Below are 72,089 nucleotides of genomic sequence, written 5' to 3'. Positions count from 1 at the left end.
AAACTAATTTCCATGAATATAAAGAACATGCAAACATGCATGAATTTAAACACTTCAAAGCTTCAAATGCTAGCTCAATTGAGCCAATTCTTTCTAAAAACATGATGAAATCATGGACTACTCTTAAAACATGGGCATGCATGCGAGGAATTATGAACTACAACCTCAAAACTTCAATATATATGCATGCATGCAACAATTAAGCTTCGACACAACAATTTGAGCCATAAGTTGGCTCTAGTCTTCAACTTAGGTCTAAACCATGCAAGAAACAATTTAAACACAAGAATGAGAAGATGAATTTCTACCTTAAGTCTCCAATTCAAGGAAGGGAAGCTCAAATATGCAATTTCTTCTTCAATTTCTTCAAGTCCCCAAACAATTCACAAGATGAAACCAAATTATCTCTTAACTCTCTCTCTCTCTCTCTCTATTTTTCGGTGAGAACTCAAGAAATGTAGCTGAGGAAAAGTGTTGGTCAAGTGTTGTACATGTGATTCAATAAGTCCTAGCATTGTCCACTAACATGGCATTACGGTAATTAAGCCAACTATTGTAATTTAGCTCAATTCAATCTAATTTAATCATACCAATCATATTTTAGATAAATATACCATAAAATCATATAAAGTCTAATTAACACAGAACATCAATCAATTTCGGATTCGGCCGCCGATAAGGCCTTCAATTAACAATTTAAACATAAAAACTGAACAGATAATTAAACAGTCAACAGATAGACATACAATTAAACAGATATACTTAGTCAATTCAGTTCCAGATTTCAGTCAGTCAGTTCAGTATTTCAATCAGTTTAATTACTTTTCATAATCAGTCTCAGTTTAGCAATAATCGGTAGTTTAACGGTAAACAGTGGTGAGGGTTGTTACATTAGTGTATTTTTTTTTCCCCAAATGTAACACTCCAATCAATGTAACTGTAACGACCCCATCACGTATAATGATTAGTACTTGATTAATTAAGAGGATTTGAAATTAATTAGCGAGTATTATGATTTAATTTGGGATTTATGAGGATTGCGGGATCTAATTCATATATGATTCTATTAAAGAGTTATTTCAAAATTTGAAATTAAGGGCCCAAATGGCATAAGGAAGTAAAATTGAAAAGTTGAATGAATTTAATTTTAATTACGGACCCATTTGGGAGTTTAATTAAATATTCGATTCGATTTAGTAAAATTGCGATTCGATTAATTAGGTCCTAATTGGAGTTGATTAAGTTATGAGGATTGAAAATTATGGTTTTTATAAATTAAATTTAATTATGATGTGTCCAATTTGAATATGTAATATATTGATGGAAATTTGAGTCTGATCAGAAATTGAAGGCCTAATGACTTGGGAAATCAAAATTGAGGATGATAACAAGTTCAATTTAATAATTGGAGCCTTTTGGGTTATTGATTAAAAATCTGATTCGGATTCATAAATTTAAATATATTTGATTAGGCTCTAATGAAAGTCAATTAGACTAATTAAATTATGTGGGATTTGAGATTAGTTATAATTAACTAATTTTGTGTTAACCAAGATTTATTAAGACTAAGTGTTACTTAATTAAAATTTATCCTAAGCATAAATTGCCCTGTGGAACAAACTAAAATTGTGGGTGTGGGTGTGGGTGCACTGAGAAATTTAGGTGGGTGTACTGAGAAATCTGGTCATGATTTGTGAGTTTATGTGCACGTGTAAGGAGGAAGGCAACTATTGACATATATAATGTATTGATATGTATAGATATATATATATATATATACATATGAGTTTTGAAATGAAAAACAGAGAGTTAGAGAAAATGAGGGAGAAACCGTGAGGGAGAGAGAGAGAAGGGTATATGAAGCCTATTCAATCTTCTTTGCAGGGAGGAATTTGATGGGAAGCTAAGAACTATAGATAAAGAAAGATCCTGAAGATTAATGGGTAAGAAATCCTAACCCAATTTTTTTTAGACAATCTCTTCAAGACCTAAATTTATGAGATAATTGAGTTTAAATACACATGATATGAGGGAATCAAGGAAGAGAATGAAGAAAATTAAGTTAAGTTCAAGAGTTAAGGAATTGATTTAGAAGCTCATCTTTTGAGTATGATTTTAGTCACCCTTGATGAAATTGAGCTCTAATTTTAAATGCATCATTATTTTCCAAAGGTTTGATACTTCAACTCCATATAATTAGAAAGAAATTACCAACAAAATTAAGGTAGGTTCATGGTTATGGAAATCAGTTTAGAAATTAATTATTTTGCATTTAATTTTTTGTGATCTTGCATGTAATTTGGAGGAATTAAAGAATAATTATGGGTTTTGATTTTAATTAGTAACCCATGCATGTAATGTAATCTAAGAGTTTGACTCAAATTAAACATATTTTTGAACATCTATGACTATGAATTAAATTGAGGTTAAAATAAATGAGTTAAGCTTGAGATTAAGGAAATGAGTTTTGGGAAATTATGAAGTCATGAACATTTTGAACTTAATATTGAATTAAAGGAATTTTGGATGTAATTGGTTTGAATTTTGACCCTAATTTCACACATGCAAATATTTTCTAAGAGTTTTATAACTTTAATTTCATGTTTTAGATAATCCTACATGCATCATGGATTTTGGGGAATTTAAGGTAAAATATTTCATGTTTTGAAGAGAAGAAGGAGGAAATGTTTTAAGAAAACCAAGTTTATGAAAATTTGGAATTAATCCTAAAGTTTTGATTTTATAATTAGACCTTTATTTAATCCATGCATGTGATGTAATTTAAGAATTCTATTCAATTTAGATACATTTTAGAACACCCATGTTTATAAATTAAGTTTTTGGTTAGAAATTGAGTTAAGTTGAATTTCTAAGAAATTGATTTGTGTAATTCATAGTTAAGTTGATTTTGTTATTAATAATAAAATTGGATCTATTTGTATTGCATACATCATGGAATTTCCAGAGGTTAGGAAGTCTAAATTATATCTTAGAATTGGGCAATTGGAACATGATTTTGAATGAATGTTTTCTAATTGAAAGTGTTTACTAAATCATACAATGATTCTCCATTTTTGTGTACCAAAAACACATGTTTTGAGGTTTTGAATACCAAATTTGAATTTAAATTGCAATTTTGGAATTTCAGAATTTTCATTGTCTGCTCGAGCAAGGAAAGTCTTGCTCGAGCGTGAAAATCGAGCTCCTAGTAGTTTTTCAAATTTTACAGTCCGCTTGAGCGACACTTTGGTCGCTCGAGCGTTGACCCATTTTCAGCATATTTTGAAAATTTGTATTTAGTTCACATTTTTATTCTCATCTCTTTCCAAGGCATTCTAGACATGATTTATGACTCAATAAAGATTAATAAGCTACCAATCAACATAGATTAGTTAGTTGAAGAATAAATCATTGATCTAGTGGTAATTGTTTATGAAGCCAAGTAAAAGATCAATCTATTTAGAAAAGAATGGCTTGGTAATGGAAGAATATGTGAATTAAAAACCCGATTTATATGAATGAGAAAGAATAAGCATAGTAGAACTTCGGACTGTTTAGACGAAAAAAAAAAAAAGACTAGGAAAGTCAAGTTTAATCAATGGAGTGATATTGTATTTCAATGTGTATATGTTATGTGCTTGTGTAGGTTACGCGCCATTGTCTACCTGATTTATCTAATATGTTCGGTCCGTTTGATTTGCTTCTGCGGCTATCTATGAGTAATAACTTAGTAAAGTTATGTTCAGCTGTTTTTATTTTCTGTGTGATAAAATGAGATCTGTTTTCTGAAATGATATGTTCTGCACAATGAATGATTATCCAATTTCTGATATGTATTCGTGACATCCTTAGCATCATGTGATATCTGTTAGCTGTTACCCGGTATCGGAGGTTCCTTTATGGAACTTAATCTGTCAGCACTCTGTTACCCGTACCGGAGGTCTCGTCATGAGGGCTCAGCTTCTGTTCTGTTACCCAGATCCGGAGGTTCCTTTATGGAACTGGTTATTCGTAACCTCACGTGTATACGTTCTGTTCTGTTCTGTTCTGTTAATGCTAATGGATGTATCACGTAGGCTTGCGCATGACTTATGATTTCTGTATATGATCTGAACAAATTATGAATTTGATACGAAATTGAAATATGATTTCTGAATTTGTACGGACTCATTCATTAAAACCCTTTACTCTGTTATTATTCACTGGGCTCTAGCTCACTGTATTATTTATGTATGTAGGTGATCAGGTGCGTGACCAGTCTTAGAGGCATCTGCCTAGAATCTGTTTCTGTCAGCCAACCTATGTGCCTCCCGTGGAGGTTCCGGATGTGTCAAGCGTTTATGGCTATGCGATTTAAAGTTTAAGTTTTGCTTTCTTGTTTAGTTAAACAAGTCTTGTGTATTTTGTAAATGGGGCTAAGTCCCTTCCTGCCTAATCTATATATATATTATGACGTGAGGATGATGTGTATATATGTACATAAAAAGTTTAAAATTTTTCTATCTCATATAAGTCTGCACAGCTCAATGGACGTTGTTTATTGTTATTTGCTTCTGCTAGCCCCTAATATTATGTTAATTTGTCTCAGAGGCCTTCAGTAATCCCAGGATTACTCGCCGGTTACGATGCTAAACTTGTAGGGGCAGGTTTGTGTCGTGACAGAGTGGTATTAGAGCACGAGTTAATATCTCACACACGTGTCTATTGAGCATCAGAATGTCTACAACGGATTTAAGTTTCATGCATCTAATATGTAAGTAAGAAGTTTTACATTCAAGAATATGTATATAAGTTTGTGTAATACGTTTAAGTATTGAAACTAAGAATTATGAGCTATTATGGAATTGTGACGATTATAAGGAAACTGGAATTTGTTGAATCAGTTTAGCAATGAGGCTGAAAGCTAAGAATTATGGTGACATCTCTGCAACTTCTACTATTATAAGGGAATCAGAATATTTGGCTAATATTTTGGTGAGAATAAGTATGTTGATTTGTGAAAACAGAGTATTATGCAGAGTTAGAATCTTTGATGAAATTCATGGAAGCTATATGGGTTATATATTAAATTGGACAATGAGAATATTTGGAAATTGAAAAATTTGATGATCAATGAAATATGTGGAACTATGGTAATTGAGGATGAGAAAAGTCATTTGATAGGTAAGATAGTACATTTTGGTGGGAACCTATTATGTGGAATATTAAACTGTAGAGTCTCATGCCTTTGTGGAATGACCTTGAAAGTCTGATTGGAATCACGTTTGGCCAGCGTTGCTTCGAATCGGAAATTCTGGGTAAATTCCATGGGAATGAATAGATTACCCTACCAGTGTCTTAATATGCTTATATATGTATGTCTACTTGTATATGATATGTGTTTTGTATTATAATTTAAGTCAATTAAATTAACCCAAGTGTTATCAACCATTTTCTTGTGTTTGACCCTTCCCTTTTGCCATTAGGAAAAGATAGTGAAAAGTATGAATGGAGTGGAAATTAAGTCTTGATCAGAGTGATTAGGTAAAGTAGAAGAAGTACTGGAGGACGTGGTGAAAGCTGTGAATCCTACCATACATGGTAAGATCAAAAGGAAGAGTTAAGTGTGAAAGTGAAAAGTGAATCGAAGAAGAAAACTAAGAATTTTGTGGTGGGAAAGACGAGTAATTCTAGGCAAAGTTGTAAGAGAAGTAAGTTATCCTAGTATGTCATTGGCCCTGTTTGGTAGAGCTGTGGGAAAGTGATTATAACTTATAGCCTAACAGTTTATAGCTTATAACTGTGAACATGAGCTGATTTTTGACTTAAAAATTAAGCTTCTCCTCCCCCACTCAAAGAATAAGTTGATTTTTGACTTACAAAAAGCTATAAGCTGTATTGTTAAGTTGAACCAAACACATCAAAATAGCTTAAATTAAGCTAAAAGCTGAAATAAGCTGAAAATAAGTTCTACCAAATAGGGCCATTATGTCACAAGATTCATCGGGACTGTGTCATCGAATTACTGGAAATGTGAGAAGTTGGGGCATCAAATGAAAGACTATCCCGAACCTAAGAGAAAGCTCAAACAATTTAATTGGTTAAGGATAGTACTTAAGTACAAGTAGGACTGCTTGAAGTTAACAGTTTATGTGTGAATGGTATTTTTAATAAAGCTATGTTATAATGTTTTGATAAAGCTTTGCTTTGCTCTGTTTTGGAAAAGTATTTGATTAAGCATGAATGATGATCTATTAGTTTTGTATCAAGTATTAGTTTTTTTTTATGACATTCTTGAAAGGTCCTTTTGTGCTAGGGGATGTTAAATTTATGTAGCACCCTTGTTGAGATATCTCTTTGCCATCGACGGTCATGTACGAATGGTACCACCGACGGTCTTGTACGGGTGGGTTACGTTTTGCCACCGACGGTTTTCCGGGTGGGTTGTCTAACCGATTTCGGGTCGGCCACCGATGGTCATGAACGGGTGTACTTCGATTCTGGGGCGGTTATTCCTTTGTTTTGTCAGGAATGTCATCTTTGTCTTAGGTAGATGTTAGTAAACATCCCCAGAAGCTTTGAAAGATTTCAATTGATGAACTCGATTCATCTCATGTTTCGTTACAAACTATGTTATGTATTATTTGATAAAGATGGAACCCATTCATTGGACTATTTAGAACTCAACCTGATATTGCATAGAAATGATTAAAACATCGCTAAGACTTGAGCTAAATAAAAGACTAAACGATTTAAGCCAATGAAAATTTTTCTACTTGGTGACCGAATAAGTAACACTTAAATTACTGGAATCATATTATTTGGGACCTTTAAAAACATTGAAATTGACCGATTATGATATGTTGAATTACGAATCTGGAAGAATTATTCCCCCTCAAAAAAAAAAAAACAAAAAAAAAAGAGAGAAAGAAATAGACGTAATGGGAAATAAGAGAATAAATTTCGTTAGAATGACAAACACATATTTCTTAAAGGACATTTGGGAATATAAGAATTTCGGTCTGCTAACTGTTATGGTTTGAGAAAGTTTAAAATTTAGCCCTAAAATACCATGTGTCAAGTTATCAAAATCAATATATATATATATGTATATACAGGTCTAAGAATTAGAATAAGTATGAAGACAATGTAATTTGAATTAATTATGTAAATGTAACCTTAAGTAGATAAGAAAGCTAATAAGGAAGTTAATGAGACCGCGTAAAATGTAGACCTGCCGTGAAATCGAATCACCACTTTGAAATGATAGTGTGAGTTAGATTGTCAAGACGGTAATTTTAATCTCACAGAAGTATGTAAAGTTTTGCTCTGATCTGTATGACTGTCTGCTACTATATGAGAGCAAGCTAACATCTGTTATTCAATAGGCTCAATGAATTTCTGTGAAAAATGCTTCTGTTATGATTCTGTTTGAAATCCAATGTGCTCCTCTGTTTTGAAATTACCATCATAATTGGTACCCAAGATATTTGTTTGAAATTGAGACCATTAATAGGTGATTACAATTCTATATAATTCGGAAATTTCTGTTATAGATTAACATGTGGAACCTTATTTGGGGAAATTACGTTATTTGTATAACTTACGAACCTTGACCATAGTCAATGAAAGTTAAAATGTCCGTTCTTTTGGGATATGATGAATTACGAATTGCGTGGGGATAATGTCGGGACTATTATTGTCAATAGACTAAAAACACCAAGAAATTGTGTTTGTTATTAGTAATGCATTGACTATTAAATTTAATTTGGAGAATCTATCATGTCAATAACGAAATATTTTAATCTGTTTGAAAAATAAGGAGAATCATGAACATTCCTTAAAAGAAATCTCCTACTATTGGAAATATATGAATTATTGATTGATGGACTAAAGTATTTAGGTTATGTGATTGATAACGATAGAGATGACTATGAATCGCCAATTTAAGTTGTTAACCATTAAGTGATTGGGAATAAGTTCAACTTGTGTGGAGAAAGTTCAATGAAAAAAAGTTACCTAGGGGAGGAAATGAAGTGAGACCAAGTTATATGACTGATTTTCGGTACAAGTATCTTAAGTTTGGAGGACCAAACTTCCTAAGGGGGAAGGCTGTAACGATCCCATCACGTATAATGATTAGTACTTGATTAATTAAGAGGATTTGAAATTAATTACTGAGTATTATGATTTAATTTGGGATTTATGAGGATTGCGGGATCTAATTCATATATGATTCTATTAAAGAGTTATTTCAAAATTTGAAATTAAGGGTCCAAATGGCTTAAGGAAGTAAAATAGAGAAGTTGAATGAATTTAATTTTAATTACGGACCAATTTGGGAGTTTAATTAAATATTTGATTCAGTTTAGTAAAATTGAGATTCGATTAATTAAGTCCTAATTGGAGTTGATTAAGTCATGAGGATTGAAAATTGTGGTTTTTATAAATTAAATTTAATTATGATGTGTCCAATTTGAATATGTAATTTATTGATGGAAATTTAAGTCTGATCAGAAATTGAAGGCCTAATGACTTGGGAAATCAAAATTGAGGATGATAATAAGTTCAATTTAATAATTGGAGCCTTTTGGGTTATTGATTAAAAATCTGATTCGGATTGATAAATTTAAATATATTTGATTAGGCTCTAATGAAAGTCAATTAGACTAATTAAATTATGTGGGATTTGAGATTAGTTATAATTAACTAATTTTGTGTTAACCAAGATTTATTAAGACTAAGTGTTGCTTAATTAAAATTTATCCTAAGCATAAATTGCCCTGTGGAGCAAACTAGAATTGTGGGTGCGGGTGCACTGAGAAATTTAGGTGGGTGTACTGAGAAATCTGGTCATGATTTGTGAGTGTATGTGCACGTGTAAGGAGGAAGGCAACTATTGACATATATAATGTATTGATATATCACTACTACAAAAATAGTTAAAGATCACATTTTGACAAAAAAAAATCTCACTTTTATTGGAAGTGTGATAAAAAAATTAGATTGATATTTTAATCACACTTAATTTGATTGAGTGTGGTAATATTTATTTTTTATGTCACTTTTCAATTAAGTGTGATTATATATATATATATATATATTTAATCGCACCTTCTAATTAAAGTGTGATTATATATATACTACTACTTTTTAATCACACTTTTTAAATAAGTGTGATTATACATATATTTTTTAATCACACATTCTAATTAAAATGTGATTATTTATATATTTTTTAATCACACTTTCTAATTAAAGTGTGATTATATATACATTACTACTTTTTAATCACACTTTTTAAATGAGTGTAATTATATATATATATATATATATATATATTTTAATCATACATTCTAATTAAAGTGTGATTGTTTATATATTTTTTAATCACACTTTCTAATTAAAGTGTGATTATATATACATTACTACTTTTTAATCACACTTTTTAAATAAGTGTGATTATATATAGGGGTGTGCGCGGTGCGGGTCGGTGCGGTTTGAAAGAAAAATAGAAACCGTATGGCGGGTGGCGGATTGATAAAAGTGTCACTAAAATTTGCCATTTTCCTTATAAAAAATCAGCGATTCGGTTGGCAAATAATGGCGGATTTGCCTTGGCGGTTCGGGTGGATTGGTGGTTTATAAAAAAAATAATTCAAATTATAAAACTTAAATCAAAGAGTTAAAAAAGACGAGAGATACCGTGATGTTAAGCATCTTGCGAAACTTTCTTCTGATGCAGCAAGTGTAGCAACAACATAATAACATCAACGACTACGCCATCAGTTCATTACAAACATTTGTGGAAGCTACAATGATCAAATACAATACATAAAATTAATATCATTCAGGGTTTACAATATATTGAAAATGTTTACTGTTGAAAAGTATTTAGATTGAAAAGTGAGCTGATGCAAATTTACAACATGGCCAGAAAAAAAAAAAAAAAAAAAAAATTGAAAAGTGAATTGGAATCCAACTTTATTTTGGATTACTGACATCTTGAATTCCTCTCGAGCAGTAATATAATACTATATTCTAAGGTATAGAACAACAAGCAAACTTAAGTAAAAAAGAATTTTTAGAATCTTATAAAACATGATTTAATAGCGGTGCGGGTCGATGCGGTTTGAAAGAAAAATAAAAACCGGCGAATTAATAAAAGTGTCACTAAAATTTGTCATTTTTCTTACCAAAAATCAGCGGTTCAATTAGTAAATAATAACGAATTTGCCTTGGCAGTGCGGTTCGGTGTGATTTCAGCGGTTTCAACGGTATTATACATACCCCTAATTATATATATAATCACACTCCCTAAATAGGTGTGATTGTATAAAATATTCTAATGTAATTTTTATATAAAATATACAATTCCCAATTTTTTTTTTTAAAAAAAAAAGCCCCAACACCAAAACACAAATTAATAAAAAAAAAATTCAAAATACATTTAACTTTTAGCTACTTCTAATCAAAAGAAAAGTAGAAAACTAAGGTTTATCACAAGCCACATAAGAGAGAGTATTTTATACATATAAATATATACACACACAACACACTGTCAATCCAAGTACTGTACTTGTATGACAATGGAGATCCTACCCTTTGGATAAATACCCAATCTAAATATATGGGTATGTTTGGTTTGTGTTTGAGAGATGTGTTTTAGAGATAAAAAGTACGAAAAGTTGTTTGGTTTGGTTATTTTCAAAAGATGTTTTGGAAAATTATTTTGAGAGAGAGTTTTGGAAAAAGTGATTGATTTGATGTGTGTGAGAGAGAGATTTGTTTGGAAAACTTGTTTGGTTTACAAGTTTTGAGAAATTTTTTTGGAAAAATTTGTTTGGTTTGATTACTTTTAAAAACTTATTTGTAGAAAAAATTTCTCAAAATTTTTTCAGAAATACAAACCAAACGAACCCTAATTTTTCCATTTTTTTTTACCCATCGGATTAATTAAGGCCTAGTTTGGGAAGATTGAAAAAAGACAAAAAGTCAAAAAGTCACTATCCTATTTAAGTCACATCATCTTATTTAAGTCACATCACCTCTCTAACACATCACTTCAAACCCAATCCAAACCCAACTCATATTTCATAAAAAGTCAAAAAGTGCACTTATTTAGTCTTTCCAAATTAGGCCTAAGTGGAGTTTTTTTAATACCCGTAGGATATGGGTTGAGAACGGGTACCCGCCCATTTCCCATTTTCCCACCCATATGTTGTGTTTAGGGTTCTCAATCTCACGGACTTCTCATTCTCATTCTCACTCTCACTCTCACTCTCACTCACACTCACATAGCAGCGAAGGCAACGATCTCCATCGGATTTGCGAAGGCAACGATCTAGCGGCGGCGATCTCTGTCGGCGTTACCACGGTGGTTCTCCGGTGTGGTGAGTTTCTCTATCTCGTTCTCTTGTTCTGTGTGTTGACAAATTCATCTATTCGATCCTCTTCCTTCTCTTCCACTCTTGTTCTGTGTATTTTCCCATCGTAATTTGCATTATTTTCTTTTTCTTTTTCTTTTCCTTTTCCGTCACTTTCTCAGCTTCCAAACAGCACTATTTTGGTCTCCCCCCTTTCTCAGGGAGGTTGGTTAAGAAAGCATATGATGCATTGTTGTTGGACGCTGGTGGCACTCTTTTGCAATTGGTGAAACCTGTCGAAGAGACTTACGGTTAGCTTCACAGAGTTGTTGCTTTGATTCATGGAAATTTTAACTCAATGTTGTTTAAAGCTATGGATTTAAATCAGTTGCGAATTATGATGCATTTGGAAATTGTTAGCTTTGACTTCTCATGTGGAAGATGAAATTGATTTACTATCTATCTATTTTCTTGGGACTTTTGCAGAGTTACACATAAAATGCAATTGAACAAAACCCTTTTTAATTCAAATGAATTGTAGAAGTTATTGTTAATGTAAATTAGGGACTCGCTGAAATTGATTAGCTGGAAGTGAAATAGTTAAGCATACACTTTTCCTTTTCTTTTTCTTTCTTTGAAAACATCCTCTTATGTTAATTTTACTAATCCAAACACAACCTTAATCTTCATACAAAATCCAAGGCAGCCCTTGACATATGATAGTCATCATCATTAATTAATTCGGACTAAAATGTATAACAATGTAAGGTTCTAAAAGGCCAATGCAAATATTTTCCTGGAAAGTGAGTGAGTGAATGAGCCGTGGGTGTCCAGCCTAGGTCTCTTGCAAGTGGGATTGCAACAAAATCACAAACTGGATTTGCTATTTCACACATTTTGATTGTCAACCAAGTGTAGAATATATATTAATATAATATAATAAAATATATCTGCAAAAGTAATATGAATTCGGAAAACATAAATATAATAAAAGTATCTTCAAAAAGTAATATGAATTCAGAGAACAAAAAACACTTGATTGAACCATGGTGGTGGTTCTGGTTTACCATCACTTGCAACAATGGTTGAGGCATATTCTTTGGTAGATGTGCTCTTTTTTGAACCATGGTGGTGGTTCTGGTTTACCATCATTTGCAACAATGGTTGAGGCATATTCTTTGGTAGATGTGCTCTTTTTTGTTCCAGTGCAGATTTTGTGACTCAGAATATGCCTCAAGCTCGTTTACCCTTTTCCTAGATTCTGTTAGGAGGTGCATAACTTCCTTCAAAAATCTTTTGAATAAGTTGCAAAATTGTTTGGTGCACTTAAGATATGAAAAAAGTGAACCTATTTGGTAGATAAGCTGTTTACTAGCTTGTTACTGTGTAAATATTCCAAATGCCTTAGAAGTTCTGGGTGATAATCCAACCAAGCACCTTTTATGGCATTTTTGTCCAACTGATAAAAGTTAAAAAATTTAACCCAAAAAAAAAAAAAAAAACACCTCTCTTTTAGTTTAAAAAAACTAGCATTTTCCCTAAAAAGAAATAGATTTGTCACTCCCTCTCTAGAACTGCAGTCTGCAGTTCAGAGCTTGAATCATGTTAGAAATGTGTTTCAATCCAGAGACAGAAACATGACTCAACCTAGAAATACATATAATGATCTACAACTCACTAACACAGACAAAGGAAGAAAAAGAGAAACAACGGATCATACATCAACACACCTTACAAAAAAGTTCTCCATGAAACCCCCCTGCAACCAGAAAATTATCCCTCACTGCTAGCGTGTTGATCTGAGTTTGTGTAAAACCTTCTAACAAGCTCCCCTCATGTCTCTAAATTTCCAAGCAAAAGAAAAATTAGCTACACCGGACATTCATTAGTTTTTTAGAAAAATGAATGCTGGCCACCAACCTAGAAATTACTTACCAAGTCTGAGGATCGCTTGAAACTGAATGCTGGCCACTAGCAATGGCTATGAAATTCTTGCTGACAATCACTTTTGGGTTGTACTCAAAGATTTGTAAATCAAGCCACACAATATTCATGATCTAAACAAACTTAGAGTCTTCTATGTACCCTCACCCCCATCCCTGCTTGTTGCACGTATTGTATAATATAATATGTTATTACAAGCTCCATACAATCAGTAGTCAGAGTAGCTAAATTAGTTATCTGTTTCCATCTTTTGAGCTTAACAGACAGTTTAGTTCCGTTTAGTCATTTTGTTAGTAAATTATGGCTTTATGTTCTCCAGGATTTGCAAGCATTGAAAATATCTGAAGCTGGAGCAAACTCTCAAGCTAACTCCCAACTACCTGTTGATGGTTTGTCATAATATCATTAACATTTGAAGACAATCTGAACAATTGTTGTAACAATAAGGTGTGCTGAGTGAGTTGAATTGAGCTCAGTTTCTATTACCAGTTTGCTGCTGCTGCCACCCCTTTCTTCCTATATTAGTGATAGTAGTAATATCACACATTTAACTTAATGATTTATTTAATGAATTTTAATGCATTTGGAGTTTTAAATAAGCCATTCCAATTGGAAACATAGGCATACTTCTATACTCATGTGCTTGCAGAAGTGTTTTTGCATGTGGATTAGTGTCTAGGAGTTGTAAGTCTATCACATGATAACAGCAATTGGCTTCTGATCTAAATTTTTATTAATAGACTTGCTTCTTGTTTTTCACACAGATGCTATGATCAAGCATCTGGAAGCAACTGTATCTGCTACCAGTTTGGATATGGAGAGCTTAAACTCAAAGATGGAAGAGTTGCATGTTGGTTTGAAATTTAAGGAGGACGGCATTCAACGTTTGAGAATCTCATAAGAGATCTTGGAGAAAGAAAAGAGTGATCTTCTATCTAGCAACAAGAGATTTTCTAGCAAATAGATTCCCCCTAGAAAAAATTTTGATTTCTGGGTTATTTTCGAACCTATTACAGCTATGGAGAAGCCTATGATAAGATTCAACGTCAACCAAGTGAGCAATTACAGCTATGGAGAAGCTGAGGCATTGACTGATGATATTGAAGAAGAGAGTTAGGTTTTTGGGGAGGTCTTGAGGAACAAAAAGATTATTGATAATTGTCAAGATGAGGTTTGTCTTCATAACTTCTACTGAATCTTTCTCTTTTATGTGAATTTAATTTTCATTTTTGTATTTTGTTGCTTTTGACAGGTTTTTTTTTTTTTTTTTTGTAAGAACTTTGATAAATGGGAGATTAAGCAGAAATTCCCTGTTATATTCTACATTTTGCTTGCTGGTGCGCACTCAGTTCTTTCATATTTTTTTGTCTCTTTTTTGTTGTTTATATATTCATTTTACAGTTTGTGGGCACCGATTGACTTAGGATCGAATCATTTGTTTCTGACATGTATTGGTTTGTAGGCATTAGAAATTACTGTTTGGTGTGATGGAATGGAATACCAGTAGAAATATTCCCGTGGAAAGCCTGTTTCAACTTTAATGTGTCATGAGCTTCCTGATGCATCAAAAGACCACTAAGGGGCACACATTAAGTTTTGGCCTGACAAAACAAGTTAGTCTCGACTCTCAAAACCCGGCATGCTTTTGATGATTCTATTGATTCAATTTGTAGCAATAATTGTATTTAGGGGTTTTCATAGTCTTTGTCTAACTATGAACTTTTTTGCAGTATTCATTACTGCAATTCAGTTTGATTACAGCACTATAGCTGGACAGATTACGGAGCTGGCATTTTTAATCCCTGAGGTACAGTCATTACCATATGCTTATTGTTCTGTGACATCTTTAAACCTTCTAAGTTATTCTAATTTTTTTTCTTAAACTTCTCATTTATTTTTCAAATGTAGATTTTTTAAAATTTTTAAATTTTTTAATCTGGTAACTTGCTGCATCTTTTGCAATGGAGAAATACCTTCTGTTGATGAAGCAACTTTAGACCATCAAAGATTATTGGACAGGTATTCAGCTATTGTTTTAGGACAGGACAAAAGCTCCCCTTCCCCTCGGCTAGAGAAGAAAAAGATTATGCATCTTTGTCTCTTTTTCCTTTCTTTATTATTATTATTATTTTTATTTTTATTTTTTTTGCGGGTGTGGGATTTTTATTTCATATATATAGTTTTTGATGCTGGAGATGTCTATTTTTCTTCAGATTGCAGTTATATGAGTTAGTGGAGTTTAAGGTTCATGGAGATGGAAATTGTCAGGTTAGTTTCTTACTACACTGCACCTCATGCTCTTGCATGCCTCAAGTTCCATGTATTTGTGATGTCTTTTGCATGCCATGTGATTAGAGTTGCCTTTGTCTCTTGATGAACAGATACCGCAAAAGTCAATTTCTTGAGTCGCACTAATCATTATTTTTTGGTGGGATGATGTGGTTTTGCCTTCAGTTTGCTTTGTTTCCCCCCCTAGCTTTTTTTCTTTCTCTATACGAGATGGCGTACTTTAGTACTATATTTTTCAATTATTTTTTTGCTTTCCTTTGTCATTTTCCTATCTTCTATCTATGCAACTCATTTTTTGATGAAGCATTTCTTGGGATGGAAGAAGATTATGTACATTTTTTGATATCTTCTTTCCATTTTTTTAACACTCTGTCTTTGATTTCTTCTTTTTTATGTTTCTTTTGATGATTTTTGTTTGTGGCCTCTTCATTTGGTATTTGGTTTGGTAATCACATTAGACTTGATAATAATGAACCTGATATTGTAATCTAATTATTTCTGAATTTAATATTTTAATCGACAATGTGGTTGTAGTTGCATGGTCTTATTCATAGTTTACTTCAATTGATTTGATTTGTTTTTATTTTTCCTAGTGGAAAAAATGCCTGAATATTATTCAATATGGTGCTTAACATTAACAACTTGTTTCATTTCTCATTAGTGCCATATTTTCCCCAGTTTCATGCTCTATCAGATCGGTTTTATCACTCTCCTGAGCACCACAAGTTTGCGAGACAACAAATTGTAAATCAGGTTGGTAACCTGCCATTATAGCAGTACTGGCATATCAGTTTGCCAGCTATGTTTTAGAATTGTATGAATGTAATTGTTGTGTACTTGTGTTGTTTGTTATGTTGCAATATATTGGTTTATCAGCTTAAGTCTTGCCCAGAGATATATGAGGGATATGTCCCCATGGCTTATGGCGACTATTTGAAGGTGTCCATGTACTTTTCTACTCCTTCGTCATTGATTTGGTCATTTAGTTTTTGTGGGTCTAAATTTAACATTCTTCTGTTGTCATATGATGGACATTAGGAATGGTGAATGTGGTGATCATGTCCCTTTGCAGGCTGCTGCAGATTCTGTATGGTTCTGCAACTTCATCTTTTCTTTTCTCTTCTCTTCATTATTAATATAGGCTTGTTGGTATTTCTGTGTACTACCACTGTGGATGGGGGGTTGAGGATTTTGTAGACAATCACAGACATAAAAGACACTTCTTCTCTAAGTTGCATGCGAGGATGAAGTTTTGGCATGGTAATAGAGCCCATTGTAACAAGACTTGGTCCCTTGAAATCCTATTTTTGGAAACTTATGGGACATTCCAAACAAATGCAATATTATGTCACATTCTATTATGGCCAAAGTGTACATCCCACAAGCTTCATATTTTTTCTTTTGTAAGACAAGAAGAGTCTCTACAAAAATAGTAAGTTTATTCATATGTTTTTAGTAGTTTCTGAATTAATTTATGTTTTTATTTTTCAGGTCAGAAATTTCTCGAAGAGATGCAAAATATTGTCAAAGAATTCAAGAACTTAGTTTTTTCAAGTTTTTTCATTTTTTAATATATGTAATCACAGTTAAATTTTTTTTATTAATTCCTTTGTATATACTTTTCAACATTTAACTTTCATTTATGAAATATATGATGTTATTCCATTCAGTATATGGTTGTGATTCAAAATATAGTATGTAGTGTGTATTATATTCTTCAAAGGCACGTACAAAAATAATATTGATTATTCTTCAAATATGTCGAATTCTTTTTTTTATCACAGGTTTTATTAGTTATTAATCACACTTAAAAATTGTGATCTAAATGTTATTAATCACACTTAAAAGATGTGATTTAAATATTATTAATCACACTTAAAAGATGTGATAAAATTATTTTTTAATGACACTTAAAATGTGTGATTAAAAATGACTCATTTTAATCACACTCTCAAATATCACACTTTAATAAAACTTAAAAGGTGTGATTAAAAGACATATATTTTTGAAATGGAAAACAGAGAGTTAGAGAAAAGGAGGGAGAAACCGTGAGGGAGAGAGAGAGAGAGAGAGGTATATGAAGCCTATTCTATCTTCTTTCCGGTAGGAATTTGATGGGAAGCTAAGAACTATAGATAAAGAAAGATCCTGAAGATTAATCGGTAAGAAATTCTCACCCAATTTTTTTTAGACAATCTCTTCCAGACCTAAATTTATGAGGTAATTGACTTTAAATACACATGATATGTGGGAATCAAGAAAGAGAAGAGAATGAAGAAAATTAAGTTAAGTTCAAGAATTAAGGAATTGATTTAGAAACTCATCTTTCGAGTATGATTTTAGTCACCCTTGATGAAAATGAGCTCTAATTTTAAATGCATCATTATTTTCCAAAGGTTTGATACTTCAACTCCATATAATTAGAAAGAAATTACCAACAAAATTAAGGTAGGTTCATAGTTATGGAAATCAATTTAGAAATTAATTATTTTGCATTTAATTTTTTGTGATCTTGCATGTAATTTGGAGGAATTAAAGAATAATTATGGGTTTTGATTTTGATTAGTAACCCATGCATGTAATGTAATCTAAGAGTTTGACTCAAATTAAACATATTTTGGAACATCTATGACTATGAATTAAATTGAGGTTAAAATAAATGAGTTAAGCTTGAGATTAAGGAAATGAGTTCTGGGAAATTATGAATTCATGAACATTTTGAACTTAATATTGAATTAAAGGAATTTTGGAGGTAATTGGTTTGAATTTTGACCCTAATTTCACACATGCAAATATTGTCTAAGAGTTTTATAACTTTAATTTCATGTTTTAGATAATCCTACATGCATCCTGGATTTTGGAGAATTTATGGTAAACAATTTCATGTTTTGAAGAGAAGAATGAGGAAATGTTTTAAGAAAACTAAGTTTATTGAAATTTGGAATTAATCCTAAAGTTTTGATTTTATAATTAGATCTTTATTTAATCCATGCATGTGATGTAATTTAAGAATTCTATTCAATTTAGATACATTTTAGAACACCCATGTTTATAAATTAAGTTTTTGGTTAGAAATTGAGTTAAGTTGAATTTCTAAGAAATTGATTTGTGTAATTCATAGTTAAGTTGATTTTGTTATTAATAATAAAACTGGATCTATTTGTATTGCATACATCATGGAATTTCAAGAGGTTGGGAAGTCTAAATTATATCTTAGAATTGTGGGTTGACATTAATAAGATGAATTAAATCTAAATTTGGGCAATTGGAACATGATTTTGAATGAATGTTTTCTAATTGAAAGTGTTTACTAAATCATACAATGATTCTCCATTTTTGTGTACCAAAAACACATGTTTTGAGGTTTTGAATACCAAATTTGAATTTAAATTGCAATTTTGGAATTTCAGAATTTTCGTTATCCGCTGGAGCGAGGAAAGTCTCGCTCGAGCGTGAAAATTGAGCTCCCAGTAGTTTTTCAAATTTTACAGTCCGCTCAAGCGACCAAAGTGGCGCTCGAGCGGAGACCCATTTTCAGCATATTTTGAAAAATTACATTTAGTTCACATTTTTATTCTAATCTCTTTCCAAGGCATTCTAGACATGATTTATGACTCAATAAAGATTAATAAGCTACCAATCAACATAGATTAATTAGTTGAAGAATGAATCATTGATCTAGTGGTAATTGTTTAAGAAGCCAAGTAAAAGATCAATCTATTTGGAAAAGAAGAGCTTAGTAATGGAAGAATATGTGAATTAAGAACCCAGTTTATTTGAATGAGAAAGAATAAGCATAGTAGAACTTCGGATTGTTTAGACGAAAAAAGAAAAAAGACTAGGAAAGTCAAGTTTGATCAATGGAGTAATATTGTATTTTAATGTGTATATGTTATGTGCTTGTGTAGGTTACGCGCCATTGTCTGCCTAATTTATCTAATATGTTCGGTCCGTCAGATTTGCTTCTATGGCTATCTGTGAGTAATAACTTAGTAAAATTATGTTCAACTGCATTTATTTTCTGTGTGATAAAATGAGATCTGTTTTCTGAAATGATATGTTCTGCACAATGAATGATTGTCCAATTTCTGATATGTATTCGTGACATCCTTAGCATCATGTGATATCTGTTAGCTGTTACCTGGTATCGGAGGTTCCTTTATAGAACTTAATCTGTCAGCACTCTGTTACTCGTACCGGAGGCCCCGTCATGGGGGCTTAGCTTTTGTTCTGTTACCCAGATCCGAAGGTTCCTTTATGGAACTGGTTATTCGTAACCTCACGTATATACGTTTTGTTCTGTTCTGTTAATACTAATGGATGTATCACGTAGGCTTGCGCATGACTTATGATTTCTGTATATGATCTGGACAAACTATGAATTTGATATGAAACTGAAATATGATTTCTAAATCTGTACAGACTCATTCATTAAAACCCTTTACTCTGTTATTATTCACTGGGCTCTAGCTCACTGTATTATTTATGTATATAGGTGATCAGGTGCGTGACCAGGCTTAGAGGTGCCTAGAATCTATTTCTGTCAGCCAACCTATGTGCCTCCCGTGGGGGTTCTTGATGTGTCAAGCGTTTATGGCTATGCAATTTAAAGTTTAAGTTTTACTTTCTTATTTGGTTAAACAAGTCTTGTGTATTTTGTAAATGGGGCTAAGTCCTTTCCTGCCTAATCTGTATATATATTATGACGTGAGGATGATGTGTATATATGTACATAAAAAGTTTAAAATTTTTCTATCTCATATAAGTCTGCACAGCTCAATGGACGTTGTATATTGTTTTTTGCTTCCGCTAGCTCCTAATATTATGTTAATCTGTCTCAGAGGCCTTCGGTAATCCCACGATTACTGGCCGGTTATGATACTAAACCTGTAGGGACGGGTTTGGGTCGTGACAGTAACACATAAAGACTCCTTAGTGTATTTTTTCAAACGTAACACTCTAATATAACACTCCAATGTAACATCGAAAAATCACACTAACAGAAATGTAGATTTCCATGTTCAACACCAACACTTCAGCCCACTAATTCCTTCAAAAAGAATCTTTTACACCTTACATTTCCATTCTCATTCCAAAAATGAATCGGAAAATTAGAAAAATAAATCATAAAAAGACATTTACTTAAACTCAAATGATATCAAATTAAATGAATACAATTTTTCAAAACAAAAATAACTAATTGGTTCATAAGAAAACTCTTAGAACTAAATGGGTCAACATTCCCCTGTATGAGATTTGTGAGTAAATTTTCTTTTATTTTTAAAATCTCAAAAGAAATAGTTTAATTTATCAATATAAAAAAAAGTAATTAATTAGATCCCAAACCTTGATAAAGCCAATCACTTCCTCCTCACAAAATGCTTCTTCACTAGCATAAAAATTCCTCCATTGATGATGTTCACTGTAATTTTTTGATATTATACTAATGAACTCAACTATTCTCTTTCAAAACTCAACACTGTATCACATGTCCATTAGGGTTCAACACCGCATTTTCATGGGGTCCACTCCAGCTAACTTTTAAGATTTGAAGCCAATTATTCATGTTAAAATTAATCTATAGGACATGGCTAATGCTGGGTAATTCTAGTGACGCTATGTGGAAATCTTTCGATCAAATTTTAAGCTTGTTTGTGGTATATGATTGAATTTCATTGGTGTTAGGTGGTGAGTTCCTTCCTTTAAGTTAGGTTAAATCAGGCTAGCAACTAGTTACCCTGGGACTTGAGTCCACCGATGCAGTGATCACACTTCAGAGTATCTTTTTTTTTTTTTTTAACGTTTAAAAATAAAACAAAAACATGGCTAATCATTTAATTAAATTCTATTTGTAAGTTTCCAGTACGGGTACATGTTTGTCAAATTATCTATGCTTTATAGTCTCAAAATAATTCAAAATGAGAATTTTTATATTTTTTATTATTTTTGTGCAAAGTATATATTGTTTAAAATTTAATTTTTTTATTATTGGGATAAAAAATTATTTATTAAATATTTAAATTTAATTTTTTTTTATATTTGGGGAGCAAATTGATTTTTAAAGTATAGTTTGGGGGGTAAAATGAAATTCTAAATGAACTTTGGTGTCACGTCAGCACATTCCATCCAATTGTAGACGGAATGTGACGACATGGGTTAAATTGATCAATTTGATGAAAGTTCAAGTACTAAATTGAAATAAATCAAAGTATCGGAGTCAAATTGAAAAACACGTAATAGTTTGAGGGGCAAAATGATATTTTCTTTATAATGTAACTTGTAGTTTGCCTATTGTGGATCTATCTTAATAATTTGAATTATTTATCTTACAATGCCTATTGAGTAGATAATTTGTACAAAAAAAATTAAGTTAATCGAATATTGTTTGCCACATGATTGGAACAAAAAAAATTTTGAAAAAAATGTATGGCATGCATCATTTCAAGAATTGACAGTTTATTTATTTATTTTAAAAAAAAATGTGATTCAATCGTGTGGATATTGATATCCGATTAACTTGATTTTTGGTATAGATGATCTACTCAAAAGGTCTTACAAGATGAACGATTCGAATTTTTGAAATAAGTTCACAATAGACAAATTTCACAGTGCAGGCTGTACCCTTTCAAAATAATTTATGTTGTTTACTTTAGGGTAAATTACAAATACACCTCTTGAGGTTAGCTTAAAATACGAATTACCCCCTGAGAGAGCGTTTGGATTTAGTAGGTCTATTTTAGAATCGATTCCGATGATTTGAACCGTTCATTTTTTAAAACTCTTTAATTAAAATATTCATATAAAAAATTTAGATAATTGAATATTAGTAGCTATATATTTAAAGCATATTTGTTTTAAAAAAATAGACAACAAATATAATTTTAAAAATAATTACCTATTTTTTATAATATAAATTTAATTTAAATATATAAGAATTAATATCTAATCATCATAATTTTTTATATAAATATTTTACCTAATAAGTAACCATTCAAATGATGGAAATTAGATTCGAATTGGTAAAATGACCCCGCGGATCCCTCCCCTCCATATTGTACCAAACCAAGCCTTTATAGTAGTTTCGTTGCCTTTTGCCCCTTTCTACACACAGTCACTCACTCAATCTCTCTTTCTCTCTCTCAAACATGGCCGCACAGAATTCCAAGTTGAAGTGTTTCTCCGGCATCCTCCGCTGCCTCTTTTGCATCGGCAGCCTCCCAACCCAACCATCCGACCCCACCACCGACATCTCAACCACCAACATCCCAACCACCACCACCACCTTCGAAAACAAAAAAAAGAATTTCAAAGCTCAAGTCAAGACCCGAGTAGTAGCAAGACTCAGGAAGGTATTTAGGAGAAAGGAACAGAAGGAAACAGGGAGTGTTTCTGTATTTACGTCAGGTTTCTATGTTTCTGTGTTTACATAGCTAAGTATAATATGTATATATCATATCATCCAGGAAACAGACATTGTTCTTACAGTAGTGGCACCACTGAGGAAGAGGAAGATTGGGTACATTGCTTTCACCTCTAAAAATCCCATGTTAAAATCATTCCATAAGTCAGTAACGAGTAGCTAACTTGGAATGTGAAAAATGTAAAGATGATTTGCAAACCTTAAAAATATAAAAGCATCCCCGGCAACAAGACTTTTAGAGCTTACAAAGACACTCCAACCATGTTGAAGTAGGTGCCTCTGTGGCTAACCTGCCATTTTCAAAATCACGTGAACTAAGATGAGGCACTAGAACTCAACATGAATAAACGTTTTTCCAATGGTAACCAAAATCAAATCCTATAGGAGTAGAAGTTTAGAACATCCCCAAAATAAGTATAAGCCTAGGACCCAGGTACATATTTGACATGAGTAATGCTCTGGTGATTACATTTTAAAAAGCCCTTTCATTTGATGTGGTGAGTTCAATGTAATGTTTCATCCAAATGCGGTCACTCCAGCATTACTCATTTGACATTGAATCATTCCCTACTGCCACATAGTAGTAATAACAAAAATAAATATAAGTCCCTAACTTCTAGATTATGTATTTGTACACATATAGTAATAACAAAAATAAATATAAGTCCCTAACTTCTAAATTTATTCTACTTATGTATTTGTTATGTTCCTTGTACACATGATGTTATGTTCCTTGTACATGTGTATTGTCCAATATCCTTATTCTGCTTATGTATTTGTTATGTTCCTTGTAACATTTCTCAGGGATATCCCCAGCATCAAACCCTTGAACACATGTATGGTTATAACATCAGACGAACTAAGACAACCATACATACATCAAATAGGAGAGACAAATAATTTATCGAAGGAATAAAAATAAATATAAAAGTATAAGCTAAATAAAATTCCATACAAATATAGAGGATACAAGTTCACTGAACCATCTCCAATCTTTAACACTTTTATTATTTATTTATTATTTTTATCAAATTTAAATTTGACCAAAAGTGCTAAAAATACATCTCTAATCCATTTATCAAATCAGGCGAGTGACATTTTTTTCATCAAAATGAGAACTCATCAAACACGTCATCAAGTTAGAATTTGATGAGAATTAAAAAAGATGATGCATAATTTGGAATAAAAGGGAAATTTTTAAAAAGATTTTGATGAAAGAGTTGAAATAATTCATGTAAAATCAAACTTTTTATTCAAATTTGAAAGCAAACAAGATAAAATAAAAATAAAAATAAAAATAAAAATAAAAATAAAAAGTTTGATGAAGGTGTTGAGAAGCAAAACACAAACAAAAACCAAGGAAACTAACCCGTTTAAGGGATGGAAGGACATTGAACTTCTAGACTGATAAAATAGAAAAGTAGCAGGGCAAACCATCTGTGAGCTGAAATTTCCCAATAGCAGTCCCATCATTGCCATTATATATATATATATATATATAGTAGCCTTGGGGGCTCATATGTGAGCCAATGTAAACTCTAATTCAGGATTCAAAAATCAGCATCATCACATCTCTTCAAGTTTTTCACTATCTATGCACTAAAATGAACTACTTTGTGGAAAATTTTATTTACACATCATAAATTGTCTCATACACATCATTACTTAGTTCATAAGATTACTTAGTTCACATCTTTGATATTTTTAACCTTTGATATTTTACTCAAAACACACCACAATCTAACATGACAGAAAATAATAATAATAATAATAATAATAATAATAATAATAATAATTCGAATTCAGAACTGAAGTCAAGCAAGTTCATACCAATGCTATATATATATATAGAAAGAGAGAGGTGAGAATTGGAAAATGAAGCGACAACAATTAAGAATTGAATGGTTCAACTTGTACCTGTAGCATATGAGGAAGGATTGATTCAAACCAAAGATTTATCGAAAGGTGATCTATGGTTATGTATAGAGAGAGAGAGAGAGAGAGAGAGATTGATGAAAAAATGATCGAATTACAGTGAGAACGAATGATTGAATGAATTATAGTGAGAATAATAAAATGATCGAATTACAGTGACGAAAAAAAGAGTTAGATTGAATGAATGATTCAAAGAGACTCATTGAGACGAGAGAGAGAGAGAGAGAGAGAGAGAGAGAGAGAGAGTTCATACCGTTGGCGATCTATAGAGCGAAATCGATCACAAGCAATCCCATAGTTCTTGAGAATCGATCACAACCAATTTCTTCAAACGTTTGAGCAAGCGAAATCAGATTTCATGATCGAGCAAAATCAGATTCTTCGTCACGACCATGGTCTCTTCTTCAAACGATTGAGTGAGTGAAATCAGATTTGGGCGAAATCAGATTTTTCTCTATTTGTGAATTGTAGGGGGTGTGAAAAGGGTTAGGGCATAGGTATAAGAAAAGGGCAATATAAATAAAAGAAAAAATTATCAAGGTTGTAAATATTATTTTTTGCGACGGTCAAATAATCAGTCACAAAAAATTAGTCGCAAAAAGCCACTATTCTAGTAGTGATAGTGGTTCTTTTACATCTGGTTATACTAAATTTATGAATTTAAATTTCATTTTGCATATGCAGTTCTCATGTGAGTCGGGGAGTAGCTCTTCTAGACGAGTTACTGGCACCCCAGTAAAAAAGTTATTAGTAGAAGAAATGTCAAAAGAAACGGAGTCCAAGAGACAGCCATCGAATGTTATTGCCAGATTGATGGGTCTTGATGGGCTGTCTCCTCAACAGCCTTTTCATTTCTTAGAAACTTATCGATAATGGACTGTCCAATTCCAAGAATGTAAGGATGACCTCCTTGGATCACCTCTTTGGAGACCAGATGATAAAGATGGGCATTTTGTTTTTGCCATTAGAGATATAAAATAAGTTGAGAGAGGGATATTGAGAGAGAATAATCTCTGTGATTCAATATATTCAGAAACCGTAAGGAGAGTCTCCATTATATAGGAGCTACTGGACAACATCATCATGACAAAAAAACATATAATAGAAAAAGGGACCGAAAGCAGTCGAAAGAGGAATCCTATTTTAATCCTATAGCTAGCTATATGTCTGTGGTGATTACATTAATATATTATACAATTATTAATATATTATACATTAATATAGTTGTACATTATACATTATTATATTAACAGCCCCCCTCAAACTCAAGGAGGACAAACATCAACCAACTGGAGTTCGGAGACAAGTTCAACGAAGCGGCCAGGAGAATAAGCTTTGGTGAAGATATCAGCAGGTTGATCAACATAAGAGATCGGATGGAGATGGACAGTACCACAAGTGACGTGTTGACGAATAAAATGGCAGTCAATCTCAATGTGCTTGGTGCGATCATGAAAAACATCACTGTGAGCAATTTAAAGAGCACTGTGATTGTCACAAAAGAGAGTAGTAGCGCCAAAGAGGGTAACACCCATGTCAGCAAGAAGCCAACGAAGCCAGAGAAGCTCTTGAGTAGCATCAGCAAGAGCACGGTATTCGGCCTCGGTATTGGAACGAGCAGTAAGAGATTGTTTCTTGCTGCGCCAAGAAATAAAAAAATCACCCAAGAAAAAACAGAACCCGATAGTAGAGCAGCGGTCAGTAGGATCACCAGCCCAATCAGCATCGGAGAAAGCACGATGCTGGAGAGATGAGCGGGCGGAATAATGAAGACCATGAAACAGGGTGCCTTAAGATAGCGAAGGATACGAACTAATGTAGCATAATGAGGGGTACGAGGAGCCGACATAAACTAGCTGACAATATGAACGGCATAGGCAATATTAGGACGAGTAATAGTGAGATAGACAAGACTGCCAACCAGCTGACAATATAGGGTAGCATCAGAGAGAAGAGTGCCATCAAGAGGTATAAGACGACTCTGAGGCTCCAGGGGAGTGGAGGCAGTCTTACAATCCGTATGACTAGCACGGGTGAGAAGATCAGCGGTATACTTAGCCTGAGAGAGAAAAGAACCTGTGAAATCATAGAAGATTTCAAGACCCAAGAAATAACTGAGAGGACCAAGGTTTTTCATCTTGAAATGATGGCTAAGAAACCATTTAAGGCGAAGAATACCATCGATATTATCACCGGTGATAATCATGTTATCCACATAAAGCAAAAGTAGGGTGGTCCCTTGAGCTGTTTTCCGGATAAAAAGAGTAGTATCATAAGAACTGGAGGTGAAACCACATTCATGAATAGTAGAGCTAAACTTGGCAAACCAAGCGCGTGGAGCTTGTTTTAGACCATATAAAGCACGGTGACGTTTGCAGGCTTTATGAGGTGGATAAGTAGACCCAGGGGGAGGTTGTATGTAGACCTCCTCGAGAAGAACACCATTACAGAAAGCATTTTTCACGTCCAGTTGATAAAGATCCCATAGTCGGGTGGTAGCAACAGCAATCAAGCTGCGAACAGAGGTGAGACGAGCAACAGGAGCAAAGGTCTCCTCATAGTCAATACCATATTCCTAGTTGAAGCCTTTAGCAACAATGTGGGCTTTGTAACGCTCAATAGATCCATCAGGACAAGTCTTGATTTTGTATACCCATTTGCAGCCAATGACAGTCTTGCCAGGAGGAAGATCAACAATGTCCCAAGTATGAGTTTTGTCTAAAGCCTGCAATTTATCAATCATAGCATGTTGCCAAAGAGGATTAGAGCGAGCCTCACGATCGAAGGTCGGTTCATAAGTAGAAAAAGCAGTAGAACCAACAATAAAGTCACGAAGACAAGTATAAGGTTGGGTTATCCAGTGTGGTCGAGCAGAGGGAGGAGGAGCCAGAGGAAGAGACTCAACAGGAGGTGAGGATCTCGAGGGAGCAAGAGCAGGACCATCAGATCGAACAGGTGCATGGGAAAGACCAGTAGGCAAGGAAGCCTCGAGAGAGGCTGGTAGGGGCGGTGGAGTAAGCTTATCAAAAAACAGATCTGTGGAAGGGTTAGTAAAAAACAGAGAGAGTGAGGGAACGGACAAGTGGAAAAGAGAGAGAGAGAGAGAGAGAGAGAGGAAAACAATTTGTGTTCCCAAAAGACCACATGACGAGAGATACGGAGGTGTTAGGAGAGTGAATCCCAATAACAATACCCCTTATGTTCAATACCATACCCCAAGAAGACACAAAGGCGGGAACGGGGTTCAAGTTTGGTACGTTCATGAGGTTGGAGAAGAACAAAACAGGCAGATCCAAAGGCCCTAAGGTTGGTGTAAGGGGAACGGGTGCCATGCAGACGCTCATAGGGAGTATGATTATGAATGACAGGTGTAGGGATACAATTGATAGTGTAAGCAGTAGTGAGAGTTGCTTCTCCTCAAAAATGTTCCGAACAAGAAGAAGACAGAAGAAGAGCGCAAGTAGTGTCGAGAATATGCCGATGTTTTCGTTCAGTACGTCCATTTTGTTGAGACGTACCGGGACAGGAACGATGAGGTTGAGTACCATGACTCTGAAGAAAAGAAAGAAAATCAAAATCTTTATATTCCATGGCATTATCGGAGCGAAAAAACTTAATAGTTTTAGAAAATTGTGTTTTAACCATTGCAGCAAAATTGTAATAAAGTTGTTTGAGCTCAGAGCGATTTTTCATAAGAAACAACAATGTAAAATGGGAAAAATCATCTATAAAAACAACAAAATATCGTGCGCCTCCCATAGTAGGAGTAGGAGAGGGTCCCCAAATATCAGAATGGATGAGATCAAATGGTGCAAGAGAAACAGAGTCACTTTTATTAAACGATAAAGCAGGTTGTTTGACAAGTTGACAGGACACACAATCTAAAGTATCAGAACTGTAACAACCCCCATACTGTTTACTGATTAATGACCGATTGATTACCGATAATCACCGATTACTGTTGAACGAAACTGATAATGACTGATAACTGACTGATAATTGAACTGATTAAAAGTACTGAACTGACTGACTGAAATTGGAAACCGAATTGATTGAGTATATGTTAGTTAAGTTGCATTCTATCTGTTTGACTGTATGATTATCTGTTCATGCTTATATGTTTAAACTGCTAATGGAAGGCCTTATCGGCGGCCGAATCCAAAATTGATTGATGTTTAATGATCAACATAATTTACTCCCTCCGTCCCAAAATATTAGTCCCTTATTCCATTTTTCATTGTCCCAAAATATTAGACCCTCTTCAAAAATCAAGTACAAAAATAATATAAATTTCCTATTTTACCCTTCTTTTAAATTAATAAACAACATAAAAAGTACAATTATGCATTGATATTCCCAAAAAATGTACTATCAAAAGGATAATTTTGGAAAATCAACTTTTTTCAAATGCAATAATTGTACTACCAAAAAAAGTTGGATTCCCCAAAAGGGACCATTATTTTGGGACGGAGGGAGTATGTGATTTTATAGTATAATTATCTGAAAACTGATTAGGCATGATTAAATTAGATTAAAATAAGCTAATTAAAGAGTTTGGTTTATTTACCATATTGCCACCCTTAGTGGCACACTACCTAGTGATGCTAGAGCCTTGCATCCTTGACTCAAAACATTTCCATCAGCCATTTCTCCTGAGCTTAGCCGACCATGAGAGGAGAGTTAGAGAGAGAGAGAATTGTTCTTGTTGATTTGCTTGATCTTGCTTGGAATTGAAGTGTATCTGCCTATTTGAGCTCCCTCACTTCTAATTCTACACCTAAGGTAGATCATTCATCATCTTAATGGTGTCCTTGAGTTGTTCTTGCATGATTCATGCTTCATTGTAGAACTAAGTCTTGTTTTGGTTCATTGTTGTTGAATTGGCGCTTGATTGTTGCATGCATGTACATATATTGAAGTTTTGAGGTGGTAGTTCATCATACCTCACATGCATGTCCATTTTTTGGTCATACTCCATGAGTTCATCTTGTTTTTGAAGGCTTGAGCTCTTTTGAAACAGCATTAAAGCTTTGAAAATGATTTAAGATCATGCATGTCATGTTTGAAGATTGTTCTTGAAAATGATTTGAAATTTGGTTTGAATTAAACACCCTTGGGCTTTGATTTCTCAAATTGAGTTTTGAATCATGTTTAACTATGAGTTTACATGTGTTTTCTGGAAATTTAGCCAAAGAGGTCGAGTTTTGATGCTTTTGAACTTGGTTTTGGAGCTTGGAGGTGCAATCTGGGTTTTCCAGATTTCGCACTTCCGCTCGAGCGGGGGAAGTGCCGCTCGAGCGTGGAATCCGAGCATCCAGCATCTCTCTGCACTGTTTTACAGTCCGCTCGAGCGGAGGATTGGGCGCTCGAGCGGAGTCATGTCTCAAGCTCGAGCGGGCGTCGAGCGGGGATTTCACCCATCCAGTACTTTTACAGTACGCTCGAGCGGGAAAGTTTATGCTCGAGCGTGTACCTTTGTTTGCCTGTACGCTCGAGCGGGGAAACCTGCGCTCGAGCGGGACTCTGTTTTTCTGAAAATCCTGAAAATGTTTTCTAAGTGTATTTTTGCATCCTCATCCCATCCTAGGCATTCTTAGGCCTAGTTTAAGACATTTAGATGAGGATATCGTTGTAGAACACACCAAGGCAAATTAGGGATTAAGTTATGATATTTCCCAACTGTGTAGCTTAGTGTGTGTTCAACCTGTGAACTGTGTAGGGTTGGCAACTGGGGAGACACGCTCTAGCATACTGTAGCCCAGAACTCTGTGAGTAACATTTGTGTAAAGATATGTTCAAACTGATTATCTTCTGAACAATTTAACTGAACTGTTTCTGAACGGTATTGTTAACTGAATGAATGAATGTATGACCTATATTCTGAACTGTATTGTGGCATCCTTAGCAACTACTGTTATTGACAACTACTGTTACAGAGATCTCTGTCGGTTCCCATGTTGGAACCACTACTGTTTACTGATATGATGGCCATCATTCACTGTTTGGTCTATTAAGACCCGGTCTATTAAGACCTACTGTACTGTTTAGCTACTGGATGTACCACATATGACTATTATAATTTGTGAAACTTGGAGCAAAGTGCTGCACGGAACTAAGTGCTACAAAGTGAGCCACCTCTAGAATCTGTGCGAGACACCTCTTGAATCCATAAGAACTGTACTGTTACTGTTACTGCTACTGTACTGTTATTGTTACTGTTACTGTTACTGTTACTGTTACTGTTACTGCTACTATACTATTACTGTTACTGTTACTGCTACTGTACTGTTACTGTTACTGTTACTGTTACTGTTACTGCTACTGTACTGCTACTATTACTGCTACTATACTGTTACTGTTACTGTTACTGTTACTGCTACTGTACTGCTACTGTACTGTTACTGTTACTGTTACTGTACTGCTACTATATTGTTACCATTACTGCTACTGTACTGACACTGCTACTAGTACTGCTAACGGATGTGCCACGTACGATTACTATGATTTCTAAATGACTGTTACGGCATCAATATGAGCCACAAACTGACTGGCCGATATATTGAATCAATGAACTGTTTAAATGTTGAAAAGACATTCATCCTAAACCTCTTTACGTATTATGTTATTCACTGGGCTTTAGCTCACTGCTCATATATATATGTAGGTGTTCAGGCACTGGATCGCTGCTAGGAGCGTCAGGCAAGTTTTAGTTTTGTCAAGCCAGCCTATGTGCCTCACTGCGAGGTTCCGAGCCTATCTGTTAAGGCTTAGGGGTGTTTTACAATTCCCCCTTCTGCACTGTCTTACTGTTCTGTAATAACTGAATGGATTGTATAGACTGACTGCTTACCGTACTTTTATCAGGGGATTAGGTCCCCGTACTGTGTGACTATAAATTTTGTATAGACTGTACTGTTGTATGTGAATGCATGAAAAATCTTTTGGCATACAGACTGTCACAGCTCAATGGACACTATTTACTTACTGTATTGGCTTCCGCCAGGCCCTGTACTCTGTTTTACTGTATTACTGTTCTGCAGGCCTTCGGTAATCCCGGATTACTGGCCGGTTACGGTGCTAAACCCATAGGGCCGGGTTTGGGTCGTGACAAGAACTTACAGGACCATCAGAACTTATAGAACCTAAATGACCACTAGAAATTAAAGATTTTAAACAACCAACAGAAAGATGGCCTAAACGATAGTGCCAAAGCCGAAAATGAGATAAAAGATGAGCAGTGGTTGCAGTGGTAGGAGCTGTGATCTGAGAAGAATCTGGAACATGAAGATGAATGAGTTCATAGAGACGTCCATGCTTACAGCCTATCCCAAGAGTCCGCCCCGTCCGAGGGTCCTGCACCAAACAACCAGTATAGAAAAAGGTCACAGTTAGACCATGCTCACATAATTGACTAATGGACATAAGATTTAACGTAAGAGCAAGCATAAAATATACATGGGATAAAGATATGTGAGATGTGGAAATAGAACCAACATGACTTACAGACAGAAGAGACCCATTAGCAGTATAGATAGAAGGAACATGAGGAGTAGAAGAGAGAGGAGTAAAAATAGTAGGGTCAAAGGTCATGTGATTACAACAAGCGGAGTCAAAGTACCAGGAAGTGTTACCTGCGGTGACAGACAAAGCAGTAGATGGAAGAGTACCGGAAGTGGAGAGAAATTGTTGGAACATGGCTTCGACATCGGTTTGAGAAAAGATTGGAGTGGAAGGGTTTATGGGGACAGAGAAAGGTAAATCCTCTGAGGTAGCAGCAGCAGTGCGATGAGTAGGCATCGGTTTAAACTGAGTCCCAGAACGGTGAGAGTTGCCGCGGGAAAAATTCTAGGTGGAAGGACCATTGCGAAAGGCACGGATGGGATTGCGGAAGCAATCTTGCTGGAGATGACCAGGACCAGTCTTGTTGCAAAACCAACAAAGGTGAACTGGACAATTAACCAGAAGATGAGTCAACGGAAGACTGCGGTTTTGACAGTAGTTGCAGGCAGTTGACCTCTGTGGGAAGATGGTGAAGGAGAACTCTGAATCTGGGAAGTAGCAAGAACAGAGTCCACAGGGTGTGGATGGAGATTACCAAACCTGGTTTCCTCTGAAAATAGTTCAGAAATTGCTTGCTCAAGAGTGGGTAAAGGAGTGCGATGAAGGAGAGATGCGCGTACTGGCTCAAAATGGGGAGTGAGAGCCATTAGAAACCGAACCAAGCGTTGTTGGTCACAGTAAGTAGTACACAAGGCAGCATCCTCAGTATGAGGCCATGGAGGTTCAGAAAGAGCGAGCTAATCCCAAACAGAGTACATTTGGGAGAGGAAATCATTAATAGTCTGAGTTGTATCTTGGCGCATACGGTGAAGATGACTCAAAAGCTAATATTGGTGAGCAAGGCCAGTAGTCTGATAGTGTTCTTGTAAAAAATCCCAGATGACCTTTGCGAGAGAGGAAACAGTCAAGTTGGAACCAACCAAACTGAAGGCTGATAGATGTAGTAGAAGTATTGCGAAGCCAAGTGATGATCTGATAGTTTTTACTATCCCAATCCTCCAGACTGTCGACATATTTGGCAACGGATTTCGTGGTCTCTTGAATGGGTTTGCACACATCCCCAGTGATGATGCGCCAAAGTTTCTTTCCTTTGAGGAAGCCAGACATGGCTTGTGCCCATAAGACATAATTAGTCCCGTCAAGAACAACGAAAATAGGATGGTTAGAGGAGTCCAGGCGATCCGTGAGGGAAAAACAGCACGATTGAGGTAGAAGCTGAAAAAATCGAGGGCACTAGTGAATGCAGAAGGTCAAAATTAGTGGGGAACTGGTTTGAACCGGCCAGAAAAGTCCAAAAATAGGGTTGAACCGGCTTGGAAAAGGTGCTGAGCTGATTTGAGCTGAATCGGCTGGAGCCTAAAGCAAAGGCGTACAAGTGGCGCAAGCCGAAGGCGAAAGCGGCGCGAGTGAGTGACGCGCGAGGAAGAGACGACTCAAGTGGCTTGCGGACGCGTGTAGCGCGTGAGATGCAGGGAGAGACGGCTCAAGCGACTAGTGGATTGTGGAGCGCGTGTGACGTCGAAGGCGAAAGCGGGTGACGTGTCGACGACAAAGATAGCGCATGAGGGCGCGTTAGGGAGGATCTGAGGATGCCGTTGGTGGCGTTGGAAGCGTGAGAAGATTCCGAGCACGTGAGTAGGCAGTGCGAAAATTTTTGAGAACAAAAAAGATCTGATCAATGATGAAGCAGAGATAACTACCAGAAAATGTGAATTTTTCTGGTTAATGAGCTATATATTTGAGGCTCTGATACCATGTAAAGTAAATTGAGAGAGGGATATTGAGAGAGAATAATCTCCGTGACTCAATATATTCAGAAACCGTAAGGAGAGTCTCCATTATTAGGAGTTGCTGTACAACATCATCATGACACAAAAACATATAAAAGAAAAAGGGGCCGAAAGCAGCCGAAAGAGGAATCCTATTTTAATCCTATAGCTAGCTGTATGTCTGTGGTGATTTCATTAATATATTATACATTATACATTATTATATTAACAAGAGAGAACTTAACTACTCGTTGTAAGTTTGCATTGATAATCTTCAAATATTGTCTTCATTTTTTCGTTGGTAAGTAAATTATTGTCTTCATGAAAACATCTTAACCTTATTTTCTTATTTGATTGAAAGTAAACAAACATTGACTCAACTAGAATTTATTTTTGCATTTAATCTATAAGAAAAACAATTCCAATGACTGGATTCAAACCGTATATCGATGATAGTCCAAGACTACTCTACTTGTCAAAAAAAAAAATAATAAAGTCAGTCCAAGATTGAGTAGAAGTCGTAAAACAGAAAGGATGTGAGAGAGAGAAATCATAAAACATAGGGGACTAAAGACAGAGGCTGACCATGGTTGGCTTCTTGCTCAACTAATTTTTTTAGTTATATGATATTTGGACTGTCCAGTTCTGTTGACTTATGAGCAGTTTTCATAGATTAAATTGGTTGTTTGATTTTTGTTTTTTGTTTTTTTTTTTGGTTGAAAAAGGCGATTTTTCTTTCAAAAGGATGCTACAGGTTTATCCCAACTGTGTTTTGACCCAATGCAAAATGGCTGGTCCAGTCTACCTTTAAAAGATTGAAAAGGACACATCATGTAATTAAGAAGTGGTTTCCAAAATGCTCTCAAACATTTTTTCTGAAAGTTGTGAAAATTTTGAGGACTCATGTTTTGGGTGTGTGTGTTCATATTACTATTCCTAACTGGAAACCACAAAACAGAGAACAGAAAATAGTGTTATGGTACTTCCTAGAAAATAGTTCTCTAACTCATTTCTAAAAACAGTTTTTAAAAATAACAAACTAATTGATCTTCGGTTTAGATATGTCCTATTATTTGTGGATCCATGTTCTCAGTTTTTTCTTTGATTTGTAATCTGTTCACCAATAACATATTTTATTTACTTGTACTTGCATATAGGATTCTGAGTAAAATGGGTGAAGGTTAGTTTTTCCTTCAGCTTCTTTCTTTCTCCCTTTATCTGTTCCTTTCCTTCTTCTTCTTTTTTTATTTTTTATTTATTTTTGTTTTTAATATGAGTCTTCTAGACATTGGTATTAATATAAAACACTCACTTTTTGGGTTCCATAAACTTTCAAATTGACATTCCATATTCCCATCATTGTTAATTCATTCGATTCCCATCATTGTTAATTCATTCGATGAATTAAATCCATTGGGTAATACAATTGCAGGGACTTTTGGGCAAGTCTTGGAATGTTTAGACAATGAAAGGAAAGAGATTGTAGCAATTAAAATTGTTCGTTCAATAAACAAGTACCGGGAAGCTGCCATGATTGAAATTGACGTCCTACAGAAACTTTCCAGGCATGATATTGGTGGCACTCGGTACGCATCAGATTCCATATCTCGTCCCTTTTTAACTGTAAAAGTTTACAGTAATTGGGTATAAGTTGTTTTATTCTTTGCAGTTGTGTGCAAATACGGAATTGGTTTGACTATCGTAATCATATTTGTATTGTAAGCAGTTATTGGGACTTATGGTTTGATTAATTTGAAAGGCGATGATGTCCCTTTGTGCTTGGATATTCTGTGATTTAAAAACTTGCAGATGGATTTAATGGTCTTAACAGGTATTTGAGAAGCTTGGACCAAGCTTATACGATTTTTTGTGCAAAAACAGCTATCGTTCATTTCTAACTGATCTTGTTCGGGAGTTTGGCAAACAACTTTTGGTATCTGTAGCATGTGTGTGCACACATCTTGCATCATTTTTTCTATAAATGCGTCAACTTATTACTCAGCAGCTTAAATGCTTTTTTAATTAAGCTCAGATTTGGGAATCACTGGGACTCCTATTTCCATCTTTGATTTATTTAACAGTAGATTGAAACCCAGAGTAATCTTTGTTTGCACAAGCATGATTACTATTGATGATCAACTCTACTTCTGATTCTCATTCATTTTGGTTACTTGCTTTTGCAGTTATGCATGATTTACGCCTGATTCATACAGATCTGAAACCAGAAAACATACTTCTTGTTTCATCAGAATATGTTAATGTGCCAGATTATAAGGTATTGACTCATGTGATATGTTCTCTTTATTTATTTGTTTATCTTTAAAAGAGTTTTGCATTTGTGTGTGCATGCAAATCAAACTTAGCAAGATCAGGGTGTGTTCCAATCCATCTCAATAGGGCTGTGTTTGGATCTAGGATTGAGAAGCAATTTGTGGAGGGAATGGAAAAAGAAAGGGATGACAAAAATTGAGCTTCTATTTCATTCACTTTTCCCTTCCTATTTCCGTTCCCTTCGCAAATCCCTCCTCACATCCTTGATCCAAACACAGCCTAAGGGTTTTATATTTAAACCCAACTAATATGTTGGCCTTTTCATTTGGAGTCTATTTGTGCATGCAATTGATATTTTGGATATTCTTTTTGCTGCATTTGTCCTGAATTACAACAAATAAAAATCTTTGGTCTAATTTTTCACGCAAATCGAGTATTGATATTAGTTGATGAGATAAACTGTGTAAATCAATAATACTGTTGCTAGGCTGGTGCTTATGAATTTGATTCTTATTTTAACTTCAGATCGCTAATATTTTGACTATATGTAACAATCTGCCAAAGTCAAGTGCTATTAAGCTAATTGATTTTGGGAGTACTACTTTTGAACATGAGGACCACACCTACGTGGTGTCAACGCGTCAGTATCGTGCACCAGAAGTTATTCTTGGTAATGGCCATTTGTTATCAGATTTTGTAGTCAGTATTTTTATGTTTGTCATTTAATGTTGATGTGTTAAAATTATTTATTGTTTTGTTTTCACTAGGTCTTGGATGGAACTATCCTTGTGACTTGTGGAGCGTGGGTTGCATACTTGTTGAACTTTGCTCGGTAAGTAAGATTGTGATTTTTCTTGTTTGTTTCTACTACTGAGAGCGTTAATGGCACGTTGGTTTTAGTTTATCTTTCATCTGTTGATCATATTGCTAAGAAGGATTTAGAAGATTCAGTGGAAGGTCCAATTTTCAATGTGGTGGCCAATCACTTATAAGATGAGTGCCCTTCAAATGTTATGTTGTTATTGAATTAATTTATTGGGAAGGAAATCAGTGTCTAAAATAAATATCCTTGTAATTGATCTGAGTTTTAGTTGTTCTGTTCACTCATCATTGCATACTTCATTCAATCACGCTTCTATTTCTGGCATTTTTTTTACTTCTACTTTGTTTGTTAATAGGGTGAGACCCTTTTCGAAGCACATGAGAGCTTAGAACATCTAGCTATGACGGAGAGGGTGCTAGGGCCACTTCCACATCATATGATTATTAGTGCAGAGTAAGATCTGTTGTTTTTGTTTGTTTATTTCATACTATTTATCTGCTTCATCCTATGTATGAAGCTCTTATTTGTATTTTTTTCAGCCTTGGTGCTGAGAAATATTTCAAGAGGAGTGCACGCTTGGATTGGCCAGAGGGTGCAAGCTCCAAAGAAAGTATGAGGGCAGTTTGGAAATTACCCCACCTACAGGTAATTGGTAGATTTGTTTATTCTGAACTATTAATAGAATCGTATGCAACGGGTACTAATTTAACATCATTTCCTTTGTTCTCACTAGCCATCTTTCATAGGAATGAATAATAGAAATGCCTAGATGGCATTCAGCTAGCAAATGTGAACATACTCTGAAACTGTTTAATCACTGATGCCGGCCAAGTGAACTGTATTGCAAACAGTGTCAGAATTTTATTTGAATTTTTTTGGGACATGAATTTTATTACTTAAACATGGAAGTAGTTTGTCACTTATATTATAGTTTAGAAGCATTAATTTATGATTAAGTATAAACTTGTTATGGGGAGCTCTTGGGCCAGTTGGTATCATTTTGCAAAGGGTGTGACTTAAGGGTCTTTCACTATCATTAAAATGCCTCCTCCTGCTGCCGGATGTGTGATCCCATTTGGCACATACAGGAAACAGATAACATTATGAAGAGAGGTATAGTTTTAAGTATTTTGCATCATCAAGAGATTAATTTGCATTTCCAACATTGAATAATGATGTTTGGTTTATGATCATGTGAATATATTCAGAGACGAAAACCTTGTTCTTCTTGTGATATTTGCCCTTGTCTTCTTTATGTATTTATTTGATATTTTCTTATATTTTCTTTCTTTTCTTTTTTTTCCTTTTTTTCCTTTTCTGTTTATTCTTTATGTATATTGCAGAACTTGATAATGGAACATGTGGATCACTCTGCTGGTGATATGATTGATCTTTGGCAAGGGCTTCTGCGTTATGACCCAGCAGAGCGGCTCACAGCAAGGGAAACTCTTAGACATCCTTTCTTCACCGGAGAGATGAGAAGTTGTGGTTATCCCTTCTAACTGGATCTTGTCTAATGCTTTCATGAGTGTAAGTGATTACTCGTCAAGCAAAAAGTTTAAAGAAAACGAAGATGAAAATTCGACACCATTCAATAGTTTTTGACCCACAACATCATTTCTTCTGTGCTGCTTGTTACTGCTGTTTCTGTGTAGAAGTGTATACCCTTCTTCCTGCTTGTTACTGCTGTTTCTGTATAGAAGTGTATACCCTTCTTCCTCGTTTCTCCTTACCTCCTCCCTTGTTTTTTTTCGGTTTCCTCTTATACTACTATCGTATTTGGACTGAATTACCCAAAAAGACTGTTGCATTCCATTGATGAAGAAGTTATTTAGTCAATAATTTGTTAAAATATATCCTGGTATTGTGATTTTCTTCTTTGAATTGAACCAATTGAACTTTGAATTTTTTTTTTTAGAATTATGTAGTATTATATAATTTTTTTTTAGGGGTTTTCATAAATTGACATCATTTAAATTGCTCAAAAAATAGATTTATCAACAAAAAAAAATTTGTTTAAAAAAAATTAATTCTATGTTTATCATAATTTTATATAATTTTTTATTAGCACGCATAACTATTAATGATTAAATATGAATATGAATGAAATTTGTATAATTATCATTACAACAGTTATTGTGTATGTCACGTATTACATATCATGTAAAAATATGGTTAGTATAGTTATATTGACATAATAAATATCATGATATCATTTTTTTTAATAATGATATAAAAAAATTTATATATAATTTTTGTATAAAATGATGTAATTTAATATGGATTTTTCACTTTAAAATAAAACACCCATTAAGATATTTTATGTTTATAAATTATTTTTTAGATTTTTTTGTATAAATTTTATATATAACAAAAATTTGAAAAAAAAAAAAACAGACTTCTTTTAAAGCATAGAATTCTTAATTCCTTACAAAGATTTTTTTTGTTTCTCAAGAAAAATCATTTTGTCTCTTCTCTTTATTTGATTGATTAAAAATTGCAATTTCGTTGTTTTCAATTTTATTGAAGAAATAGTGTAGGACAAATTTCACTTTATCTCTATGTGTTTTGGAGCTTATTTAATTTATCCTCTAATGCTTGGAAATGACCACATAATCCCTTTATAGTTTGTGGATTAAAATATACTATTAAAAACTTCACCCAACTTTTTATAGTAGCAGTTCAAATTTTTTCAGATCTTAGACCTAAAATCAAAATGAGAATTTTTTTACAAGGCCTTCAATAAGAAGAAATATTTTATAATTTTTTAATAAATTTTAAATGACAAATTAAATAATCTAATGGTTTGAGTCATCTCTAATATTTTGACAGGTTACGAAGAAAGTCTTGCCTTAAAAAAAACAACAATAATTCATCTCCCTTTTCTTCCCACCCCCTTTGACCCCCTCTCTCTCTCATTGGTTACATTTTTTTTTTCTTTTTCTTTTTCTTTTTTTTCCTGCTCCTCCAATCACCACCCGCCACGTGGCAAACGGGGGGGGTGAGGGGGTGACCCCCAAAAGGGGGTCCCAAACATTATTCTAAAAAAAATTCAACATAGAGTACCAACAAACCATGTCATTGGCCCTGTTTGGTAGAGCTGTGGGAAAGTGCTTATAGCTTATGCCTAAACAGCTTATAGCTTATAACTTTCAGCTTAAGCTGATTTCCAGCTTATTCTTAAAGCATCTCCTGCCCCACTCAAAGAATAAGTTGTTTTCTGACTTCCACAAAGCTATAAGTTATAAGCTATAAGCTAAACCAAACACATCAAAATAGCTTAAATTAAGCTGAAAGCTGAAATAAGCTGAATTTAAGCTGTACCAAACAGGGCCATTATCATTTATAACTGTAATTGCACCCACAAATAATGTATATTATCCGTAACAATGCCGCTAAAATTATATTTTAAACTCTCATTAAGGTGTTTTTGAATTTTTATTTATTTTTTTGAGTGAATAAGTAACTCCCACTAAGGTGATAAGTAAGAGCATCTCTAAGGGAATAGTTAAACAAATCTTGTTAAATAATTTAGCCAATGTAAGTCTAATTTTGAGCTCTAATGGGCTAGTTATTGGACTAGCTGCTTTACCATCCTATTTTTTTGGTGGCTACAATTGAAGAGCCCCAGAGGCTCTCCAAACAATTATGTATGTATATATTTTAGATTTTTGTATATTTATGTCTTGGATTTGAGATTTTATATTAAATATACATATATGTGTGTGTGTGTGTAGCAATTTTATATGTTCTTTCAATTTTGTTTGATAAATTACGGAATAATTTATTTTGTATTTTTTTTCTCCTCATTCTACAGGTTTTGTATGTTTGTATGGAAAAATTTACTATTATTGCAAATTTATATTAGTAAAATATCAACAATTAGTATTTTTTATTTTAAAAATTAATTAAGTTAGTTTAAATGATTAGCTAAAATAAAGAGCGTGGTTGGAGAATACAATAACTAAAATAATTAAGTAAAATAAAGAGTGTATTTTTTTATATTTTAGTTAGTAAAAAAATAGAGAGCATAGTTGGAGTTGCTCTAAGGGAACTCAATAATGACCCTAGTACACCTAGTTGATGAGGATGATCATTTAAGCAAAGTCCTCACTTTTGTCACATTTTTAAAACACCCATTTTGTCATTTGCCACATTTTCAAACTTTATTGTATTGTGAAACTAATTTTGGTATTGCAATAACAATTTCTTCAATTCCTTCACTTGCATGTGTATTACTTGTAAATATCAAAAGAAAATTGCAAGATCCATTAAGGAAAAGGGTTGGAACAAAGTTGAATTATCTCAAGATAGGGGGGTACTTCAATTATATTAACTTAAAGGTAATATTACATTTTTATCAATTTTGGTATAATAATAATAATAATAATAATAATAAATTACACTGAACTCTATTGACGTATTAAGAAAATACAAACTACCAATAAGTCCTAATAATTGGATTTAATTCCTATCAAATCCTATTGAAAATAAGTTCTCATAAAATTATCGCTAAAAATAATTTTTTGTGACTATTTTTTGCATATATAGCTAAAAATGGACAATTAGCAACTTTTTTTATCACAATTTTTATAAATTGTCGCTAAAACTTATAATTAGTTATGCTTTTCTATAACAAAATTTTCAAACTATCGTTGAAAGTTAAAAATTAGTGACTTTTTTTGTGAGGATTATTTTAATTGTTGCTAAAACTTATAATTATGACATTTTTTGTGACACAATTTTCAAACTGTCATTAAAAATTAATAGTTAGTGGCGTTTTTTAATAGTGTTTGATGAAAAATGTCATTAATTATCATAGGACCAATTGTATTAGGACTTATACATAAGTTTCCCTAATTACTATCCTTTAGTGATGAGCTATTAGCCCCGTTTGGTAGAGCTGTGGGAAAGTGCTTATAGCTTATGCCTAAACAGCTTATAGCTTATAACTTTCAGCTTAAGCTGATTTCCAGCTTATTCTTAAAGCATATCCTGCCCCACTCAAAGAATAAGTTGTTTTCTGACTTCCACAAAGCTATAAGCTATAAGCTATAAGCTAAACCAAACACATCAAAATAGCTTAAATTAAGCTGAAAGCTGAAATAAGCTGAAATTAAGCTGTACCAAACAGGGCTATTATCCTTTTGAAATCAGAATTTGTTTCTAAATTTATATTTATTAGTAATATTTTTAAAATTATTTTTAAAATTTTTTAAATGACTTTTTGGTGACGACAAGAATTTGTCTCTTAATATTTGCCAAAGTGAGTTGTGGCCGTAAGTCTGTACCAATCTAGATTTTTAATTATTCTGTAAAATTTATACTAATATTATTTAATTACAGTTAGAAAAATATACGATTTATTTTATTATGTATAATTTTGTAAAATAATATAATTATTAAAAATTTAAGGGTCAAAGTATAAAAATAACTAAGTTAAGCCTAGATAAGCTTGAATTAATTTAGATAAATTTAAATTAATGAGGGAATAATGGGAGTGCGACACATGGCAACCCGTAACTTGGTGCCCACGGCTGCCTTTTCAAAATAATATAATTATTAAAAATTTAAGGGTCAAAGTATAAAAATAACTAAGTTAAGCCTAGATAAGCTTCAATTCATTTAGATAAATTTAAATTAATGAGGGAGTAATGGGAGCACAACACGTGGCAACCCGTGGCTTGGTGCCCACGGCTGCCTTTTCTATATATTGGGGGAGAAAAGGAAGAGAAACAAAAAAGAAATAAATGAAGAAAATGAAGGAAAAAAAATATGGAAACTAAGCAGGTCTTTGGCAGTGGAACGAAAGAGTGAAGTATTAAAGTTAAGGTGAGTTACATTATACCTTCAGTTACCATTATATGTTTTGCATATGTTTTGACTTACCATATTTATTTTATACAAGTTATGTTTTATAAACTATTATAAATTATATAAATATTTCAGTTACGTGGTTTAATTTCTGAACCCTATTTGTGAAGATGAAACCCATAGATATGTTTGTTTATATTTTAAAAAGTATTTGACTATAACCTTATATACAATTATGTTTTGTAAGTACCACCACGGCAGTCCCACGCCTTAGGAGATTTAAATAACCATTAACCCTCTGATTAGTCACTCTGTGACCCTCTATCTGTCATGGATCCATTGACCCTCTGAAACTTCTGGTGTGGAGCAAAGTGCTGTACGGAGCTAAGTGTTACACTATGGTAGGAGCCACCTCTAGAATTCGTACGAGCCACCTCTTAAGTCCATACATTTGTCTGGTTCTGTATCATGGTTATGACTTCTGATGTGGAGCAAAGTGCTATACGAAACTAAGTACTACACTATGGTGGGAGCCACCTCTAGAGTTCGTATGTGCCATCTCTTGAGTTCATACATCTGTTCTGTTCCATTCTGTACCGTGATTGTGATTATGATTATGATTTCTGTATTATATGATCTCTGTATTATATATTCTGCATTTTAATATCAAGCTGTGCTTAGTTAATAATTATTCATTGTGAATTTTATGCCCTTATACTCTTAATATAATATTTCTCACTTTGCCATATGTTTATAATTGTTTACCACTTTCAGGTAATATGTCAGGGCCAGCGCATGAGGTAGGCACGAAGCACTTTGTAGAGATAGTCCAGTTCTGACAATTTAATTAAATAGAAGCTCCAATGATTATTTTGGTACCCTCATTTAAGTATTTCTTCCGCTCGCGTTTATTCATTTATTTAAGAATTGGCCGGAGGTAACCTCAGTTACTGGCCATCACGATACTTAACCCTTGGGTACGGGGAGCGGGTCGTGACAAAGTCTATTAAGGCTTAGTTTGGCATAATCAAAAAAAGTCAAAAAGTCACTATCCTATTTCAGTCACATCATCTTATTTAAGTCACATCATCTCTCTACCACATCATTTCAAACCCAACCCATACCCAACACATATTTCATAAAAAGTCAAAAAGTGCACTTATTTAGTTTATCCCAAATAAGATTTAAATAACCCTCTCTCTCTCTCTCTTTCTCTCTTTCTCTCTTGTACAACCAAATGAAAGTGAGATTTTCATGGTTTGAGGAGGCTGTTATTTATTCTCTTTGAAAGGAAAAATGCTTCAGACTACTAATTCAGCATCACTAATATACCATTAATGATGTAGCATCATGTGAACTCCACTACTGATGTAATAGTTTGACTTTTTTTTTTTTTTTTTTTTGCACTGCCAACTCGTTAGAGCTGACATTAATGCTACCATTTTAGAGTACTGAATCAATGCTGAAGGAATAAAATGAAGGACCTTTCTTAGGTGTGCCTTGCATACCATATGCAAGGCACTTACACCCTTTTTTTTATTTCATTTTTAGGTTTCATTTGAGAATAAGTTATTTTAGTAAAAAATTATAAAAAAATAAAGAGAATAATATGATAATTTATAGTGACTTTTTAATTAAAATACTTCGTCTTCAAAGAAGGCCTTAAATATCCCTTATAATTATTTCTGTATAACTACCTCTATATGGCCACAAGAGCAGTTATTGACAAATACAAAGACTCACAAAGAATAATATACAGAGAGATTCACAATTGCCATGATCATTTTGATAGCACACGTAGTGTGCTTATCCTTCTAGTATTGAATATAATGATATAGCCTTATTTGGAACTTTGGTTTTTTAAATCAAAAATTCAAATTAGGTATTATTAGTTGTCAAATTATTTTATCTACCTATATATATATATTCGTAAAATAACATAAAATTATTTTTAAAAACAATCAATTTCCAAACACCTCCAAAATGTTAAAAATAGTTTTAAAAGTTAGTTTTTTAAAAATTTGTAAGAAAATTATACTGTTGAAATATGTAAAAAAATGTATCGAGATTAGAACTATTTTACATTTTGTGTTTACTATTGACAACTTTTTATAGTGTTATTGGCATAATCTTATAATAGCATACTATAGGTGGATAAAACTTATTTTTCACTAATCTAGTCCTCTTATGATTCTTATTATATTGTCTTGTAAAATTATCATTATACTCAATATTTACTGGCTAAAACATTATTATTATTATTATTATTATTATTATTATTATTATTATTATTATTTTGTGGGACTCACATAGAATTTGTGTGTCGACAAAATCAAAGGCTTAATATCTATTTTTGTAACAAAAATCAAAAGCAAGTATTTATGGCATCGTGATTGTCATAGCTTTTGCCCTTACAAGTACAGTAAAATACTGAATTATATGATGTAAACAAAAGAAGTATTTTCGCCTATAAAAAACTTCAACATGTTTTTCTCTCTCTCTCTCATATGGATATGCAAATTGTGCCCTGTGATTTGAGGATCCTTCCTAGACTGACAAGAAGAGGTAATCAAACTGATATAATGTTCCAGTTTAAAAAAAAAAAACTGATATAAATGTTGGTGGTGGTTAATTCTGTTTTGACAAAGAAGAGGCAATTAAGTACTACTACTGGATTCATCATTTGTTTTGTTTTTGTGAATGGGACTCAATTAAGTACCACTACAAGTTGAAAAAGACTTTTGAATGTTTTGAGTAAAAGTATTTTGTTCAAAAAATGTAATTGACCAATAACCTATGCCCCAACCCCCTTTGGAGGTAACAAATTAAGGATTTTTCGATAAAATTAGAATTTATGAAGCCAATTCCAAAAATTTATGTTGGCCCATTTGGTGGTGACCTATGTGTGCATGAGGTCCACTTCTTTACCACATCACTATCAACCCAATACACTTGAACACCTTATAAAGTGAAGACTTCTTCTTCCTTGTACCAATGTGGTTCAAAGGTAAACCCATATGTTTCGAAATACACAGTTGCTGTCACATATATGTTATACAAGATTAAAATGAAAATATTACAATGCGTTATAGGATTATATGGGCATAGGTGATGTTTCTAGCATAATTTTATTTGGGTAAATTACATTGACACCCCTTGAGATTTATGTTTATTATAATCTTCTCCTTCACATTTTGAAAATTATATCTCCTTCCCTGAGATTTAAAGTTTTATTACAGATTGTCTCTTGAGATTTAAAGTTTCATAACAATTTCCCCCCTCACCGTAATGATCATCATACATAAAATTAAATTAACAGGGGTCAGTGTAATTTTCCAAATGTGAGAGGAAAATTGTAATAAACATAAACCTCAGGGGGTATCAGTGTAATTTACCCATTTTGGTTTGTTACTCTTAATGGTTACGTATTACTTATGTTGGTGCATAAATGTAATTATGTTATTTTAATATTAAAATTATATATATATATATATATTGTGATGCATTTGTGTGTATACATATATTATGTCATACAGTGTAATTTATAAAATTATAATTATATAATAATGCAATATGGTGAATTGAAAGGATTGAGTGTAAGTTTATCTCTCGGCGAATTATTACAGGTAAAAACGTTTCATATGATTCATATGAAAGGTTATGAGTTATATGATTTATTATGGTGGGTTACAATTTATTCATTATTATATTAAACGCGAGAATTCTTCATTTGTGTGTGTATGTATATAAATTAGAGTTTGTGCATTCATATTTTAAGTGGAGAGTAAATGTATTTGTATATATTTTATATTGTGTTTATAAAAATTATTAGACAATCTATAAGGGTGTTTTTGTGGTGGAGTTTTGGAATTGCCTACTTATGTAGGATTGGTTGAATCAATACAACTAAAAGTCGGACTGTTATATTCTAGAGGAGACAGACTAATATGTAATATTCTACTACATCAGGGAGATATAGTTTTACTAACTAAGAAGGGCTTGAATTTTTTTAAAGAGAGCGAGATTATCATACATCAATCCGATTTATTATATATTTATATATTTGGAGATATGATGTGTAATACATACATAATTTAATATAGTGGACGAGCCGTAATATCCATGAATGTAGATAAATTTGTCAAATCACGTAAATATGATATTTTCTCTTTTTACTCATATTTATTTTGACTATACAATTATTTATTTATTTTGATAAATACTCCAACAACTTACAAAAACAAAAATCAATTGTTTCAATATCAACTACCTATCAAATACTGAACTCGTTTTGATTCGGAAGTTGATATCAAAATAGAAATGGTGTGGATTAAGTAGAAGTTCCCTACAATTTTAGATAAAACTATGATTATATATATATATATAGACTATTGAGAAAACTCGGTACAAAAGGACACGTGAGCATTAATTTAATCACCTAAATTATTTTAATGCACTTTCTTGTGTGGCGTTTTTTTGTTTTTCGAATTGAGAAGTGTTTCAAAAGTGGAGGAATTATACGTGTTGAAATGGCAACATGTTTTTTTGTAATCCGGCGTTTTTAATTTAACCCATGCCCATCTTTTTGAGTGTCAAATTTTGCTGAAATTTATTATATGCTTTGATAATTTCTCCCCCAAGAAAATGATAAACATATGTACACAAATTGGCATCTCCAACCCGGTCCACAAGCATTTCCCATTCCCATTGAGGAAGTAGGGTGGGGTTGGTTTCTTTTACTCCTCGGCCCGCCATGGCTATATGTATTAAAAAATATATTTTTGCGTATATTTGGAGATAATATTATTGAAATATAATATTTGTTAAATAAAAAGAAAATGAAATTATTTGTAATTTTTTTTTTTATGGGTAACAAACATAATATTTTTTTATGTTTTTCAGAAATGTCAATTTTTACTTTTATTTTTAATTTTTTCAAGCCTCACTAAACAAATAATCTAGACCCTTTCTGGTATTTTTTTCATTCAGCCATTATTTAACAATTGATCTAACAGACAGGGGATTCCCTTTCCAAGAGAGGTGCCGAGAATTAGCATCTCTCTTTCATTTTCTTTTTGGTTGATTGGGGCTAAGTTCTCAATATTTTGAATGGTAATAGATGACAAAGTCTGAAAGAGCATGTGCTAAATGAGTTTACGGCTACATTTCTTCATAAAATTGTGGAAGCAAAAACATATAAAAACAGTTTTGTTATTTGACTTCTATTATACTATATATATATCCTATTATAATGTGTTCAAATTTTCTTGAGTACTTTTCAATATGAGATTTTTTTTAAAAAAAAATTTCAAATATTGACAGTGCCATTTCGACATTTGAGACCCAAAGATATCAAGCTATGTTTGTCATTAAATACACTTCATTTTTTTCAACGTGTTAGGGAAAAAAAAAAAAATTTAAATGTAGTTTTCTTATCCCGGCAGCTCCTGTTTTATAGTTCTTGCAAGATAACTCTCCCTAGTGGGTCGAAATAATTGAAAACTTAGGATTTGTTTGGTTTGTATCTTAAGATACAATTTTTAAGAAAAAAATTTTAAATTTTATTTGGTTCAATTTTTTTTTTTTAAAAAAAATCTAAAATCATTTTCTCTCTCCTACACATTAATTAATCACTTTTTCTTTCACACATCTACTCAACTACAACAAAAGATCAAATCATTTCAAACTCCCAAATTCCAAAACTATTTTCAAAATATACAACCAAACAAACCAAAAAAAATTCTAAATTCTCTTTTCCAAATTTTTTTTTGAAAAATTATCTCAAAACACAAACCAAACACACCAATCTTTAAAGTTTCCATTTTTATTTTTTTTCAATCAATTACGGTTGTAAATGAGTCGAGTCAAGTCATGCAATAAACTGTTTAGACTTAGCTTAAAAATTTAACTAGCTAGTTTTAAAATATGTTTGTGTTTGGTTTGGTTTTGGGAAATAATTTTTCAAAAAAGATTTTGGAGGATAGAGTTTAGAAATTTTTTTGGTTTGTTTGGTTGGTTGTATATTTTGAAAATAGTTTTGGAGTATGGGAGTTTGGGATGATTTGATGTTTTATTGTAATTGAATAGATATGTGTGAGATAAAAAAAGTGATTGATAATGAGAGACAAGAGAGAAAAAACGATTGATTAATGTGTAGGAGAGATAGTTCAAATAAAAAATGTCTAGGAGAGAGTGATTTTGAATTTTTTTTTCTAAAAATCACTAAACAAAATCTTGAAAATTTTCTCCAAAATTTGTTTCTCAAAAGCAAACCAAACAAGGCCTGTTTACCTTTTGAGTTAATCTCATATGAATTTTAATCTAGTCAAACTCAAGTAATTTGAATTTTTATAGTCTATCTAAGGCTTCGTTTAATTATAGTTTAAAAGTCAATTTATTAGCTAAAACTGTATGTTTTACTTAAAAAGTTTGGACATGTTTGGTAAACTCAATTTTTGTCAAAAAAATTTATTTTAACTTCTCTTAAAAATCATTAGAAAAGCGAGAAAAATTAGGAAGGTACTAAACAAACCAAAATTTTTAACATTGACATTTAATAATACTATGTCAACATCACACTGATAACAAGTTGAGTAGAAGCTCTATTTTAGATTTTGGATATGAATGAGGTTAGAGATTTTCCATTGTTTTTTTTTTTGTTTAAATTTTAATCATATTTTCTAGCACCTACCCATGATAGGAGTGAGGTTGACCGCTTGTTTGCTTTGAATTTTCGGAATTCATTTTTTAAAACTTAAAATTTTTAAAATATTTACTAAAAATAAAGAAAAAATACAAAAAATTTAAAAAAAAAAACTTAAATTTAAAAAAATTAAATTGTGAGTCGGCTATAAATAAAAAAAAATATTCGATAAAAAGTAATATGTGCAAGACTTTTTTGATATCGAATTTATGGGGATAAAATATTACACTTCCTGTCTATTTTTTAGAGTTGTTTGAGGTGTCTTAAATAAGTGTACTTTTTATCTTTTTAGACTAAAAAGTTGAGGGAAAAAATATGGATGTTTGGGTTAAATTTTTCACTTTTTATAGAAAAATGTGTATTAAAAAATTATATAAATTAATGTGTAGAGAAAAATTAAGATTGAGAGTTGTGCAGCCGTAATTTTTGACTTTTGGTAAATAATGATAATTTTTTAATTTTTTTAGTAACTTTTTAACTTTTTGACTTTTTTTATACTATGCAAACTTGGCCTTTATGTAGATATCCAAAATACAAATACAGTTATAAGATAAATATGCTTCCACATATTTTTAACCCAAAATGGTTAAGGAGTAGGGGCATTCTCAAAATTACTCACGCTTTTGACATTGAAAATAAATTTATTTTAATGGAAATCATTTTTTTTTAAATATTTTTGAAAGGTAAAAACAATTTTCAAACTAAATACTTATCTATGTCACCAAAACTTTTACCGCCATCTCCGCTAACTCCACCACCATCATCATAATTACTATGACACCCGAATTTTTCTTTTAAAATTTCAATAAACAGAACTCAAAAATAAATAAATCACCACCATCATCATAATTACTGTGACACCTGAATTTATCTTTTAAAATTTTAATAAATAGAACTCAAAAATAAATAAATAAATCAATAATAATAATAAATAAATAAATAAATAGGAAATTGGGAAGTTATCAATTAAATTGTTTGCGAGACACTACATATTAAATATTTTAGTAAGTGATAAGTGATGTTTTATAGTTTGGTAATGAGGTTTTAGACGTGAACCTCACTTATAATTATACGTAATTTTAGAAATCATCATGAATCACCAAAAGAGTGATAACCTTTAGAATTTTATAAAAGAAAATGCTAGAAGTCTCAAATTTTTTACTAAATAAATGACCAAAGGTCTCACATAGGTGTGGAGCCCACAAAATTGCGGACCCCACACCCATGTGAGACATTTTACGGACTCCACACCCATGTAAAACATTTGATCATTTATTTAGTAAAAAATTTAGTGTCCCTAACATTACCTTTTTATAAAGCCAAATTAATTTTGGTGACTCATCCTATAGGACAGGTGGCTTCACTAACGTGGCAGGAAAGTAGAAGCAACATGGCTGCCTTGGCCCTTAGTGAATTCGCAGAGACGACAAAAGAAAGGGGTAAAGGCAGGTGTCAATTAGGGGTTAAATTTGAAGGGTGAGGAAATAGGTGGCAATGAGGGACTTGCCACTTGTTAGACAGGTGGCTTCATTTAAGCAAATCACATGTGAGAAAACCATCTATAAATAGTGCACGGCTGGGCAGCTTCAAAGACAAGGTGAGACAAAAATAAGAAGCATCCAAGTAAGGAAGAGTAATGATTCATCCCCTTTTTTTCCCACCCCCTTTGATTCCCTCTCTCTCTCTCATTGGTTTTTTTTTTTTTTTTTTTTTCTTTTTTTTCCTGCTCCACCAATCACCCCCTGTCACGTGACAAAAGGGGGTGAGGGGGTGACCCCCAAAAGGGGGTCCCAAGCATTATTCAGTAAGGAAACACATTGGCAGAATAAGAGAACATTCGAGCAAGAAACGGGGAGCAAGCTTAGAAGAATTTTTTAGGAGTAATTCTTAGGTATGTATTATTATATCTTGAGTTACTATAATATATTTTTTACATGTCTTAAATTATTATAATATATTTTACGAATGTTTTGAGTTACCACAATTTATTTGATATAAATTATGTTTTATGGTTAGGTTAATATTTTAATTATATGGATTATTTTCTGAACTTTATTTATTTAAAATGAAACCCATGGATATATTTGTTTAAATTTTAAAGAATATTTGACCATGACCTTGTAAACAATTATTTTCTGTAAGTACCACCACGAGAGTCTCATGCCTTGGGAGATTTAAATAACCATAAGCCCTGTTTGACCACTTTGTAGTCCCCTGTTGTCATGGATCCATTGAACCCCTGTAGTGATTGTCAATTAGTGACCCATGTTCTGTTCTGTTATGTACCGTGGTTATAGTGATTTATTTCAATTTTTGCCACTTAATTAATTTGTGTATTCAACTCACATTATGTTAATATTTTAGTTTAAATAATTATCCATGGCTATATTATACTCCTACACTCACAGTATAATATTTTACACTCTGCTATATGCTTATAGCTGTCACCCCTTTCAGGTGACGAGGTTTAGCGGGATCAAGATGGAAAATGAATCGCTGTGTTGTTTTTTTTTAAATCTTTTTTTTATTTCTATCTATTTTTGTTTTGAACTCTTGTAATATAATAAAGTTCAAATGACTATGTTTTGTTTTCTTTTAAATAAGCAGTTGGTACCCAATTATTTTATTTTATTTATCCGTTTGCACTGCAACTACAAAATTATTAGAATTATTTTTTTTTTATCTTATTACAACGTCGAGCCTTTGGTACCGGATTTGAATCGTGACAACTACCGCCCAGCAACTATCACTAACACTATTATTAATACAATAACTAGCACATTAGTTAAAAAGTAACAATCAAACACACACACACACAAAATAAAATAAAATCATAAAAAATGTTTTTGTTAGAATAGATCCAAAGATTGTTGTAATTTCCATTGTTGACTTCCAAAGATCGGTTTATCAAATCATCAGTAAACTTAAACCGTAACCATTTCATTTCCCTATTATCAATGGCTTTTCACGACACCAATAATAATTAATAATTGATTTATAGAGAATCACAAATATTCAAAAAATTACAGATGCTGTATTTTTTTTTTTTTTTTTTTTTTGAAGAATTAGATAAACTAGAAAGGACAAGAGGCAAGATACAGAAGATAAACTTAACAAGCATGATTAAGTCACTTGTTTTATTTTATTTTAGTTTTGGTTACAAAGTATTTTTTTCTTTTTTCTTTTTTTTTTTTCTTTTTTTAATCCCTACTGCTGCTGCTGCTACTACTACTAGAATTTTGTATTTCTAATTAATGTTTTTTCTTACAATGAAAAACACCTTTCCCAACTAAGTTTAAACCTTTTGTTTATGAGTTTTTAATAGTGATAGACCTCAACATGTTCAATTATTTAATATTTAGAATATATTAGCATTTATATAGATTTTAGTACTTATTTCCAAACGTTTTCAAATTCTTTTGACATTCAAATTCAACTTACATTTACAAAATATTTCCAAAACATTTTCGTTTCCAAGCTAACTTTAACAACATACTAAAACAAAATTTTGACCCTTGGTTGTCACAGGAAAGTGTGAATAATATTATAACCACTTTCTTGATGGAAATTTTTTCACTCACTCTCGTCCTGTATTTGACATAAGATTCTGCATGGCAAAAAGAAATTCTATTTTTTATATTATTTTTCATTAACTTTCTTGTAAAGAACACACGCGGATATTTTGCTAGTAATAAGTAAACTACACTACATTATCCGCTAAGCAATAATAGAGAAAATGGAATAAACATATCATCAAATTATCTTTTTTGCGAGCATGTTGAAAATGCAGTCAGTAAAATTCAAAAGCATACTTCTCGAGTTAGTTGCCTCTGTTTCGTTATATCTTCAGGTACAGGATAGCAATTTGCACCAAATGCTTCACAAATTTTCGTTGTTTTTGTTTTTGCTTGCTCTCCTGAGAAGAACGCTACAAATACCATTTTCTCAACCTGCATGGACAATATCAGAAGAGCCAAATTTTTTTAATGTAAAAGAATTCATCCAACGTTCTTGATAGCAATAAAACAATGTATACCATTAAAAAGTAGACTTGGTCAAATTTTCATATTGTAAGTTCTAATGAAGAATAAATTGAGCGCAAGGTTTAAAATTTTATTACAGATTTTTTTTCAGTAATTTAATTTTTTTAAATACCAATTTTACTTTTATTGGGTAAATTACATTGACACCCTTCACATTTTAGAAATTACAATCCCTCCCAAAGGTTTAAAGTAACATTACCAATTGCCCCCTTAGTTAGTATTAGTTGGAAAAAAAAATTAATTGAAAAAAAATTAATTGAAAAAAAAAATTGTTAGTAAATTTTTTAAATTTCTGTTTAAAAACCAGCGTAAACTTATTTTTTGAATTTACGTTTTTTCCTCAAATTTACAAATTGAGACAATCATTTATAAATCAAAAAAATTATCAAACAAGTTTTTGTGACAGTTTTTAAAATTTTTGTAAATATGAATTGAAAATTGAAAACGAAATGGTTACCAAACAGGTTTTAGATGGTAAAAATGTCGTAAAATTAACAAATAATTAAATAAGTTACCAACTAAAAAAATGACTTATCAAAAGATTCTTAGGCTATATACGGTTTGATTTTTAAAAAAAAATTAAAAATTAAAAATTAATTTGGTTAAGAAATAAAAAATAAAAAATAATTATTATTTTTATATAATTTTTATCTTTTGAGTGGTTAAAAATAATTTTTTACAAATTAAATTAAAACAATCAGACGTATGTATATAACCTGCTCAAAAGTTAAAATGATAATTATTTTTTACCCTTAAATGATAACTATTTTTTATTTTTTATTTCTTAACCAAATTAATTTTTAATTTTAAAAAAAAAATTCTAAAAATCAAACAATACATAACCTAAGAATCTTTTGATAAGTTATTTCTTACGTTGGTAACTTATTTAATTATTAGTTAATTTTACGACATTTTTACCATCTGAGGCCTGTTTAGTAACCATTTCGTTTTTAATTTTCAATTTATATTTACAAAAATTTTAAAAACTGTTATAAAAATTTATTTGATAATTTTTTTAGTTTATAAATGGTTGTCTCAGTTTGTAAATTTGAGGAAAAAACGTAAATTCAAAAAATTATTTATGGTGGGTTTTAAACAAAAATTTAAAAATTTTACTAACAAAATTTTTTTTCAAATAATTTTTTTTCCAACTAATACTAACCGATTGGGGCAATTGATAATGTTACTTTAAACCTTAAGAAGGGAATTGTAATTTCTAAAATGTGAGGGTGTCAATGTAATTTACCCAGTGAAGGCAAAATTGATATTTAAAAAAATTAAAATGCTAAGAAAAATCTCTAATGTAACTTTAAACCTCAAGACATAGATGTAATTTCAAAAGATCAGGAAAAAATTGTAATAAAGATATACCCAGGAGGCAGTGTAATGTACCCTAAAATTCATAATAGAGCGATTGTCAGACCCAATCTAACTTCATAAACCCCCAAAAAATCGGGGTTCAACTTTAAATTACAAAAAATATCAGGACTAAATTGCAAAAACCAAAGTTTTATTGACTTCCGGCAGCAGCAACGGGAGTAACATTTCATCACTTTCTTCTTCTTCTTCGACGATCCCATACGGCAGCACACGCCACATGCGGTGAGTCCTCTCTCTCTCTCTCTTCATCGCATTTTCTTTGCCCTAGTTTCTACAATTTCTTTGCCCTAACTGGTTTTGAAAATTTTCACCCTAATTTGCATCTCTGTTCGTGTTTATCACTTGTAGCTTTCACTTTCTCTCCTTTGTGTTTGTGAACGATCACTATAATGAAGATGAGGAAGCTCAATCGCCCCACCGGTCACCGAATGTCTATACTCAGGTTCGTATTTCAGCTCATACTCTATATTCTAGGGTTTAAATCTTACTCTGTTTCTCATTTTGATTTGGCTTTTTTGCAGAACAATGGTTTCGCAGTTGGTGAAACACGAAAGGATTGAAACTACTGTTGCCAAGGTTATTCCTTCAATTTCCTCAAAAAAAAAATTATTGTTTTTGTAGGGTCTTGTTATTTGTACAAATGAAATTGATCATATTTAAATGTATTAGTTTCAACTTATTTGGACCCTTTGTAGAAAAAATTAAATTAATATAATAGAAAAGAACAAAGGAAAGTATTTTTTGAAGTTATCATTTGGTTAAATATGAATGTAATATCTATGCCCTCCTTGTTACTGATAACTTTGGTTATGTGTGCGTTTATAAGCTAAATATAAAAGATGTTATGGCTTTTAGTAAATTGTCTGTTAGATGATTTTGAGATGATTAGATTTCTTGCAAGATTAAAAAATGTCTGGAATTTCGGACTTGGTTTAATTGGTAATGTAATTGATATGTTTTTCGTTGTGCTTTATGTTTATCAATCTGTAGGCAAAAGAAATTCGTTGTCTTGATGGTAACATGGTACAACTTTGAAAAGAGGTGTCTACAGTATCATCATATATTTTACTTTTGAGCCTTTTTTTTTCTTCTATGTAAAATTAGAAAAGTTTATTCTTCTTTTTAAATTTTTTACACATCGAGAATAAATATGATTTTTTTTTTAATTTGAGAATTTTCTAAACATTTGTCAATTAACATTTTGTATTTAAAATTAAATAAAATGTTAATTGACAAATATTTAGAAAATTAACTGAGAATAAATGTGAAAATTCTAAACATTTGTCAATTAACATTTTATATTTACTCCAAGAAATTTCTTCCTTTTCTCATTTCATTAATTTTTGCAAAAGATAGCTATTATGTTCTTCCACCAATACCCTTACATGTTTGGGTTGCAATGAATGTGTTATGTGCCATATGAATTTGTGGCTATAACTTTAAATCTTCTTATCTCACTAGTCTCTACTATAATAAATCTGAAAGAGTGGCTATATGGGTGTCAAGTATTGAATGAATGATTAGTATAACTAGTTTAAGATATATGAATGAAAGGGGGGAAAAAACAGGGGGGAAATTTGTAATGTTATTTGGTCTTGAGGAATACAGTATTTGGTCACCGTATGAGGAGCATGTACTGAAGTTCTTGGAGTTTGCAGTGCATTTTATCCCTTCTCTCGAGGATTGTGCATCAAATGCCCTTGAAACATTGTTACACTAATCATGGATAAACACGGAAAGCTCACCTTTTGTTCTTTTGGGCTATAAACGCCGCTGAATGTTAATAAATGGAGGTTTTCTATTGATTTGTTTAAAAAAAAACTAAAAGCTTGTTCAAAGAGTTTTGCCTTTTTTATTGAAGTTAAAATTTCTTCTACACATCTGTATGCCTAATTGATTTGGATTGACATTGGATGATTTTGGGATTTTAAAATATTGAAGTGAGGTAGCTGACTTGATGTCTAAGAAGCGGCACAAACACTTGACACCCAACACGGACAGATGTCAAATTTTCAAAAAATACAAGGCATGACAAGTGGGGCTTGCGCAAAATATATGGTTTTATATAATTTTTATAATGTCATATATATAAATATTTCATTCAAAGATGACAAAAATGCAACACAATACTAATTTATTAAGTTTAAAGGAAGAGGAATTAATATATATAAATTTGTAGTTTTTTTTTTTTTTTTTTTTTTTGGGGGGGGGGGGGTATTGTTTTGTCTTAAGTTATTATGTTTAAACTTATAGGGTATGTTTGGTTTGAGTTTGGGAGATGAGTTTTAGAGATAAAAAGTACGAAAAGTTGTTTGGTTTGATTTTTTTCAAAAGATGTTTTGAAAAATTATTTTGAGAGAGAATTTTGAAAAAAGTAATTGATTTGATGTGTATGAGAGAGATTTGTTTGGAAAACTTGTAAACCAAACAAGTTTTGGGAAATTTTTTTGGAAAAATTTGTTTGGTTTGATTATTTTTGAAAACTTATTTGTAGAGAATTTTTTCCAAAAATTTTTGGGAAACACAAACCAAACAAGGCCATAATATCTTTCATGTGTCTCTAAACAATAAACGTGTATGTCCCCCAAGTGTCTGATGCATGTTTGTGAGTATAATTTTTTTATTTTTTTTAATGACACATTGGGATGTGTGTTTGACCCATGTCAGGAAGTGTTCGATGAGTGTCAATGTAGGACATGGACACACACCTCTGTAAAAGTGTCTGTGATTTTTAGAGTGAATATTGAAGACTTGAGGGAAACTCGCTTGTTCATACGAAATATTTGCACCGGTTATGGCTAGTTAAATATTCGCTACCTGTTTTAAGATGGATAAAGGCGACAATATATTTCAGTCTATGTATGCATTTATTTATATTATAGATCAATTTTGTTATAGCCCTAAATCATGATAAAGGGAAGTCATTGGCTCAAGAGACTTATTGCCCAATTTGGACCCCATTCAATCATAGGTGGGCGGTTTGGCAACTTATGTAGCATTTTTGTATAGGTTAACATAAGATTTTTTGATAATATTGTGAATGTGTTTTTTAGCATAGTGGAGTGAGATTTCACAAAAGTGTGGTTTGAAAAGAAAGATTGCACACTAATAGCTGGAATTTATGCTTTGAAGTGCATATTTTATGAAAGCTTTTAAAACTTGTTATTATTATATATACTTGAAGTACACTTTTATTGCTATACTGAGTATGAACTCTTCCTTGATAGTGAATGAAACAAAAGTTGTTAAATGATTAGATAAATTAGTATTAAACTATTTCATAAATTTTCAGACTTCTATTTCTGAAATAATACTGAAAAACCTGAAAGCTTAGGCATATGAAAGTTGTATTGAACGCTATTTAAACATATCCTTCTGAATTTGTCACAGAGTACTCTTTGTGCTGCAAGGCATGCTGCTGCCTTTGTGCAGGGAGATGATGTCCTTCATAAGCTATTTACAAAACTGGCTTATCGATGCAAGTGAATCCCGTACATCTTTGTTGCCAGTCTTTGTTGGTGTATGATTATAATATTTGCTTTACTCTTCTGTGTTGCAGAGATAGAATAGGTGGATACACAAGACTGCTCCGAACTCGGATACAAGTTGGTGATGCAGCACCAATGGCCTATATTGAGTGAGATTCTTGTTTTGATTTTGTTGCAAATCTTTGAAGTAGAACTGAGAAATTTGTCTGCCATTTGTGTTATCTATAAACGTCTTTTTTTTTTTTTGTTTGAAACACCATACTGATAATTTCTGCATTTTCTTATTTGTGGCAAGCACAAAATTTCATGGGGTTGTGATATGACAGTGTTGATGTAAGTGTCAATCAAGCATCCAAGAAGGGTTGGTTGTGCTGACATTAAAAAAATTATCTTAAATTAGAGACACATCCTAGAACTGTTGATCACTTCATAGGAAGTGTTCTGTGCGCTGATTTTTATTGAAATATCAAAGTTACAATGAAAGTTTTATTGTGTCAACTATCCCTGCTTTCTCACAATCAGTCCATCTTTTTCTAAGCATTTTTGTTTGGTTCTTTTTTTAAAAAAGAAGGCTTGTTATGTGATTTAATTATGTATTTTTATTTGTAACAGGTTCATGGATAGAGAGAATGAGCTCAGACAGGCAAAACCACCAGCCCCCCAACCACCACAGAGACCACCTTTGGATCCCTGAACGAAATCCCAGCTTAGCAGGCAATTTGCACCCCCAAAAGAGGATAAAAGTTATGAATCTGATGCTTGAAATATGTTCTTAAATTTGTCATTCAAAGTTTTTTTCTTCTTTTTTATTTTATTTTGGTCATGTTATATCGTCAAGCTCCCCAAAGGTGGAAACATTCAAGCTTTAGAACTGTGAAGCAAAATTTTGCTAAATTGACAAAAATAATGCCTACGCAACTATTTCGGTAGTGCTCGTAATTTTTGAAGGCTAGGGTTAAGCTCTTTTATGGAGTGCCTTGGGAACTTTGAAGCTAAAATGTAGATTGTGTTTCAGAATATGTTTGAGCTTTGACTGGTTCTTCTATATGGAACAGCATACAAAGCATTGTTGAACCAAAATAAACTTTGCTTAATCATGCTTTTACCAGCTATTCTTCTAGATTTCAATTTGGATGTATGATGGTTTAATTCTCTCCAATTAGTTCATTGATTGTATTCTTAAGATGAGAAGTTTAGGGCTAGTTGTGTCAGTCTGGTTCTGGTTTGATAAATATGGTATTTTCATCTGCAGAGTTTCTTGAAAAATAAAGATATTTCTGGATCTTTGTTTTTCCTTCTACAAAAGTAGTATTTTTTTTTTTTTTTATTTTTTTTTTTTTGGACTCCCATATTTGGGTGTTTAAGCAATTTGTCTTTTTCTATCTTTCTTTTCCCTTTTTTTTTTTTGTTTTTTGGAGCATTAGTACTTCAGAATATTGAGCAATGAAGGGAGGATGTGGTGTTCATCTTTCAAATGCCTAATGTTCTTTTTCCATTTTCTACACTTCTAAACATTTTCACAGCAGTAGCCGACACAAGATTTTACTTTTATGAAAGAAAATTCATAGAACTCCATGAGGTTGTGTTTGGACTTAAAATGTGTTTGGATCAGGTTTTAAAAAGAGGTCGCAATCGTTATGTAATGTCGTTATGTACTGGTTGTAGTGGTTACCGTCACCCGTTACGGCTACTTTTGTAGTGTGATTGAGATTTGCAGGTGTATCGGCCGTAGTGGTCGTAACGGTGCTGTAACAACCGTAACAGTCTGTTATGCACCGTTACGTAATGGCTCCGAACTGCTTCTTTCGAAAAAACACAAAAAAAAAAAAAGCTGAAAATGAGAGAAGAGGGATAGAGAGTAGAGGGAAAATAAAGAGAGAAGATGGAGGAGCAAGAGATAGGGGGAGAGAGATGAGGGAAGATGAAGAACATGTTATTGATTTGTTGAAACTGTAAGACCTATACTATTCTATTCAGCTGTTATCACTCAACCATTTTGTTTTTGTGTGTCTATCTATATATTGTTTGAAAATAATAATAATAATAATAATAATAATAATAATAAGTGTGGTCATTATTTATTTGGCTTGGTTAAAATATGTATATATATATATTTAGATTTTTATTTATTCTCTTACTTTTGTCATTGTTTATCTTATATATAATAGTTAGTGATTGATTTTTTGTATAATATAAAGTCATTAATTATTAAAATAAAATGTAAAAAATTCAATTTGTAGTGATTTAAAAATATGAAATATATTGGATCATACTTAAAAAGTTACAAAAATTGATCAATATTTATTTTAAACCAATAAATATGATTATGGAAAAAAAAAATGTGTATTAGTAAATTTTTTTCAAATTGTGCAAAAAATAAAAAAATTCACAGTTCCGGTTACCGCAACCGTTATGCTATGGCCTTTACATCCCGTAACCGCAACTGCGCCACCGTCACTATTACGGCGATCGCATCTACTTTTCAAAACCTTGGTTTAAATTTAAAATTTGTATAAGGAAAAGGAAATGAAGTAAAAAATATAGATATCCTGCGTGAATTGTTTAACAAATCAATAAATCCTTTTTTTGGGGGGGGGGGGGGGGTGGTTTTGTCTAAAATTTAGTCATGAACTTGCTCAGTATGCTAATTATCATCACACTAAGGTTTTGTTTGGAGAGTGGTTATTTTAGTCAAAAAGTTAAAAATTATTAAAAATTGTCACATTACCTCTCTATTTTTTTGTACATTTTTTTGTAAAAAATTAAAAAATTACTAAAATAGTATGTTCCAAACGAGGCATAAACCTTAACCATTCACTTGGTGGTATTTCACAAACATTTTAATATGAAATCAGTCTTCTTATTTGGTCAATACTATGATTACAAACCAACTCAATGAGTATTGCGTCATGATCATTACCATTGTACAAACAAATTCAATATATGACTCCCACAATACATGTTGCACAGATAATGACTTTTAATAATTTTTTATGATGCCTTCTTATTCATCCACTGACCAAACACTACACATAATATAATTGTCATAATATATATATATATATATATATTTTCAGGGTGTGCAGTGGATATATTGATCCATCTAAATCAATCGAACCAAACCGATCTGCTATATTTTGGACAGATGCGTGATGACGAACGGACGGTTGTGAATTGATTTTTTTCAATCTGCCTAGTTTTGAACGGATGGCGGATTTGAGATTCACTTGACCGCAACCGAACCACCAAACCGCCAAGCACCCCTAGTAATTTGTAAGATTTTGTGTTTTTAATTTATTTATATATTCTATTTGTATTTTCAATTGAAAAAGAATTTAAATATTCTATTGAATATATTACGTTGAAAAAGAGTTTTCAACTTAAATATATTTTTTTAATTAAAAAAAATAAATGTATTATTTATCTATATATTTTAATTTTTAAATCTAACTCTAAAAATAATAAACAAAAAAGATTATATATGTTGGTTGGTTTTTGTTTTCAAAAACAAATGTAGATATAACAATAGAGAAGCATACAATCTCTACTACTGCTCTATTCATGGTTTTGATGGTTTGAATTGTTTTTATATTTTAAAAACCACAAATTATAATATTTTATGTGGGTGAGACATGCTGTGATTGTAATATGTGAATAAAGTTTCAAACTTTCTTTCTTTAGATGAGGCATGCAGTGACTGTAATACTCTGTTAAGTCATTGACTATAATTTTTGTTTTTTGAGAAAGTACACAAGTTGAATTATGTTTAAACACCAAACCGATTCGCATCCATCCGCCAATTCGCTCAATTCACATCCGTCGGATTGACAGACGGATGCGGATTAATTTTCTCGAATCCGTCAATCTGGCGAATGGATGGCGGATTGAAAATTCTGTGATTACAACCGACCCGCGCTCACTCATAATATTCTTGATATAAAATCTTCTGTTTTAATTTTTTATTATCCCTTAAATCTAAAACATTTAAAACCATCAAATTATATCTTGAGATTCTTATATTTTAATATTTTCAAGAGACATATATATATATATATATATGGAATGGAATTATCCAAAAATGTGAAAGTTATAAATTATTTATAGAAAAATATGGATACCAACAAAAATATCACGATTTTCATTTCACGCCTAACATTCGGATTCGTATCTAATTGAAAGATTCAAAAGAGTACATATCTTCTGTGATCAAAATTATAAAGTTAATAGTCAACATCAAAAACATATCTCAACTAATTTTAAAAATAGATTTATATAGCAATGCTTTCTATAATGATATTGATTATAGTAATTCTAAAACTAAAAACCACTTTAATTTGTACAAGATAAGAATCATCTCATATAAAACATAAATGTACACGTGATTCAATAAAATGCTTACTTTACAATTAACTTCTCATAATCTAATTTGGAAAAAAAAAAAAACTCCACTCAAATTCTCAAAAACAAAAAAAGTTTAGAAAACATATATCAATTTTTATTTTTTAAATCAAATAAAAGAAAGTTATTCTTTTTCACTTTCCATTATATTTCTTTGCATCATCAAACTGACAAATATATAGCACTCTCTATAATATTGGCCTCATAATTTCTTTTCCTTCTCTCTTAATTTAGAATATTTTTCTCATTTTGTTTGAGATCTAAGAGTAAAAATAACTCTTTAAAATACTCTTTTTCTTAAATGAGTTTAGTCTTAAATAACACAATGATTCAAAAACATTAAAAGTATTCACCACAAAAATAGGAATTCCTGAAAACTTTTTTTTCTAAAAATAAATATAAAGAGAAAATTTTAAAAAGAAAATTGATAGTGGTGGTGGATGACGTGAAGATGGGGGGGCATAGAAAGGGTAAAAGTAGGGGATTGGAGTGAAGAAGACACAATGATGGATCGAATCCAAACAATTTCAGCAATCTAATTATGAGAATATCCCTCCATTCTCCTCTCTCTCCCACCCCACTTGGAGGAAAAATTATGTGGTGGTCTTCTAGCATTGTCCCATGGTGTCTCAATTTGATATTATTAAAATTGTGAGATTTTAGTATTTTTTGGGAGATAATTTGATAAGTATTAATTGTTTAGTGGTGTGGATAATCACCAAATAACCTCTCACCTTAGAGATGTTATATATCTATTCTAATATATAAAGTGAATAAATATGATATATTTCTTTAATTTAAAAACTCTAAAAGAGTATTAATGATGTGGATAATAATAAATAAAAAAAAGAAAACAAATCAAAGTCAAAATATCACATCACATAGAATCCACACACTAATTAGAGTTATTAGAACTCTTAATTTAGAACTCTTACGCTCCGTTTGGAAAGCCTCTCAAAATATGGTTCCACCCATTTATTTGAGTGTGTTGTTTGTTTAGAGCTTTCAAATCATAATTCTACACCAATTTCTCAAAACTCAATTGAAAACATAATTATTACTTTTCAAAACTCATAACCAAGCACATAATTCAAAACTCTTTTCAAAACTCAATTAAAATAAATATTTTAAATATTTTAATTTTGTTAAGATTTTAAATATTTAAATATGTTATGCTTTTTTGAATATTTTTAAATATTTTAATTTCAAAATATTACGATTCTAATTTTTGAAATTTTAAAATATTTTATAAAAATAAATTCAAACTCTATTTTATAAAAATATTTTTAAATATTTTAACTTTTTTGTTATGTATTTAATTACGATTTGGATGTAGAGTTTTGAAAATAGTATGGAGTTTCGAGTTATGCGTTTGGTTATGAGTTTTAAAAATAATTTCTTAATTGACTTCTGTTTTATATGTTTGGTTACGATTTGAGTGTAGAGTTGTTTTTAAATTTAAAATATTAACATTTTAAATTATTTAAAATTTTTGAATATTTAAATTATTTAAATTTTTAAGATTTAAATTTTTTGAATATTTATTTTAATTTTTTACTTATTCATCCACTCACATTTGTATTCATTTTAATACTTTAAATCACAATTATTATTTATTTTTGTAGATAGAAATGTGAGTGGATGAATGGGTAAACGATATCCGATTAACTTGATTTTTTGCAGGCACGTTCTACTTGATATATTCTAAAATGTGAACGGTTCGAATTATGAAAATAAATCCCGAAATGGGCCCATTTTGTTGCACAACAGATGCTGCCACGTGCCCCGTAAAGCAGCATTCCCAATCCCATTTTTGAGTAAGAAAGAAAAATGATAAATTGTGTTTTATATGTATACGATATATAGTGAATACGATATATAGTGAATATGGTGCACCAACGATGTGTGCGACAATAGAAGGAAGAAAAAAAAACCATTCAACGAAATTTGGTAAAAAAAAAAATTACACTTCTAAATTTCGCTATTCCCATATTTCACTATATTCTCAACTATTGAATTGTACTATATATATATATATATTTTACATGGTTTAAAAATTGACAATGAACATGAGAGCATATGACATGAGAATTTTTAGAAAGTGTCCACACCACTAAAGCATATATTGGTCCACTTCACCAAATTTGCAACATTCCTATTTCAAGCACACACTAAGGGAGACAAGTATAATCATACTACTATTGTAATGAGTAGTGATACATCAATATTTTTTTAAGAAAATTTATTTTATTTTAAATAAAAACATAATTCATTATGATTTATTATTTTAGAAAAGATTTTGCTAATCAGTGTCCAATAAGCATTAGTTCAGCTTTATATTAATGGCAAAACAAAATTTCAATATATATTTCACAATTTTTTACACTATTAGTCCCTCTGTCCCAAAATAATGGTCCATTTTGAGAAATCTAACTTTTTTTGGTAGTACAATTATTACATTTGAAAAAAGTTAATTTTTCAAAATTACCCTTTTGATAGTATATTTTTTGAGAATATCAATGTCATAATTGTATTTTTTATATTGTTTATTAATTTAAAAGAAGGGTAAAATAAAAAATTTATATTATTTTTGTACTTAATTTTTGAAGAGGAACTAATATTTTAAGACAATAAAAAATGAAATAATAGACTAATATTTTGAGATGGAAGGAGTATGTATCTTTATACACTTTTTAATTATTGCAATACACTTTTTACTACACTACTCCTTGTTTGGAAAGTTTGACTATTTTACTTGGTTATTTAACTTTTTAACTATTTTAATTTGATTAAAATAATTGTGTTTAAAAAGTTAATTGAATTTTTTTTAATTGATTTAATAATTGTAAAAAAAAATTATATATTAAATATGATATTTTATCTTATTAATTATTTTAATTTATTTTATTTTTTAGTAAACTATTTTAACCGAACGGTAAACCCAAACACTCCAACATCAAAAGCTGTAAGTCATTAGCATTGGGTCTATTGATATAATTTTTTACCAATTGAAAGTTAATAATTATAAGTAAAAACTAAAAGTAATTTTTTTTTTCTTCCAAATTGAAACCTCTCTATATGCTTCTCAACAGGTAATTTTTTTAAATTTATTTAAATTGTTTCCGACTCATAAAATACACCAATTACTTTTAACACAACTTTTAAAAATTTAAAATAATTACATAAGTTGCACTAAACAGTAATTTTTGATATCAATATTTTGGCCTAGTTTGAGAAGTGTGTTGACTTTTTGATTTTTTGATTTTTTTAGCTATTTTAGTCTGAGTTAAAAAGTTTAATTTTTGAAGGGCTTTTTGGTTTTTTGACTTTTTGACTTTTTTTGTGAGAGAATAGTGTAATGATTATGGATTGGATGTGATATTTTGTTTATTGTGGCTAAAATAACTTATTTTGTCTTTTGTAACTATTTTAACCAAAAAAGTTCAAAAAAACCTCTTCGTAAATAGAGGCTTTGTAGGAAAAATTGCATACCAGTGTAAAATTTAAATAATAATTACAAATAAATAGTAAAATTTATAAATATACACTAACAAGGATCTCAAATTATCACTGATTTATAACTTCTAACATTTTTTGTACGACAAGAATTGTATTTGTGAAAATTGTTTTTCTCAGTTGTAATTTCTGAACCAAAAAAGTGTGACAGTTGTTGTGCATTTGGGGTTTAGCTGTCAGAGAGAGAGAATTAAAAAAAACACAAAAGTCGCAAAGAACGAGGAGCGGAGGCGGTCCCCAGATCGCCCGCTCAGCCGCGGACCCTGTCGGCTAACGTGGCGCTCTTCCTTTGGTCGGAGGCACGTGCCTTTGCTCCCACCTTAAACCCTCTGTCGGCTTGTCTCTCCGTACTCCAACCTTTTACTACTCTCTCTCTCTCTCTCACACCAACTTTCTTAGCTTTGGTTAGGAGTGCTGATATTAATTTTTTTTATTACAATTATATTTTAAAAGTAAAATTATATTAAAATATAGGCTCAATTTGGAAAGAAGATTATAAGTGGCGTTTTGGCTTTTTGCCAAAACGCAAAAAGTGATTTTTTTTTGCCATAAATTGATTTGGGATGTTGGTTATAAGTCCAAAAAAAATTACGAAATTACCCTCCATAGATGGAAAATAAAAGGGTAAAAATGTGTAATTTTTCAATTGACTAGGGATACTTTGGTCATTTCATTATGATTTGACATTATAAACAAATATTAATGAAAAAGGTCAAAAGTCACTTTTTACCAACTTCCCAAATCATTTGTCTAAAAAAGCTAAAAGTTTGGTTAAAAGTCAAAAAGTCATTTTTTACCATCTTCCCAAAATAAGCCATATTATTAAATAGAACACCCCCAATCAATAAGAATTAATACTCTATAATATTGGATCCCCACCTTCCCTCCTATCACAAATTTCAACTATACGTATTCTATATTTGTAAACCTTAAACCTATTAGTTTTCCTAATCAACTAATATAAACCCTAAATCTATTATTTTTCATAATCATCTTAAATCCTAAATGTGTCATCTTCATCACCATCATCAACGCTATTGAACTTGAAAGTTTTGCTTCAAATATAACGTATACTTCATCACTTATTTCACTGTGTAGAGCAATGGAGGACGAGGACAACAATTCTAGTGAGACCGGCGTTCCATTAATAAGTTTATCTGTCTTGTATTAACATTCTCGGTCGTTTTCAGTCGTTCTTGTTTCGTTCGAGCTGTTCGGTACTGGTTTGCTGACTGTTAGAATTATGTTCAGTAATACAGTACTGAACATAATCCTTTCGTTCAATACATAGGCTCTGAACATTAATGTAAATAGTCAATTATGTAATTTTATTTGTTAAACTAACTTAGAATGAAAAAGAGTGAATTAGAATTAATTTAAGTTACGTGTTTTGAATGGATTTAATTCATGTTATTTTAAGTTACACAGTGATGAACAAATTTTGTCCGGACATACAATGCTGACAGGATCATTATTGTTCGACAAAACAGTTATGAGCAAAATACATTTTTTCAGCTACACAGTGGTGAACAAATTGTTTTGGGCTACATTCAGAATTCTGATGGCGATTCAGACGATGATCTGTTTTTCCTCATCTTGCAAACGGTTATGCAAATCCCGTAGAAATTGGAGTATCTTCAATCGATCTCGGCGATGACGAAGACACAAAAAGCAACGAAGAAGATGATGATGATGAGAGGACGAGAGTCGTCAGAATGCTCCGTTGACGGCCGAGACGGCGATGAGAGTGATGGAGGGTTGGGGTCCAAGAATTCTATACTGGACCAAAACTCCAAACTCTGCAGATTGAGTGAGTCAAGGAATAAGAGGGATGAAAAATTAGATGTGTGTGCATTTCATTGTGAAAATATTATGAATATGGGTAGATTTGGTAATAAGTGGGGTGTCCAAAAAAATATTATTAAAATTTAAGATTTAGAGTTTAGGGTTGGGGTCCAAAGAACTTTAATAGGTGTTAATAGCAGCACTCTTGGTTTGGGATGAATTATTTTGAGATTGAATTGTCTCTGATAATCGAATTGGTAGTCCACTTTGCTGTAATTTCATTTTCCATAAATTGAATGATTTATATTTTAAAATTTATTAAGAAAAAATTTAGTATAAATTTTAAATTTTTTATTAAATAAATGATTATCATATATAAATGTAGACTCTATATTTTGTGGATCTCACACTTATTTGATCATTTATTTAATAAAAAAATTAGTGTCTGTCTCTAGTATTATCCTTTATTAAGTATATTATTTTACAAAAAATTAAATTGATTGGATAATGAAAACTGCTTATTCAAATTAATTTTATATCAATCGTTTATTTTTTTACTATCTATTTTTTTATACAAAACTAATCTAAACAAATAGTTCTCGTTATCCGATCAATTTAATTTTTTTGTAAAAATGATATACTCGATAAATCCTAAAATGCGAATAGTTCAAATTATCGAAATAAGACTAAAAAATGAGCCCATAAACCCAACCCAATAGCACATCTCCAATCCGGCGAAGAACTGGAGAGAAGTCAACCAATTTTTTTAGCCTAATTTTTTACTTATTTAACTATTTTAATCTGATTAAAAAGTTATGTTTTGAATAATTTTTAATTTTTTTAATTAATTTAATATTTATAAAAACATATAATAATTATAATTTAATAATAATATTTTATTTTATTAATTATTTTTTTATTTTTACTGACTATTTTAAGTAAAAAGTTACAGCTCAAACAAAGCCATTAAATCCTATGAAAAAGTTATGATTAATTACATTTTGATTCACAAAATATCAAGTTTATATTATTTTAATTTTTAATATTTAAATTGTGTCAATTTAAATTTCAATATACAAAAATATTTTAATATGATCTTCTAATCAAATTGTATCAGTAAATATCATTAAAATTAAAGATAAAGGTAAATATGAGAACTCACTTAAAAAATTACACTTTAAATCGTACAAATATGTGATATGTATAATTAATGTGAAATTTTATTTTAAAAATTAAAATTAAATTTTTTAAAATATGTGATATGTGTTATTTTAATATTGAAAATTACATATTTATTCCCAATTTTGATGGCAATTACTTATGAAATTTTGTTGGAGAATCAAATTGGCACACTTTTTACATATTAGAAACCAAATTGGCACAGTATAAATATTGGGACCGAAATGATACAAACATGATACTTTGGGGACCAAAAACATAATTAACCCAAAATACTAACCTTTATTTTTGCTAAATTACCCTAATCTTTAATTAAATTTATACTCTTAAAGTTTAAGGTAGCGTTTAGTAGAGTTTTCTAAATATAATTTGAAAATATGAGTTGTATTTTTAGTATGTGAGTTTTAGAATTATGATTTGAGTGTGAAAAATTTGTTTGGTGAATGAATTTTGAAAAAAGTTTTGAATTGAGTGAAATGTTTTTGATGTAATATATGATATTTGATACAAAACTTACAACTCATAACCAAACACACAATTCAAAATTATATTTAAAACTCATAATTTTTTAAAAAAAATTCCAAATTTTTTTGTATTTAAAATATAAAAAATAACAGGTGTCAATTGTATAAATAATAAAAAAAAGTTGCACTATTCCTGTCAACCGGCTTGACTTCTAGGAGGACAACTTGTTAGCCCAAATTTTCCCACCTTTGAAAGAGTTTTCAAAAATGGATGTGGAATTAATTTTTAAAAATTGTAACCAAACACCACATGCAAATCAAGAGGTAGAATTATATTTCCAAAACTCTTCCACACAGGGCCTGAATTTTTATAACAATCATTTATTATCAATAATACTATAGGTAAAACATAGATAAAAATTATTTTATTATATTTTTCATATTGAACATGATTTTAAAATAGACTATTCATTTTTTAAAGATAAATATAATTAAATTTGCTACAATTACTTAGATTAATATTTTTTTCATAAATAATCAATATGTATGAGTTTACAAAATAAACAATTAACATCATTCGATTATATCCCGTTATAAATTCAACTCAATCGGATTGGATTTCTCACTAAGAGGAGAAAAGTAATCTCCTTCCAAAATGAATTATTAGCTACAATTAAATAAGAGACCATGTCAATGAAGTTCACACTGTATCAAAGCCACCAACTATTCTTATTCCTCTCTTTCACAAAACAAAACAATCTGTACATGAAGGATATTTTTGTGAACAATTTTTTTAATTCGGGGTCCCTCATTTGGATACTTGAGAATTACAATTATAATAAAGGTATAAATACTTTATTCTTTTTTTACATTTTTTTATTTTCTTGCTATATTTTGTACCTGTTTTGGTAGGCCCATATACCATATGTTTAGGTCTTTACTTTCTAAAACAAGGGTTTGTGCTCTTTGTCTTCTAAATGATAGACAACACATAGAAAGAAAAAGAGGAAGCATAGAGAAGTTGGATTAGAATATGCTTTTCCTTGTAAAAAGACTCAAACTTTAGACTTTAACCTTTGCTTTTTATGGTAAAGTTAAGCTTGAATTAAAGTTTTATGACAATCTTTTACTAAGTAAATTAATGCTAATATAGTCCTTTAGGTTTGGGGTTTTGGGACAAAGTCTCTTAAGCTTTTCCATAATTTCTTGTACAATATAAACTAGGGTTTGTGTCCCAAACTTGCCACAAAGCATGCTTTACTTTAATTAGGATTAATTCTAATATTAGTGCTTAATCCATAAAGAAATGTGAAAAAACAGAAGAAATGTTTAATTATCACAAACTTGTACTATTGCCATGATTAAAGAAATTGCACTGCGATTTGGTTATTTTTTGTAGGCCTCAAAAAAGATTCTTTGTTTGCCTTCCCAGCAATACCATAATAAAGTTTACTGTTAAAAACAAAATAAAAACTTTTGTTTTATTTTATTTTTTTTCCTATTTCATTGCCAGTTATTTATTTGTCCTTAAGCATACTTTTGTTCGAATGTGCATCAGAGCAAGCTATTTTTTCAATTTGTACATGTTTAATTGTAAATCAAAACACAAAACATGCAGCGGAATAAAATCATCAGATCATACCTTTTGATGATTGAACCTCGTGGATAAATCACGTGCTTCCAGAATCAGATCAATCAATCCCAGCAGTGGGGTGATATTACATTGGTGAATATCACCCACACAAACCACAGTGCAAAATGACTTTGATCGTTGTTTCTTGGGAGAGAGTCAGAATATGGGTTGAAACAGACTCAACGTTGTTTCTCTTGGATTACCCATAACCATATAACAAATATTTAATATATTATAATATCTATCCATATCAGTTAAGATACAGATAATATCTAATATATTATATCTATCTATATCAGTTCAAACTGATAACGTCTGTTTCAAGAGTGG

At 31.6% G+C, this 72,089-nt stretch overlaps 3 protein-coding genes across 12 annotated transcripts; all 3 read left to right on the top strand.

The window, feature by feature from the left end:
- The first annotated feature begins 11,177 nt into the window (after window positions 1–11,177).
- Window positions 11,178–14,902, top strand: LOC114305264 (uncharacterized). Of its 7 annotated transcripts, XR_014333548.1 has the most exons (7): window positions 11,178–11,372; window positions 11,528–11,656; window positions 13,609–13,736; window positions 14,054–14,212; window positions 14,306–14,460; window positions 14,566–14,626; window positions 14,752–14,902. XR_014333548.1 is itself a non-coding variant. In XM_082875418.1 (4 exons), exons 1-3 carry the CDS (start codon window positions 11,198–11,200, stop codon window positions 14,188–14,190), a joined length of 441 nt encoding a protein of 146 aa, XP_082731544.1. In that variant the 5' UTR covers window positions 11,178–11,197; the 3' UTR covers window positions 14,191–14,212; window positions 14,306–14,435. The 7 variants fall into 7 exon arrangements, 1 of the variants encoding a protein (XP_082731544.1); XR_014333549.1 differs by lacking the exon at window positions 14,566–14,626; XR_014333547.1 differs by having other exon boundaries at window positions 14,054–14,460.
- Window positions 14,903–35,419: 20,517 nt separating this feature from the next.
- On the top strand, window positions 35,420–38,960 carry LOC114297495 (serine/threonine-protein kinase AFC1). Its single transcript, XM_082875417.1, has 10 exons — window positions 35,420–35,442; window positions 35,695–35,848; window positions 35,932–35,980; window positions 36,094–36,208; window positions 36,446–36,537; window positions 37,059–37,203; window positions 37,301–37,365; window positions 37,712–37,809; window positions 37,896–38,001; window positions 38,700–38,960. The coding sequence occupies exons 1-10, from the start codon at window positions 35,433–35,435 to the stop codon at window positions 38,856–38,858; spliced, it is 993 nt and encodes a 330-aa protein (XP_082731543.1). The 5' UTR covers window positions 35,420–35,432; the 3' UTR covers window positions 38,859–38,960.
- A 16,419-nt stretch (window positions 38,961–55,379) lies between these two features.
- On the top strand, window positions 55,380–59,912 carry LOC145793034 (uncharacterized). Of its 4 annotated transcripts, none has more exons than XM_082875414.1 (6): window positions 55,380–55,518; window positions 55,645–55,738; window positions 55,818–55,872; window positions 58,687–58,778; window positions 58,856–58,933; window positions 59,397–59,912. In XM_082875414.1, exons 2-6 carry the CDS (start codon window positions 55,686–55,688, stop codon window positions 59,476–59,478), a joined length of 360 nt encoding a protein of 119 aa, XP_082731540.1. In that variant the 5' UTR covers window positions 55,380–55,518; window positions 55,645–55,685; the 3' UTR covers window positions 59,479–59,912. The 4 variants fall into 4 exon arrangements, 2 of the variants coding, with proteins under 2 accessions (XP_082731540.1, XP_082731542.1); XM_082875416.1 differs by having other exon boundaries at window positions 55,463–55,522; XR_014333542.1 differs by lacking the exon at window positions 58,687–58,778.
- The last annotated feature ends 12,177 nt before the right edge of the window (window positions 59,913–72,089 follow it).

Source organism: Camellia sinensis, chromosome 6 (genome assembly GCF_055761805.1).
Source record: "Camellia sinensis isolate YWXY chromosome 6, ASM5576180v1, whole genome shotgun sequence".
NCBI classification, from domain to species: domain Eukaryota; kingdom Viridiplantae; phylum Streptophyta; class Magnoliopsida; order Ericales; family Theaceae; genus Camellia; species Camellia sinensis.
Note: the sequence above shows the minus strand (reverse complement) of the source record. Positions and strands in the feature narration are given on the sequence as shown.

Coding starts and splice junctions, on each gene's coding strand:
- LOC114305264 (XM_082875418.1), top strand. CDS start 11,198: ATGTTGTGTTTAGGGTTCTCAATCTCACGGACTTCTCATTCTCATTCT. Junction 11,373..11,527: donor CACGGTGGTTCTCCGGTGTG/GTGAGTTTCTCT, acceptor TCACTTTCTCAG/CTTCCAAACAGCACTATTTT. Junction 11,657..14,053: donor ACCTGTCGAAGAGACTTACG/GTTAGCTTCACA, acceptor TTTTTCACACAG/ATGCTATGATCAAGCATCTG.
- LOC114297495 (XM_082875417.1), top strand. Junction 37,366..37,711: donor TACTTGTTGAACTTTGCTCG/GTAAGTAAGATT, acceptor GTTTGTTAATAG/GGTGAGACCCTTTTCGAAGC. Junction 37,810..37,895: donor CATATGATTATTAGTGCAGA/GTAAGATCTGTT, acceptor TATTTTTTTCAG/CCTTGGTGCTGAGAAATATT.
- LOC145793034 (XM_082875414.1), top strand. CDS start 55,686: ATGAAGATGAGGAAGCTCAATCGCCCCACCGGTCACCGAATGTCTATA. Junction 55,739..55,817: donor CACCGAATGTCTATACTCAG/GTTCGTATTTCA, acceptor GCTTTTTTGCAG/AACAATGGTTTCGCAGTTGG. Junction 58,934..59,396: donor GCACCAATGGCCTATATTGA/GTGAGATTCTTG, acceptor TATTTGTAACAG/GTTCATGGATAGAGAGAATG.